This window comes from Oryx dammah, unplaced genomic scaffold, assembly GCF_014754425.2.
Source record: "Oryx dammah isolate SB20612 unplaced genomic scaffold, SCBI_Odam_1.1 HiC_scaffold_23, whole genome shotgun sequence".
Taxonomy (NCBI): domain Eukaryota; kingdom Metazoa; phylum Chordata; class Mammalia; order Artiodactyla; family Bovidae; genus Oryx; species Oryx dammah.
Window position 1 is genome coordinate 73,095,395 of NW_024070207.1, and position 72,089 is coordinate 73,167,483.

The following is a 72,089-nucleotide window of genomic DNA, read 5'->3' on the forward strand; positions in this document are numbered from 1 at the left end:
AAAGATAGTATCAAGTGTCCTACTAGTGCAAGAAAATGTTAATTCCTTAGCCTTGTCCAGAAAGGTTAGTGAAACTGTGTCTCCTTCCCCATATCCCACTCTGGTTTGGGGTCCTTGATTAGACTGACTAATATCAGTCTTCAGAGTTGGGCTTAGGGAATGTCTTTGATGCACTGTGGGATGCACTGGCCTTTCCCAATGTACTCTCTATGGCCATGTACCCCAATGTACCCTCTATACCCCTCCTCCTCTTTCTCATTCTTTTTTCCCTCTGTCTAGCTGAGGTTCTCAAGCTGCTTCTTGGGGATATTAATACTTGGCCACATACAGAGTGAGATGTGTTAGAGCACATCTGCTCAGAATTTGTAGGGGAGGAGGGAGCAAGGTACAACGCGGGGCTGGGCTCTTCTGGGGGAAAGCACAAATGTGGGGAAGGTGAGAGCAACCTGTATAGATGAGTTCCCAATGTTGACAGATAAGGCTGCTTACAAATCGGGTCTCTACCCCGCTTTACTTTCAGATGGGCAAATGAAAGAGACCTAGAAAAGGCTCACATGAGGTGCTAGAGGCAGGGCAAGGACACACAATTTCCATCTCTGTCTCTCTAATGTCTGGCTCAGGGCCTGGTACCATGTAGTCATTCAAGTAAACACTCTTGGAACAAATAATGATGTCTGGTCTCTTGGTTTCCAGGCAAGATGGACTGGCAGGGCTGGGGCATGACCTTGATTGGCTACACTTTCCCCCACAAAACAAAGGGCATAGTGTCTGAGCTGGAACCTTCTGAGCCAAATGGATAAGCGCAACATAAACACCAGTGAATGTAGTAAAAGCAAGAAGAAGAGAAGTAGGTGAGTGACAAATCCTGAACAATAAGCACTCATGATTTCCCAATGACAATCCAACCAACCAATAAGCAAAACCTTAGCTGTCTTGGAGTAAGCAAAGGAGAGGCAGCTGAGAAGCACAAAATGGCCTATAAATTTCATTCATAAACATTTAGGGCTGATATGATTCTAACCATCAAGAAACACACAGTCCAGCATGTGAGGTGGGCGTAATCACAGACACCCATATGGGGTGCTGTGGGGTGTGCGAATGCAGGTGAGGGAAGCATCCACCAGCCTGAGGAGGGCAGGGAAGGCTCTGTGGAAGCGATGGTGGTGGGATTGTTGCGGTGAGGAGAAAGGGCAAAAAAGGCATGGGGAAGGGTAGTCCAGCAAAGACTGCAGTTAGTGTGCCAAACCAGAAGCTAAGAAGCTTTGTAGGAACAACAGAAAAACAAAGCAGACTGGAAGGAAAAGAAGACCAAGGGGACCAGGTAGCTCAGAAGGGGAGGAGTGGAAGCCAGGGAATCTCTGAGAAAAAAGCAACAGCTCTAGGATTCTTCTTCCTGATTTCTGAAGGTTCACCCTCAGCCTTCAGAATGACTCATTTCTAGAAAGCTTTGGACAGCTGAGGTTTTGCCATAACAGGCTCTCTTCTGATTGCTGCCCTTCAGTCACGCCCTCATTTGGTGCGGTCCTGCAATTTCAGCAATATCGGAATTGCTGTTTGGTCACTCAGTCAATCTGACTCTTTGCGACCCCATGGACTGCAGTACGCCAAGCTTCCCTGTCCTTCACCATCTCCTGGAGCTTGCTCAAACTCATGTCCATTGAGTCGGTGATACCATCCAACCACCTCATCCTTTGTCGTCCCCTTCTCCTCCTGCCCTCAATCTTTCCCAGTATCAGGGTCTTTTGCAATGATCTGGCTCTTTGTATCAGGTGGCCAAAGTATTAGAGCTTTAGCGTCAGCATCAGTCCTTCCAGTGAATATTCAGGACTGATTTCCTTTAGGATTGACCAGCTTGATCTCTTTGCAGTCCAAAGGACTCTCCAGAGTCTTCTCTAGCACCACAGCTCGAAAGCATCAATTCTTCAGTGCTCAGGCTTTATGGTACAACTCTCACATCTGTACATGACTACTGGAAAAACCATAGCTTTGACTATATGGACCTATGTTGGCCATGTGATGTCTCTGCTTTTATATATGATGTCTAGGTTTGTCATAGCTTTCCTTCTGAAGAGCATCTTTTAATTTCGTGGGGGCAGTCACCCACCATCTGCAGTGATTTTGGAGCCCCCAAAAATAAAGTCTGTCACTGTTTCCATTGTTTCCCCATCTATTTGCCATGAAGTGATGGGACTGGATGCCATGATCTTAGTTTTTTGATGTTGAACTTTAAGCCAGCTTTTTCATTCTCCTCTTTTACCCTCATCAAGAGGCTCTTTATGTCAGCTTCCAAAACGTTTACTGATTTTTATATTTCTATTATTATTTTAAAGTTTTGAACAACTTTTGGTTCTGCATTTTCTATACCTTACGATTTTTATTTTATGGATGTGATAGCTTTGCACATATCTTTGAGTATAGTATTTATAATTTTTTGATTCTTCTATTCTCGGAATCCTTGCAATTATTTCTGCATTGTAATATGTGTTTACTTTGGTTATTGCTTTTCATAATGAAAATTTTACAAAAATATCTGGTGATGAGTATTTTGATTTCATAAAGACTTCATAAAATTCTTATTACAAAAAAAGAGGCTCTTTAGGTCCTCTTTGCTTTCTGCCACTAGAGTGGTATCATCTGCCTATCTGAGGTTGTTGATATTTCTCTTGATTTCAGCTTGTGATTCATCCAGCCCAGCATTTCGCATGATGTACTTTCATATAAGTTAAATAAGCAGGGTGATAATATATAGCATTGACATATTCCTTTCCCAATTTTAAGCCAGTCTGTTGTTCCACGTCCAGTTCTAACTGTTGCTTCATGACCTGCATACAGGTTTCTTAGGAGACAGGTAAGGTGATATGGTATTCCCATCTCTTGAAGAGTTTTCCACATATTTTTGTGATCCACGTGGTCAAACTTCATTTAGTGTAGTCAATGAAGCTGAAATAGATGTTTTTCTGGAATTCTCTTGCTTTTTCTTTGCTGAATAGGAGATCCTATCTAATACCAGGCATTGTGTTAGGTACTACAAGGGACATATCGATACATAGTCCCTTCTTTCACCAACTTTTTATTGGGGTTCTACTACAAGCGTGGAATTGTTCTAGGTTGACAGTTGTGTGTCTGGTGGGTCATGGGGCTGGCAGGGTGTGAGAGAAATGCACACATCATCAATACAAGGATTAGGGCCATCCCCTCTATGAAGAAGACAGAGGGGAACGCTAGTAGCTGTGTGACCCTAGACAAGACATTTCCCCTCTCTGAGTCTCCTCTGGAAAAAGGGACTAATCATATTTATTTGCTGTGAGGACTAGTGGTAATGTTTGAAAAGTTCTCAGGCAGTGTGTGACACCCAGGAGCTGCTTCATGGTACTGGTATTCAGCTATGGAGAGGTGCTCTGACAAGCAGAGATTCATGTTGATGTATGGCAAAACCAATACAATATTGTAAAGTAATTAGCTTCCAATTAAATAAATTTAAATTAAAAAAAAATAAAAATAAACTCTGCCCAATCAAGCAGAGAAGCAGGGAGTGTGATCTGTCTTGAGGTGGCCTGGGAGACCAAGAAGTCTGCAGGTTTGCTTTGGCACAGGGACTACTTTCATTTGGTGGGAGCCTCAGGTTTGTGGAGAGGAACAGAAGGAGAGAAGACTGGACTTTGGTGAATGGGGATGTTGTCCTTATAAATCACTTTATGTCTGGAGATCAGCAGCTCTAGAAGAACCTATATGTGTGTTAGTCGCTCAGTTGTATCCAACTCCTCCTGACCCCATGGACTATAGCCCACCAGGCTCCTCTGTCCATAGGATTCTCCAGGCAAGAATACTGGAGTGGGTTGCCATGCCCTTCTCCAGGGATCTTCCTGACCCAGGAATCAAACCAGGGTCTCCTGCACTGTGGGTAGATCCTTTACCATCTGAGCCACCTGGGAAGCCCAGAAAGAACCTACTGAAAGTAAATGAACCCAAGAGTAGTGGCTGGAGAAGGGGACCGAGGGGGCCAGAAATTGGTATTTCAAAATCTCTTGGAAGTCATGAGATCACTTCTCAGAACAGGCAGGCTGGGGAAAATGCAGTATCTAGTGCCTTGATTCAGGCTAGAATGACCTAATATGTCTATTTGCCAGAGACTGAGGGGTTGCCCAGGACACAGGACCTTCAGTGCTAAAACAAAGGCTCACTGGGACAGCTGGTCTCCTAGATCAGGCCTTGGTCACTGTCTCCTGGACTTCAGCAGGCTGCTCCCTGCTGTTCTCCTTTCCTTCGGTCCTTTGCTGCCAGAGGATTGCTGTCAAACAGAGCTCTTACCCTCTGTCCTGTTTCCAACCCTCCAAACGCTCCCGTGGCCTCTGGAATCAAGTTTGAACCCCAAAGCCTGGCCTCCAGAGCTCTTTCTACACTGGTTTCTGCCCTCCTTGAAAGACTCATTTCCCATAACTTTCACAACACACCGGATACAGTCTCTTTTTCCCAACCAGGAAGTGCCCTTTGCTATTCTGGGCCTTGGCCCATGGTGGTCTATTTATCAGCCTAACTCTTAGCCATGCTTCAAGGTTCAGTGAAAATGTCATTTTCTGAAATTCTCCACCCTGTTCTCTCCTCTGGATTCTCAAGGTACATTATACATATTTTTAGGAGAACACATATTAGGAAGTTGGTGTAGATTCCAGTGCTATATCAAGCTTCTAGTGGGATGATCCATGTACAGTAAGTTTTTGGCATATATATCTTGGATTATCAGCATATTCACATGATTCAAAATTTAAAAGTGCCTATTGGAAAATTCAATGGAAAGTCTCCTTCCCACTCCTGGCCTCTAACAACCCCACATCCCTCGTCCTCCAGGGATATTTTCTGTGAATCCAAGCAAATAAGGTAATTTGCTTTGTTAAATGAATAAAGGAAATAGCAGGAGAAACCTGGAAACAATCCAAATGTTCAAAATCTGGGCCTGGCTAAGTAAGCTATTATATAGCAATCTTATAGACGAATCAGCAGTCATTAAAATTATTATAAGGCAGACTCTATAGTATATGATACACTAAGATTTCAAAGTCAAGTATAAAGCAGACCTCTTCACTGATTATACTTTGTGAAAATGTGGTCCCTTCAGTGATAGGATGAAAGGAGGTCTGAGAGAGAAATGATTGCTGCTTTAAGGTGAAGGGATACTAGGTTTTCTTTTATGGAAAGTTGTTTGAATATGAAAAGAAAGAGGCTGCATTATGGTGAATCTGCCTGACAAAGAAGCATGATTCATGATGGGATTCATTCATTCAGCAATTCATTCTGCAGACACTGAATGCTGGCTTTGTGAAGGGGAGAAGGCCAGACACAGTGCCGAGCTTCTCAGGAAGAGAACTAAATAGGCGAAAGGGCCCTAAGAAGCTCTAATGGAGCCAGAAGGGTGGGGAATGAGGAGTGGAATGAGTTCATTGCCAGGCTGTTGAATTTGCATTTTTGTTCATCAAGAGGCACTGTGTGGTAGATGATAGGATATAGGTCAGGGAGCTCAGCAGAAAGATCAGGGCCATCAGCACACATGTGGTCAGTCACGGAGGGTGGAGGCGGGGTGAGCTCACCTAGGCAGAAGGTAGACAAGGAAAGGAAAAGACAGGTTCCATAAAGCTGGTGACGAGCCTTTCTGCCAATCTCTCAATGTCTGAGCCCAGGACAAGGGGAGCAGGAAAGCAGACGTGCTATCTGTTGCTGAGTGTGGAAGGGCCTCAGAATTCAGGCAGAAATCTGCCCTCCCGGCCCCTGGCTGAAAAGTCATGTGCTCATGGCCTGGAACTGGTCTCAGTTGTCCAGGAGGGCCTGGTAGATCAAGAAGGGTGGGGGGGCTTTGACTGGCTTAGAAAATATGTAGGAACCCCTAGGTGAGAGGGTGGAACAGAGGGTTTGAAAGATTTACTGGTACCCACATCAGTTAGGGCTGGGAGGGGAGAGCGGGTGGGCCTGGCCTTGGGAGCAGGAATATTCTACAGGCTGAGGGATGTGGGGCCCCAGGAAGGGGAGATTTATGAGTCAGGGATGTTCCCTTGGTGTGCAGGTCTCAGATGTGCCCTTGAAGGGCCTGGCAGGCAAAACGGATGGAATTGTTGCTCAGAATTGAGAGAGAGGAGGGGAGTGGTTATCCCTAGAGCAGGGTGCCTCACCCTCCTTCATATGTCCTCCTTGCTTTGTACTTCCTAGGGAGCATGGTGGCCTGGAAGGATGTGGCCTGTGGAGTCAGGCCCACCTGGAATCCAGGCCCAGCTCAACTCTGAGCACTAAGTGATCTTTGAGAAATCCCTTCTCTGAGCTTCAAGTTCCTCATTTACAAATTGAGGCAATAGTATGATCTACCATGGGCTTTTGTTGTATTAACTCCTTGTATACAGTAGGTACTCAATACATGGCAGCTATTCTTTTTATTCGTGCTCCCACACAGGAATAGGCTAGCCTAAATCATTGCCGTGTTGTACTCTCTTGGAGGGACTTACTGCCAGGTGGAACAAAAAACTGAAATTAAGACTTTGTTTACCATCCTTTCACATACATTTGTCAAGGGTGACCTGGTGGGCAGATAAGTAAAATCCGGTTCTCTGCATGTAACTTCCACTGCATGTAACAATTCTTTCCTATGCTGTTCATCTCCAGCACACAAAGCAAAGCATGTCACAAACTTTTTCGCTGGTGGTGATATATGTGTGCTCTATCGCTCAGTCATGTCCAACTCTTTGTGGCCCCATGGACCATAGCCCACAAGGCTCCTCTGTCCATGGGATTTCCCAGGCAAGAATACTGGAGTGGGTTGCCATTTCCTCCTCCAGGGGATCTGCCCAACTCAGGGATCGAAACTGCATCTCCTCTGGCTCCTGAATTGGCAGGCTTCCCTTGTGGCTCAGCTGGTAAAGAATCTGCCTGCAATGTGGGAGACGTATTGGGTTGCAAAGAGTTGGACACGACTGAGTGACTTTCACTTCACTTCACTTCACTTTACTTCTTTACCACTGAGCCACCTGGAGAACCCCAAAGCAATGGGGGCATAGGGGTTATAGTTGTGAAACATTGAATTAAAAAAATACGTCCCCTCCTCTGGCTTCCAAACTTACAAATAATTGTGCCGTGTTTTATAATTGTTCAAAATGCTTTTCCATATTTGATTTCATTAACTCCTCATTCTGGCCTGTGAGGTAAGTAGGCCAGATACTGTTAGCATCTGACAAAACCCACATCTCCTTTCTATGGAGTGTGAGGGAACTGAGCCAAGGTTAAACTGTTCCTTGGATGAATGGGTGAAAAGTAATGTGAGGAAACGACATGCAGGTGTAGGAAGGAGCTGTTTTGCAAGGAGGCAGTGGTCATAGTGCTATCTTGGGTGTCCGACAGAACCAGGTGGCAGTGTGTCTATTGTGCTGATGAGCAAACTGGAGGCCCACAGCAAGCAGAGGAGGATTTTGGCTTTCAGATGACACAGAGAGATGGATTAAGTTTCAAAAGCTTTATCCTTTACATGTTGTTTTAAATGACAGCAGTGACCCTGGTGACCTGGGTGGCCTGGGTCACCTGGCTAGGGAGCAGCAGAGCCCAGAGGATAGACTCTAACTCAGAACACTTAACTCCAATTTCTTGAGCTTGGAATCTGCTCACTCAGTCCCCTGCCCTGTCTTTCCTACAGGGATGTTGAAAAGAATGAGTGGAAAGGACAAATCACCACATAATGGCTTTAAAAGAAATAGTGCTCAGTATTCACCTTTTCTAAATAATTGTCCTCCATGTGAGAGCTACAGAGGGCAAATACTTTGGCTGCACTGATATTTGCACAGTCCATGTATTTATTTAGCTGTGTTACTGAACTAAGTCACTCACTGCATTTCTCCAAGCCGGTTTCCTTCCCTGTAAAATGAAGGCATCATCTCCTGCCCAACAGACTGTGGAGAATGAAATAAGCAGCATATATGAAATAAACATAGTGCAAACTACTATTATTAATATCTGTGGAATGCTTTGAGTCCTGGCTTCCTGGAGTGTACCAAACCCAACTCAGTCACTCTAGGACCCTGAAATGCCTTGTTATGGTGAGAAGGTGTTTTTTGTTTGTTTGTTTTTGGCAGCCTGGTTGGCAGGAGCAGAGGACTGAGGAGGAAAATGGAGGAAGATGGGTTTGCTCACCGCCTCTGTCTTCTTATCCTCCATCTGAGGGGGAAATGGCAGGGGGGAGGCAGGCTGGCATAACCTTTTGTTTGGTGAGCCAGCTAAAAAGGAATTTCTAGAGCTCCAATAACGTCTAAGTGGTGGTTTGGGCTTGGATTTTTTTTTTTTTTAATTTATTTATTTATTTATTTTTTTGGGGGGGGGCTTGGATTTTTAAAGCTGCTCCCTTTTTAAGCCCTTTTAAGATGCATAACAAAAGCACAAGCAATTGGGAAGCACATGGAAAATGATAGAAGCAGAGCTTCTTACTCACGTGAACTTGAAGAGATCATTCAGCTTCTCTGGGCTTGTTTTCTCACCTGTAAAATGGGGACAATGCCACCTATTTTGCGGGTCACTGTGAGTGTTAATAGCATGTGAAAGTGCTGGCTCCAGTACCTGGCACAGAACAGAGTTTCCCATATTTATCTGTCCATTTCCTTTCCTGTCCTAGTGGACAGACTGTAGTCACTGGGCTCAGATGAAAACACTTCAGTCTGTTATACATTGAACTCTTACAACAATCCCATGAAACAGCTCACCTGCAAATGTAAGAAAACAGAGGAGCAGTTCAGAGATTATATTGCCCAAGGTCACACAGCTTTCAACTTTAAAGCCAGGATTCAAAACCACCTTGTCTAGTTTGCCTCTTAGATATCAGAATGTGAGGGGGCTTAATCAAGCTGATCTTCTGAAAAGACCACCTTTAAATAGACTCAGACCAAGGGGAAAACCCTAACCTGGCCCATTTGGGGAATGAGCTCAGGGTGGAGTTTGGAGGGCAGGAAATAGGCCATTGCTAGAGGCAGCCTGGCAATAATTGGAAGAGAACTAAAAAAACGACTGTTTGCTTCCCAAATCCTTGGAGAAGTTAATCTGTGCTCCCCCAGTTTCAGGAGCTTATGTTGTGAGAGTGACATGAACCCTTTATTAAGCAATTTACAAATGTATTATTGGTAGTTTTCTGTCATCTGCCACTAAACACAACCTCCTACTCATCGCCTCACAGCACTCCACATAACACCCTGCAAAGGAAAGGGAACTAAGTCTCCTTTTCAAACCCCTCTCCTAAGCTAGACTGCAGGAGCTCGAATAGGAAGGCTGAGTCATCTTCTTAACACAAAATCTAAGTGTACCAAAGCCACATAGAACAAAAGTATGTTTTCTATACAGATCATTTGTCTCAACACATGGTTGCTGTTCTAGGGTATCAACTCGGGAGCTGAGGATGTCTTCTCTTTACTGCAGAAAGCAGGTACTTTTCCTTGTCATCTGTGCCGTCCCCCCTTGTCCACTCCATTATTGGCATGACTGCAGGCACCTTATTACCAGCAAAATGACCACGACAGCACATTGACTGCTTGGGGCCATGCCAGGTATGCATAGAACAGGCAAAGAGGGCCAAAATGATCTTCCAGCAGCCCACTTAAGAGTTAGGCTATAGCCTCAACTATTCTTTACCCTAAGGGTTTCAGATAATTCTAGAGTAAAGGCCCCAGTCTCAGATGCACACACAAGGATGGCTCTCATAGTGCTTTATCTGTTTCCTCATTTCTCATGGCTGAGGCAAGGAAGACTGGGTAGATAGGATTATTATGGTCAGTTTGTTTATAGCTGTAATTCCTGCAAACAAGGTCATATGACAGGAAAAGTCCTGGCTTTTGTGCTCATTCCTATAAAGCAAGTGTTGGGTTAGTTCACAGTACCAGGGTAGGGAGGAGAAAGCAAGCTCCAGCTAGCCTGGGCAGCTCTGATGCTGGGTAACTCATGGCCTATGTCAAAGAGAGATGACCAGGATCTTGCCATAAGCCCAGGGACCCATAGCTGACCCCCTTCCCCCAAGTCTCCCAAAAAAGCAGCTGATACCATTATTTCTGCACAGGCGCATGTGATAGAAGGGAACCTTTATTTTATTATTTTTTTCAAGATAATTCATACAGCCATTGATTGATTATACAGAGTCATTTCTCAGTCTTTTCTTTCCACTTAAGAAAATTAAAATATACCATGATGAGAATGATTAATGCCAAAACAAGATTTCTGGCTTATCATTTAGGGTACAAATACACACTTCATTGCTTGACATTTTATTGAACACTAAGCAAGACTAAGCATCTCTGCCTTCGTACACAGCTGAAGCAGAAGACCAGGGAGGGGGAGACGGCGTAGTTGTCCTTGGCGGGGAAGATGTAAGCCCCTGTTGTCCTGTCTTGTTGTGGGGAGGCTAACCCATGTTCTGCCGGTTGCCATAACCTCTAGGATGGGTGTCCTTCCAGTCATCCCACTCCCGAGCTCTGCGGACTGCCTGCTCATCCTCTTCCTCCTCATGTTCCTGATCTTCTTGTTGCTGAGCTGCTCTTTTAAACTCTGCCCAATCATAAAAATGAGAAAGCAGGGGTGAAGAAAGGAGGGACTGTCATGGGCCCCAGCTCCACTCTGAACATGACCACATAACAGGAAGACAAGGAAAATATAGCTAGCTGTCTACCCTGGGACAAGCAGAATTGGGGACAGTACTTAATATTACACAACAGGTGACATGTAAGACAAAATTCTCTGAGCTGTTTTTATAAGAAGGCAAACACATAAAAGTTGCCCCTCAAAATGAATTCTATTTTGGGAAAGAATTGTTGCTAAAACGGCCAAGCCCTCACAACAGAAAACAGAAATGCCAACTGACCAACAAACCCCCAGCAAACCAAAAACACTGAAGTATTTCCGTAGTATAGTGGTTATCCCACTTGCATGACAAAACATTAAAGTAAAAAATATTTGATTTTATGATTTGTGATTTGACTGTAGGTGACTGCTCCTCCTCCTTCCATTTCCTTTATTACGGTTCTACAATTTTATGTGTAAAACTGGATATCACAGGGCAGTTGAATCCACCAGAAAAGAATGTATTTTATTTTGCACATGTTTGGAACAGGGTGTGAGGTCCGAATGGCACTTGTCATGCAGTGTACACTCAAAAGAAATGAAACTAAATGCTCCATTTCTCTTTTGCACTGACTTTTTCTTTCTGCTGTGAGGTAAGGGGAACATTTCCTAGCTACCTTGAATTTGCCCACGAGAAATACTCTCATCACTATGATAAAGAATGAAATATGTAGGGAACCCGATCTCTTTTAATAGTTTAAGAGTCTTGTGTTCTATTTAACCCTTTTATTGTAAAATAAAAGATACTGGAAATCACACAAAAATACATATAACTTAAACTTTCATAAGGAGGCTATACCTTTATAGCGTCCTCTTGGGTCAAGAAAATAGATTTTCTGTACCCATCCACAAGGCTTCTCTATGAGCATCCAAATCATATCCTCGCCATCCAAAGGTAACCACTATATTACCTTTTATAGTAATAACTTCTTCGAGTTTATTATCCAAGCATGCATCCCTAGACACCAGAGTTGTCCATTTCTACACTGATTTTTTGCTCAAAGATCTTTAGTACAGAGTTGTGCAACCATCACTACAATCCAATTTTTAAAATTTTTATCACCCTGGGACTTTCCTGGTGGTCCAGTAGCTAAGACTCCATGCTCCCAATGCAGGGAGCCCAGGTTCAGTCCCTGGTCAGAGAACTAGATCTCACATGCTTCAATTAAGACCCAACACAGCCAAATAAACATTAAAAATTGCTGTCTCAAAAAAATTTTCTATCACCCCTAAAAGATTCCTTGTACTCATCTGAAGTTAATTCCCATTACTTCCTTCCCTGGAAATCATTAATCTACCTTCTGTCTCTACAGATTTGCTTATTCTGAAGATTTCACATAAATGGAATCAAGTAACATGTGGTCTTTTGTGTCTGACTTCTCTCACTTAGCATTATGTTTCTGAGATTAGTTTTACCCATTTAAAAATATTTTGATATATTTTTAATTTACAGGTTTCTTCTTCAATCCCTTTCTTTCTTTACAAGTTATCTATTGAAGAGGCTGGAGCATTTGACCTGTAGTTTCTGAAAAAATCTGGATTTTGCTGACCTCATAGTAGTGATGGAGTCCATGTTCTTCTGTATTTTTGCAGAATGGCAAGTGGTTACAGAGCTTGATGTGACTCAGGGTTGATCCCTTCCACATGAAAGTAGGTGGTGTTGGCACACAGTATTTGTGTCTCACATGCTGTGATGTTAGCAGCTGTTGATGCTCAATGTCTATATTCATTAATTTTCCTGGGGTTTCAAAAAGGTGATACTCTTAACTTTAACATTTCTTTTTTACTAAGTAGAATGCTTTTATAAAGACAGGCTTCCTCTCATCTACTACTATTTAGTCACCCAGAAAAAAGGACAAGATAAATGCCTGATTCTTTTGCTTTAATTTACCATTTCTCAAGGCAATAAATTAGCTCCTTACCATCCTTTGAAATTGAACAATTTTTCTTTTTAAATACAGTTATGGACTCATGGATTTGGTGGGACTCATATTTGGTGGGTTTCAATGAATTGCAATGACTTCTAAAAGATGTTCCAACTTTTAAATTTTAGAATAGTTTTAATTTACAGAAAAATTGTGATAGTAGAGTTCTTATACATCTGTACCCCACTTCCCTTTATTGTTAACATCTTACAGTACTATGGTTTGTGTGTCATAACTAATGAACCAATACTGATACATACATAATTAACAACTAAAGCTCATACTTTATTCAAATTTCCTTAGGTTTCACCTAATGTCCTATTTTTTTTCTCTTGGTTCCAGGATTGCATCAAATATTCCATATTACATTTAGTCCCCTGTCTCCTTAGTCTGCTCTTGGCTGTGACAATTTCTCCCTTTCCAAGTTTTTGATGACTTGGACAGTTTTGAGGTATACTCAGGTATTTTGCAGAATGTTCCTCAACCTGGCATTGCCTGATGTTTTTCTCATAATTAGACTAGGGTTATGACTCGGAGGAGAATAACACAGAGAGGCTCCCTCATCACAGCAAATCAAGGCTATACACCTTATTACATGACTTATTACTGCTGATGTTAACTAGGATCACTTAAGGTAGTGTTTGTAGGGTTCCCAACAGTGAAGTTACTGCTCCTCCCTTCTTCTACATTATAGTCTTTGGAAGCAAGTAACTAAACACAGCCTACACTTATGAAGTGAGGAGTTATGCTTCACCTCCTTAAGACAGGTGTAGACAGGTATATACACACAAATTTTGAATTTTTCTGTACAGTTTAGTCATTTATTTCTATCACTATACACTCACGGATACTTGTTTTATAATTTTTGTTATAATCCGATACTGTTATTTTCCTGCTCACATTCTTCCAGCAGGCTCTGTGTCACATTAACACCTCAATAGTTTATTTGCTCTTGTTTTTTCAGTGTTTCTTCATTTTCTAGTGTACAAGATATTTCAGGTTCATCTTTTACATTCCCTGCTCCAACACTAGAATTACCCATTTCTCTAAAGAGCCCTTGGTTCCTTTAATTGGAAAATGGTATTAGAAACCAAGTTTTGGGTACTAGATGTACTTGTTGCTACTGGCAATTATCCTTTTGGAAGCCAAACTGTCTGGCCTGTGGAAACATCTTCAAATTGGCTTCTGAAACTTTTTGATATGTCTGTAGTAGTCTTTTAAAGCTTCTTTCCTATCTTCTATGACAAGATGTTCCAAGTTAATCTTATTTCCAGACCTGGAATTAGCTATCTCTCTAATACATCCTGGTTTCTTTGAATGGGAATGGTATTTCAAGAACACAAACTGAGTTACTAGGTGTGCTCACTGCTTCTGGGCTGTTCATTATTTCTAAGTCTTTTCAGTGGATAAAGCAAAAGTGTGTCTGTGTATGTTTACTTTTAAATAAAATTCCTCATGAGTTCATATTCAAGACTACAGGGCTGTTTTGTTTCTAACTTAAATTCTTTTGAAGTACATCTGTATTCTTCCACACTAAAAGTCTTAGCCCTCAAAAGACAGATGATGATGGAATTTGAATAATTACTCATAATTACTCAGTTATATTATCTCACAGTACACCGTCTTGGAATAACAATAATACTGCTACCAATATAACTGCTGAGAATAGTTCATTTTTTTTTTGCATGTGCTTTCCCCATTTCTTCATTAAAAAAAGTTATGCTGTATCTATGTTATCAGAGCCCAGGGTATATAGGTATTAATACTCTACTCCCTTTTAAATCTCATTTAGTCTTAGTTCTATATGTAACTATTTACTTAATGTTAACCACCAGTCCTGATATCAGTGTCTTTTATTTTTGTTGTCTTATGTTCATTCTTCAGCAAATTTCTCAGTAAGGGATTATGGAACCAATATTTCCTGAGTTCTAGCATGTTGATAAATACCTGTGCCATTTATACCTAAAAGTCATTTTTACCAGATATAATGTCCTTGACTTACATTTTTTCCCCTTGAATATCTTAAATGTTACTCCATTTTCTTCTAGTACAAAGTATTGGTGTCAAAAAGTTTAAAGATGATCTAATTTTCCTTCCTTTACAAACTACCTACTGTTTTTGCTGAAGTATCTAAGACATTTCTTCTTCTTTTTTTTTTTTTGATGGTTTAGTATGGTTTATTAAGCTGTGCCTTAGTACAGATGCTGGGGCTTGCCCGTGGTGCTCTTAATGTACAAGGCCCTGACGTTCTGCCAATTTTTCTTGAGCAATGATACCAGGAAGTTGACAGCTAAGTGGATGTTGTACACAAGCTCATCATCTGTCATCTTCACGTGGCCAACAGCCACTGCCAGACACAGCACCTTCTTCATCTGGAACTTGATCGTGGACTTCACTTCATCAACTTTGGCCACCATGTTCTCATTGTGGGTCAGCAAGGAAGGGAACTTGCCAGCCTTGTTCAGGCCTGGGCCCAGGATTCAGGGGATCTGCTTGATCAGAGACTCTGAAGCCAGAAAGGCATCATATTTCTTGGCCAGCTTCTTGACCAGTTTCTTATTCTTGTTGAGTTTCTTCAGCGCCTCGATGTCCATGTGGGGGATATCCACAGCCTTGGCCTCATCACAGTGCTGCTGGTCCCCCAAGACACACACAGAGAACTTGGGGCGGGGAGTGGACTTAAGCCTGACGGTGCCCGAGAAACGTTTGTCCTTCTGAGGGTCATAGTTCTTCAGGCTGATTTGAAGCTCCACCGGCTCCAAAAACTTTCTGCGCTTGCACTGGTTCCCGTGCAGGACTTCCCGCACCGCCTCATAGAGGGTGTCGCGGGAGACTTTGCTGCTCATAGTTCCCTACGCCGCGATAACCGGAAAAGAAAGAATTTCTTCTCTTTAAAAAGAAAAATCTAGCAATTTTATTAGAATGTGAATTTTGTTGTTGGTCATTCTGGGTCAAAATTCTCAGGTATTGTGCTTTTAAAAATCAAATCTTTTTTTTTTTTTTTTTAGTTCCAGGAAAGTTTCCTCAATATTACTTTTAAGCATTTATTTCCTTTCCTTGCTTTAGTTTTCTTTTTCATATAATCTTATGTCTCTGCTAACTTTTCATGTTTCACTTTTTCTAGAATTCTGTTTATCTTTGTTTCTCTTTGATTTAAAAGTTTCTTACTTTAGAAAGGTATTTTCTGTTGTGTTCACTCACTCGTTTTGTTTCTTTTTTCTTATTCAAATTGAAGTATAGGTGATTTACAATATTATATTAGTTTCAGGAGTTTAGTTCAATCACTCAGTTGTGTCTGACTCTTTGCGACCCCATGGACTACAGCACGCCAGGCCTCCCTGTCCATCACCAACTCCTGGAGTTTACTCAAACTCATGTCCATTGAGTTGGTGATGCCATCCAACCATCTCATTCTCTGTCATCCCCTTCTCCTCTTGCTTTCAATCTTTCCCAGTATCAGGGTCTTTTCAAATGAGTCAGTTTCAGGAGTACAAAATAGTAATTCAGTATTTTATAGATTATACCCTATTTATAGTTTAAAAATATTGGCTGTATTTCCTGTGCTATGCAATATATTCCTATAGCTTATTTGTTTTATCCATAGTAGCTTGTACCTCTTAATCCCCTACCCTTCCCTCCCTTTCCTCTCCTCACTTGTTACTACCTGTTTGTTCTCTGTATCTCTGACTCTAGTTCTCATAGATATATTTATTATTAGATTATTTATGTTATTAATTATATTTATTAATATATATTTAGATTCCACATATAAGTGATATCACACAGTATTTGTCTTTCTCAACTTTTTTCACCAAGCATATTACCCTCTAGGGGCTATCCATGTTGTTGCAAATGGCAATATTTCATTCTTTTTAATGGCATTGCATATATATCACATCTTATTGCATATAAGATATAATACATTGCATATATATACCACATCTTATCTATTCACTTATTGAGACTTTAGGTTGCTTCCATATATTGGGCAATGTAAACAATGCTGCTATGAACATTGGGGTGCAAGTATTTTTTTGAATTAGTGTTTCCATTTTCTATGGATTAAAAATCCAGGAGTGGTAGCCATAAAAAGGAATGAATCTGAGTCAGTTCTCATGAGCTGGATGAACTGAGAGCCTGTTACACAGAGTAAAGTCAGAAAGAGAGAAACAAATATCATATATTAATGTAGATATATGGAATCTAGAAAAATGGTACTGATTAACCTATTTGCAAGGCAGGAATAGATACGCAGACATAGAGAACTGACTTGTGGATACAGTGGGGGAAGGAGAGGGTGGGATGAATTGAGAATAGCACTGAAACATATATATTACTGTATATAAAAACATATGTAAAACAGCTAGCTAGTCTGAAAGAGATGGGCATACCAGAGCACTTGACCTGCCTCTTGAGAAACCTGTATGCAGGTCAGGAAGCAAGTTAGATCTGGACGTGGAACAACAGACTCGTTCCAGATAGGAAAAGGAGTATGTCAAGGCTGTATATTGTCACCCTGCTGCTTATTTAACTTATATGCAGAGTACATCATGAGAAACGCTGGGCTGGAGAAAGCACAAGCTGGAATCAAGATTGCTGGGAGAAATATCAATAATCTCAGACATGCAGATGACACCACCCTTGTGGCAAAGTGAAGAGGAACTAAAAAGCCTCTTGATGAGAGTGAAAGAGTGAAAAAGTTGGCTTAAAGCTCAACATTCAGAAAACGAAGATTATGGCATCTGGTCCCATCACTTCATGGCAAACAGATGCAGAAACAGTGGAAACAGTGGCTGACTTTATTTTTCTGGGCTCCAAAATCACTGCAGGCAGTGATGGCAGCCATAAAATTAAAAGACACTTACTCCTTGGAAGGAAAGTTATGACCAACCTAGACAGCATATTCAAAAGCAGAGACATTACTTTGCCAACAAAGGTCCTTCTAGTCAAAGCTATGGTTTTTCCAGTGGTCATGTATGGATGTGAGAGTTGCACCATAAAGAAAGGTGAGCACTGAAGAATTGATGCTTTTGAACTGTGGTGTTGGAGAAGACTCTTGGGAGTCCCTTGGACTGCAAGGAGATCCAACCAGTCCACCCTAAAGGAAATCAGTCCTGGGTGTTCATTGGAAGGACTGATGTTGAAGGTGAAACTCCAATACTGTGGCCACCTCATGTGAAGAGCTGACTGATTGGAAAAGACCCTGATGCTAGGAGGGGTTGAGGGCAGGAGGAGAAGGGGACAACAGAGGATGAGATGGTTGGATGGCATCACTGACTCGATGGACATGGGTTTGGGTGGACTCTGGGAGTTGGTGATGGACAGGGAGGCCTGGTGTGCTGTGGTTCATGGGGTTGCAAAGAGTCGGACATGACTGAGTGACTGAACTGAGTGGGAAGTCGCTGTACAACCCAGGGAGCTCAACCTGGTGCTCTGTAACAACCTAGAGGGATGGGATGGGGTGGAAGTAGAGTAGGAGGGAGGTTCAAGAGGGAGGGGACATAGATATATACTTATGGCTGATTCATACTGCTGTATGGCAGAAACCAAAACAATGTAAAGCAATTATCCTCCAGTTTAAAAAAAATGAAATAAAAAAATCCAGGAGTGGAACTGCTGTATCATATGGTAGTTCTACTTTAATTTTTGAGGAACCACTACACTGCCTTCCATAATAGCTGCACCGATTTATATTCTTACCAACAGTGTACTGGGCTTCCCTGATGGCTCAGCAGTAAAGAACCTGCCTGTAGTGCAGGAGACCTGGGTTTGATCCCTGGGTTGGGAAGATCCCCTGGAGGAGGGCAGGGCAACCCACCCCAGTATTCTTGCCTGGAGAATCCCATGGACAGAGAAGCCTGGCAGGCTGTAGTCCATAGGGTCTCACAGAGTCGGATACGACTGAAGCAACTAAGCAGCAGTAGCACCAGTATACTAGAGTTCCCACTTCTACACATCCTTACCAACACTTGTTATTTGTAGACTTCTTGATGATAGGCATTCTGACAAGTGTGAGAGGGTATTTCATTATGGTTTTGACTTGCCTTTCTCAGATGATTAGCAATGCTGAGCATCTTCTCATGTACCTGTTTGTTAACTGTATATCTTCTTTAGAAAAATGTCTCAGGTCTTCTGTCCATTTTTTTTTAACAGGCAGATAATTGCTTTAGTGTTGTGTTGATTTCTGCCATACAGCTATGTGAATCAGCCGTAAGTATATATATATATCCCCTCCCTCTTGAACTTCCCTCCCACTTCCCACGCCAGCACACCCCTCTAGGCCATCACAGTGCCGGGCTGAGCTCGCTGTCTATTTTACACACGGGGGTGTATATATGTCAGTGCCACTCTCTCAACTTGCCCCATCCTCTCCCTCCCCTGCTGTATCCCCAAGTCCGTTCTCTACATCTGCGTCTCTATTCCTGTCCTGCAAATAGGTTCATCAGTACCATTTTTCTATATTCCGGAAGTATGGCTTAATATAAATATTTGTTTTCCCCTTTCTGACTTCCTTCTGTATACCTCCTTACTTCTTTTTTTAAAATTTATTTAGTTGGAGGATAATTGACTTATAATATTGTGTTGGTTTCCACCATCCATCAACATGAATCAGCCATAGGTATACATGTCTCCTCCCTCTTGAACCTCCCTCCCACCTCCCACCCCTCTAAGTTGTCACAGAGCACTGGGTTTGAGCTCCTTGCATCTTCTGTCAATTCTTAAATTATTTTTTCCATATTGATTATATGAGCTGTCTATGTAGTCTGGATATTAACCCCTTATTGGGCATATCATTTACAAATATTTTCTCCCATTCTGTGGGCTATTTTTTCATTTTGTTGTTGGTTTCCTTTGTGGTGCAGAAGTCTTTAAATTTAAATCAGTTTCATTTGTTTATTTCTGCTTTTGTTTCCTCTGCCTGAGGAGACAGAGCTTTAAAAATATTGCTATGATTTATGTCAGAGAGTGTGCTGCCTTAGCCTTCATTTCTGAAATGATTCTTTCCTCTTATTGCCCCAAGTTGTCACTACATTTCTGAATTTTTCTAATCCTGCTACATATTGTTCTTCTATGTCTTCTTTAATTTTATTAATGTCTTCAAACTAATTTTTAAACAGTATATTTTAGATTTGTTGTTCTTTGAGTGTGTCTTTCTGGAATGCTTTTTTTCCCTTTTTAAAAAATTGAAATATAGTTGATTTACAAAATTGTTAGTTTCAGGTGTACAGCAAAGTGATTCATTTACATACATCTATATTTTTTCAGATTATATTCCTTTATATAACTTACATGTGGAATCTAAAAAATAATACAAATGAATCTACATACAGAACAGAAACTGACTTACAGACATAGAAAACTTATGGTTACCAAAGGAGAGAGGGAGGGAAGGACAAATGAGGAGTATGGGATTAACATATACATACTACTTACATAAAACAGATAAGCAACATGGAATGCTTTTGATTCTTTTTTCTCCTTATAATAATTTTGTGTGGCATTTGATCTTGGTAATCTCCCATTCATTTTTCCTACAGCTTTCTTGAGATATTATTCACATACCATAAAATTCACCCATTTAAAGTATACAATTCAGTGGTTTTTAGTATATTCAGAGTTGTGCAACCATCATCACAATCTGTTGCTCATTCTTCAGTGTACTAAGCTTTCCTGAACTTTCAGAAAGAAGTATGGTTCAGGGTGGCTTTTCTAACTTCACAGAGGCACGCTTTCTGTTTTGAATGTATGTTAAAGGAATATAATGACTTACTTGATTAGAGTCTTGGTTGTGGTCCTCTCTCCCATTCTCGGACCTTCTCTTTCCTCCTCCTTTATCATCCCTGTTCTGCTCATATGAATTCTATTCTCAACAGTTTCTCCTCAGTGTGGGACTGTGTGAGTAGGGAGATCTGGTGCCTCATTTTCAAGAGTTCATTAAGGGTTAGACAGCTCCATCACTTTCAGACCTTCTGACAAGAGATTCCTTGTATTCATTCAGTTTTTATTGGAAGGTAAAACCCCTCCCATTTCAACTACTGTTCTTAAAATGAACTGCCACACTTATTATTTTTTTTTTCATTAAAATTTTTTAATTCAAGTATAGGTGACTTACAATATTTGTTTCAGATGTACAACACAGTCATTCTATATTTGTACAGGTTATGCATCATACAAAGGTATTATAATATTACTGACTATATTCTTGGTACCATAAGTTACATCCTTCTGCCTTATTTATTTTATAACTGGTAAATTGTATCTTTTAATCCCCTTCACCTATTGCACTCTTCCTCCATTCTTCTCCCTTCTGGCAACCACTAGTTTGTTCTCTGTATCTATGAGTCTGTTTCTGGGTTTTGGGGCGCTCATTTTTTTTTATATTTTAGATTCCACATATAAGTGAAAACATACAGTATTCATCTTTCTCTGACTTATTTCACTTAGCATAATACCCTCCAGATCCATCCATACTGTTACAAATTGCAAGATTTCATTCTTTTTTATGGCTAAGTGGTATTGGGAAAACAAGATAGCTATATGTAAAATAAAACTAGACCATTTTTTTACATAATTTACAAAAATAAAGCCAAAATGAATTAAAGACTTAAATACAAGACCTAAAACCATAAAACATCTAGAAGAAAACATAGGCAGTATGTTCTTTGAAGTCAGTCTTAGCAATATTTTCTTTTTTGATAAGTCTCCTCAGGCAAGGACAACAAAAGCAAAAGTAAACAAATGGGACCATATGAAACTAAAAAGCTTTTGCACAGCAAAGGGAACCATCAGCAAAACAAAAAACTATTGAATGGGAGAAGATATTGGCAAATGATATGTCTGATAAGGGGTTAATATCCAAAATATATTAAGAACTCAGACAACTCAATACAATTTGATTATAAAATGGGCAGAAGATCTAAACAGACATTTTCCAAAGAAGACAAACAGATGACCAAAAGGCACATGAAAAGATGCTCAACATCACTAATCATGAGGGAAATGCTAATCAAAACCACCTCAAATGCAATGAAACAGCACCTGTCAGAATGCCACGCTTATTAGCGAATACTGTTTGCTGTTTTGGAATTCTCCCATTTTCGGGTCTTTCAGATGGTCAACTCTTTCTGTTTACACAGATGCCCATTACTAGTTGATCTTGTGGTTATGATGATCTTCCCTTACCTGTTTTTGAATTTCATGGGGACACACTGTCACTTAGTTTTGTTATAAATATTACCTATGAATTTTTCTTTTGTGTTTTTATTGAAGTATAACAACATACATGCAGAAAAATACCCAAACACAGGATAGCTAAATCAGTTTTCACATCTGAACATATCCATATAATCAATGCCCAAATTAAGATACAAAACATTACTAACTCCTCAGAAGTTGCCCTCAGGTCCAATTTCACTCATAATCTCCCACTAAGGGTGAACATCATACTGGCTTTTAACCAGCATACACAAGTTTCACCTGGGTCTGAACTCTATGCTCTTCTGTGTTTTTTTCCCCCTCAAATTATGTTTGTAAAATTTAACAAATTAATATTTGTTATTACTTATAACTGAAGAACTATAGTCTGTTTAACCTTATTGTTAACAGTATTTCACTGTGCAGATACGCCAAAATTTATTTATCCATTCTATTATGTATGGGCATTTGTAGTGTTCACTCTGGGGTATTACAAATAATGGTGCTATGAGCATTCTTGTACAAATCTTTTGAAGATAGAAGGCTCTCATCCCTCTTAGGTATATACTTGGGAGTGAATCTGTCATGGGAGTATATATATGTTCAACTTTTGTGCAACACTACTACCACCAACCCTGACCCCCAGGCTGTCTTTATTGTTTCCTTTCTTTTATATACTTTAGGCTTATTTTGTTCTTGTTTTCTCCAACTTCTTAAGGTAGTCTCTTAGTAACTGATTTTACCTTTCTTTTTTCTAATATAACTACTGACAGTTATACACTTCTCTCAGCACTGCTTCAGTTGTATCTCACAAGTTTTCATGTATTTCACTATTATTCAGTTACGAATACTTCCTAATTTTCTTTGTGATTTCTTCTTTGATGGGTTATTTAGAAGTATGTTGTTTAACTTTAAAAAATTTAGGGACTTCCTAGGTACATTGTTGTTGTTTAGTCACTAAGTTGTGTCCGACTCTTGTGACCCCATGGACTGTAGCCCACCAGGCTCCTCTGCTCATGGGATTTCCCAGGCAAGAATCCTGGAGTGGGTTGCCATTTCCTTCTCCAGGGGATCTTCCTGACCCTTGGATTGAACCCATGCCTCCTGCTTGGCAGGTGAATTCTTTATCACTGAGCTAGCTACCTGGGAAGCCTGGTATAGTCACTAAGTTGTGTCTGACTCTCCCACAACACCACAGACCATAGCCTGCCAGGCTCCTCTGTCTATGGGATTTCCCAGGCAAGAATACTGGAGTGGGCTGCCATTTTTTTCTCCAGGGGATCTTCCCGACTCAGGGATTGAACCTGCATCTCCTGCATTGGCAAGTAGATTCTTTACCACTCCAGGAAGTCCCAGGTATGCTGTTATTGACTGCTAATTAAATTAGATTGTAGTCAGAGAACACAGTGTGATTTCTATCTTTGAAAATTTATGGACACTTATTCGGTGGCCTAGAACATGGTCTAAGTTGGTGAACATACCATGTGCACTTGAAAAAAAGTGTATCTTGCAGTTATTGGATATATTTTTCTGTAAATGTCAAAGAGGTTAAGGTGGCTGCCAGTGCTGTCCAGATCTTCTATGTCCTTACTGATTTTCTGTCCAGAAATTTTTTCAGTTACTGAAAGAAAAATATGAAAATCTCCAACTATGGTTGTAGATTTGTCTATTTCTCCATTTAATTCTGTCAATTTTTCCTTCATGTAATTTGAAGGTTGTTATTAGACACAAACACATTTAGGATTCCTATGTCTTCCAGATAAATTGACCCTTTTATTAGCACTAAATGTCCTTTTGAAAGTCCAGTAACACCTTTTGTCTTGAACTCTACCTTATCTGACATTACTATAGCTATTGCAACTTTCTTATGTCTATTGTTAGCATGGTATTATTTTTTTAATCATTTTATGTTTGACCAATCTGTACCTTTATATTTAAAATGTATCTCTTGATAGGAGATCAAGAGGGTGGAGAAAGATGTGGAGCTCACCTTTCCCCATGAACACATCAAAAATAAATCTACACGTGGAACAATTCTCACTAAAAACTGGAAATTGGCAGAAAGATTCCTGTACAATCAAGGTTGTAAGACAAGATACATGGAAGTCCATAGAGAAGCCTGGGCTCCACTCATGAGTAGAGCACAGGTGGACTTCCCCCAGGCAGGACAGAGAAAAGTTTGGCTTAGGCTACTGCTTTCCTGCAACACACTGTGCACAGCCATGCTATGCTCTCCAGCCAGAGCTGAAAGAATGCTCCAGCCCTGTTCACTTCATGCCACAAGTGTGGTACTGGAACTAGGGTGGCCAGGATCTGGGAAAAACTTGACCTTGAGATGGAGAGGTGATCTGGTCCTAAGGCAGAGCCCAGGCTGGGTAGCAGTGGCAGGATTTACTCAAGAGGCATCCCAGAAGCACCCTAGACTTCTGATGGCAACATAGCTGCTGGGTTGCCCACAACCACTTTGCTGCATGGGTGCCCCACTCCAAGCTGAGAGAATGCTCTGGCCATGCCCACTCCATGTCACAGTGTGGCACTAGCCCTAGGGTAGCCACAACTGGGGAAAAGACACAACCATTGGCTGCATCTTAGGGAAGCTGCAGACCTCTACAAAGGCAGAGCATTGGATCTCTGTAGGCACACAAGCCCTACTTGGCTCGGCATTCTCCTCCTTTATGGCAACGGTCCCAAGTATGGGGAGCAGGGAAAACACAAACTTAATGGGAATGGAGCCAGCTCAAGCTCATCCCTCAGGACTTCTGCTCCCGCAACTTGGGATCAGACTCAGTCCCTGACAGGGTGGTGACAGACACTGAGCAGAGAGGAAGTCCCACTTCCCACCCTGTGCTAGCACCTCCATCTCCAGCCACACCCTCTATCAAGGTGATAGCTGTGAGCATACCCTGAGGAAAGACATCACTGGTGTTCACATCAAATCCATCTCCCATGAAAGGCACTGGGCATACACAGTCTGCAAAGGGGTGCTCCCACATAGGAACACCCCTTCCAGACCATAACAAGTACCTGTTTCATCTAAATTCAGAGGCACAGAAAGTTAGGTAAAATGAAAAGGCAGAATAATTGCTCTCAATTGAAACAGCAAGAGAAAATCCCCAAATAAATAATGAAATAGAAACAATTTACCAGAAAAAGAATTTGAAACATTGTCAATAAAAAATATTAACTGAAATAGGGCAAATAACTGATCTGAACACTGATCATTTTAACAAGGAATGATCATATATTAATGATCACAGATTATATTTAAAAGATTCAATCAAAAACAGATAATTTCATATCTGAAATAAAAACACTACAAGGAATGAATATCAGACTAAGTGATACACAAGAAAGCACAAAGGATCTGGAAGACAGAATAATGGAAATCACCCAATCAGAAGAGCAGAAACAAATGGAAAAAAAAGAAATGTAAGGCATCTACAAGATCTTTGGGATAACACTAAGCTCACCAATATTCACATTATAGCAGTTCAAGAAAGAGAGGAGAAAGAAGGGGATCAAAAATGTACTTGAAGAAAAGTATGGCTGAAAATGTCCCCAACCTGAAAAAGGAAACATATTCAGGTACAGGAAGCAGAGAAGGTCCCCCCAACAATGAAACCATACAGACCCACACCAAGACATATCATAATTAAAATAGCAAAAGTTAAAGATAAAGCAAGAATTTTAAAGGCAGCAGCAAGAGAATAACATAGTCACATACAAGGGAATCCCCAAAAGGCTATCAACTGATTTCTCCACAGAAACTTCGCAAACCAGCAGGGAATGGCATTATTATTCAAAGCCTTGAAAGGGAAAAAACTGCAACCTAGGACACCCTACCCAGCAAGATTATTCCACTTATAATTATTCCATTTACAAGGAGAAAGAACTTCTTAGACAAGTAAAAACTTAAAAGCATTCATCAATATTAAACCTACCCTAAAAGAAACAGTGAAAGGTCTCTCTAAATGGAAAAGAAGAATCTATAGGAAAGAGAAAACCCCACTAGGAAAGACAATATATAGTAAAGATCAAAGATTAGTTAAATGAGCCAGTGTGTAGATTAAAAGACAAAAAAATTGTAAAAGCAACTATAACTACAGTAAACAGATAAGCATGAAGATGAAAAATATGACATCAAAAACACAAAAGGTGACGGAGGAGAGTAGAAATGTAGATCTTTAAGAATGCATTTAAACTTAAATGACTACCAGTTTAAAACATGTAGATATAATTACATGTTAACTAACATATATGGTAATCACAAATAAAAAATCTACATTAGATACACAGAAACCAAAAAGAAGAAGGAACCCAAGCATACTACAAAAGAAATTGAAACCACAACAGTAGAAACAAAAAGAAGAAATGAATAGAGAAGAACTACCAAAAAAAAAAAAAAAAAAAAACCAACCCTGGAAAATACATAATAAAATGGCAATGCAGTACATACCATAATCACAGGACTAAATGCTCCTACCAAAAGACATAGGCTGACTGGTTAAAAAAACAAGACATTTCAATATGCTCCATGTGAGAGACTCACTTCAGGGCTAAATACATACATAGACAGAAAGTGAGGGGATGGAAATAGATACTTCATGTGAATGGAAATGATAAGAGAGGGAAGCAAGACTCATTTCAGACAAAATAGACTTTAAAATAAAGCTATACAAAAAGAGAAATAGCAGCATTATAAAATGCTAAAGGGATTAATAAAAGAAGCTATTACACTCGTTAACATATATGCACCCAATACAGAAGCACCTATATATATGAAGCAAATACTAACAGACATAAAGGAAGAAAATAACAATAATACAGTAATAGTAAGAGACTTTCACAACCCACTCACAGCAAATGGACAGAGCATCCAGACAGAAAATCAATAGGGAAACGGTAGTTTTAAATGACACAATATACTAGTTAAACTTAATAGATATCTATAGGATATTATATCTAAAATCAGTAGAATACACATTCAAATACACATCTCTCCTCCAGGAGAGATCACATACAAGGAGAGGTCACAAAACAAGTTTCAACAAATTGAAGAGGACAGGGGACTTCTCTGGTGGTCCAGCAGTTAAGAATCCACCTTCCAATGCAGGGGGTGCAGGTTCGATTCCTGGTCAGGGAACTAAGATCCCACATGCTGCAGGGCAACTAAGCCTACATGCTGCAATTACTGAGTCTGCTGCGTGCCACAACTACTGAGCCCACACACTATAGGGCCTGTGTGCCACAACTAGAAAGAAGTCCATGCCCCACAACAAAGGGTCCATGAGCCACAAAGAAGAGCCTTTGTGCCGCAATGAAAGATCCTGTGTGCTGCAATGAAAGATCCCACATGTTGCAACTAAAATCCGATGCAGCCAAATAAATAAATACGTTTTAAAATTTAAGAGGACAGAAATTAAATCAACCATTTCTTTCATCACTACAGTATGAAACTAGAATCAATCACAGAAAGAAAAGTGGGAAGAGAACAAATACGTGGAGGCTAAACAACCTACTACTAAAAAAACAAATGGGTCAACGATGAAATCAAAGTGGAAATCATAAAATACCTTGAGGCAAATGAAAATGGAAACACAACTTTTCAAAATCTATGGGATATAGCAAAAGCAGTTCCAAGAGGGATGTTTAAAGCTATACAGGTCTTCCTCAAGAACAAGAAAAATCTCAAACAACCTAACCTATGACCTGAAAGAATTAGAAAAAGAAGAACAAAGCCCAAAGTCAGCAAAAGGAAGGAAATGATAAAGATCAGAAAGGAAATATATAAAACAGAGACCAAAAGGGCAGAAAAGATCAATGAAACCAAGAGCTAGTTTTCTAAAAAGATAAAATTGATAAAACTTTAGCCAGGCTCATTAAGAAGAAAAGAGAAAGGACCCAAATAAACAAAATAAGAAAAGAGAAGAAATGAAAACTAAAACCACATATATACCAAAAGTCTTAAGAGGATACTGTGAACAGTTAAATGACAACAAACTGGACAACTGACAAGAAATGAACAAATTTCTAGAAACTGTACACCTGCCAAAACTGAAACAAGAAGAAACAGGCAATCTGAACAGACCTATCATGAGACGTGAAGTTGAATCTGTAATTTAAAAACTCCCAGCAAGCAAAAGTCCAGGACCAGATGACTTCATGGGGGAATTCTACTGAACATAAGGAAGAACTAATACCTGTCCTCAAACTTTTCAAGAAATTGAAAAGGAAGGAACACTCTCAAATTCATTCTACGAGGCTACCAATACCCTGATACCAAAACCAAAGACACTACAGAAAAAGGTCACAGGCCAGTATATTTGATGACAATAAATGTAAAAGTCTTCAACAAAATATTAGCAAATCAAATCTAAAAATATATAAAAAGGATCATATGCCATGGTCAAGCTGAATTTATTCCACGGTCACAAGGATAATTCAATAGATGCAGATTAATATGATATACCACATTAACAGAAGGAAGGCTAAAAATCACATGATCATCTCAATAGATGCAGAAAAGCCATTTGACAAAATTTAACATTAATAATAACAACTCTGAAAGTGGGTATCAAGGAAACATATCTCAACATAATAAAGGCCATTTAAGACAAACTCACAACCAATGTCATACTCAGTGGTGAAAAGGTGGAAGCTTTCCCACTAAATTCTAGATCAGGACAAGTATGCCCATTCCTGCCACTTCTGTTCAACATAGTATTGGAAGTCCTAGTCACACCAATCAGACAAGCAAAATTTTAAAAAAGTATCCAAGTTGGAAGGGAAAAAGTAAAATTGTCACTATTTGCAGATGACATATCATATCTAGAAAACCCTAAAGTCTTCACCCATTAGAACTAATAAAACTATTAGAACTAATAAAGGAATTCAACAAGGTTGTCAGATACAAGATCAATACACAGAAATCTTTTGTGTTTCTATACACTAATAATAAAATATCATAAAGAGAAAGCAAAAAAAATCCTGTTTAAAATTGCATCAAAATGAATAAAATATCAAGGAGTAAACTTAACTTCAAAGGGATAAGCTACCCCACTCCAATATTCTTGGGCTTCTCTGGTGGCTCAGATGGTAAAGAATCTGCCTGCAAAGCAGGAGACCTGGGTTCGATCCCTGGGTTGGAAAGGTCCCCCAGAGGAGGGCATGGCAACCCACTCCAGTATTCTTGCCTGGAGAATCCCATGGAAACAGAAGCCTGGCGGGCTACAGTCCATGAGTTGCAAAGAGTCGGATATGACTAAGCACAGCACACAAACTTAACCAAGAAGGGGAAAACATACTATACTCTGGAAACTACAAAACATTTATGAGGGAAACTGCCGGGAGCCAGTGCCTCAGTGCCTCCTCTCCTTTGGGAGAACGGAAAGACGCCTGTGGCCTACGTAGGTGGTGATTGGTATTCCATGTAAACCAAGTTATTCAGCCTCTTTTTCTCCGCTAATTTTCTAATCTCTCTCTATCTGTAATTAAATGTTTTTTCCTAGGATGCTGATTCCGTTCCCACCTTCGAATTACCCTGGATCCACCAGGGAAGGACCCTGGCAAGTGGCGCCTGAACAGGGCTGTTTTAAGAATTAAAAAAGGGGGAGATGCCGGGAGCCAGTGTGAGGAACTCCACCCATGGCAAAGGTCATGAGGAAGAAGGCTTCGGCATACACAAAGGCGTGACCAAGCCTCAGGAAACCCCCTGCTCCCGGCAGGAAACTAAAGATGATACAAAGAAATGGAAAGATAGCCCATGCTTGTGGATTGGATGAATTGTCAAAATGGCCATACTATTCAAAACAATCTACAGATTTAATGAAATCCCTATCAAAGTACTCAGGGCTTCCCCAGAATGGCTCAGTGGTAAAGAATCTGTCTGCAATGCAGGAGATGTGGGTTCGACCCCTGCTCCAGGAAGATCCTCTGGAGGAGGAAATGGCAACCCACACCAGTATTCTTGCTGGGAAAATCCCATGGACAGAGGAGCCTGGCAGGCTATAGTCCATAGGGTCACAAAGTGTCAGACATGACTGCCTGAGTGAGCACACACATCAAAATACCCATGTTTTCACAGGATTAGAATAAACAACCCTTAAATTCATATGGAACCACAAAAGACCCTGAATTACCAAAGAAATCTTGAGAATGAAGAACAGAGCCAGAAGTATAACCCTCCCAGATTTCAGACTATACTACAAAGCTATAGTAATCAAAACAGGGTGGTACTGACACAAAAACTGACAAATAGATAGATGAAATAGAATAGAGAGCAGAGAAACAGACCCATTTACCTATGTTCAAATAATCTACGACAAAAACGGCAAGAATGCACAATGAAGAAAAGACAGTCTCTTCAATAAGTGGTGCTTGGAAAATTGGACAGCTACATGTAAAACAATGAGATTAGAACATACCCTCACACCATATGGAAAAATGAACTCAAAATAGATTAGAGATGTAAATTTAAGACCTGAAACAATAAACCTCCTAGAAGAGAATATAGGCAGAACACTCTGGCATAAAAATTGTGGCAATATTTATTTTGATCTGTCTCCTAAGTAAAAAGAAATAAAAGCAAAACTAAACAAATGGGATATAATTAAACTTAAAAGCTTTTGCAAGGCAAAAGAAAATATTGACAAAACAAGAAGACAACCTACAGAATGAGAGAAAATATTTACAAATGAGGTGACCTATAAGGGGTTATTATCCAAAATATATAAACAGCTCATATAATTCTTCATCAAAAAACAAACAACCCAATGGAAAAATGGGCAGAGACCTGAATAGACAATTGTCCAAAGACATACAGACAGCTAAGAGGCACATAAGATGCTCAACATCATTAATTATTAGAAAAATGCAAATCAAAACCACAATGAGATATCATCTCCCACCAGTGAGAATGGCTATCATAAAAAAGTCTACAAATAACAAATGCTGGAGACAATGTTGAGAAAAGGGAACCGTCATATACTGCTGATAGGCATGTAAATGATACAGCCACTGTGTAAAACAGCATGGAGGTTCCTAAAAAACTAAAAATAGAACTACCATATGATCTAGCAATACCACTCCTAGGTATATATCTAGAAAAAATGAAAACACTAAATCAAAAAGATACATGCAACCCAATGTTCACAGCAGCACAATTTTCAATAGCCAATTATACAGAAGCAACTCAAGTACCCATCAACAGACGAATGGATAAAGAAGATGTGGTATATATATACACATACACAATGGACCCAGCTATAAAAAAAAGAATGAAATTCTGCAATTCACAGCAACATGGATGTACCTAGGGGGTATTATGCTTAGTAAAATAAGACAGAGAATGACAAATAATGTATATCGCTCATATGTGGAATCTAAACAGTAATACAAATGCATGGATATGTAAAACAGAAACAGACTCATGGATATATAAAACAGAGGGACGGGGGGGGGCAGAGGGAAGTGGGGAGGGACAAATTAGGGTTATGGGATTAATAGATACCAACTACTATGTATAATATAAATAACCAATAAGGATATACTATATAGCATAGGGAACAAAACTCATTATCTTGTAATAACTTGTAATGGAGCATAATTTACAAAAATAATGAATACTGTACACCTGAAAATAATATAATATCAACTATACTTTAATTTAAAAAAGAAAATGTACCTCTTGTAGACAGTATACAGGTGAGTCTGATAATCTGATTTCTAATTTGAAGGTTTATTCCATTGATATTTAATATAATTACTGATCAGCTGGATTAGAATCTACCATTCTATTGGTTTTCTGTTCATTTCCTATATTTTTTGTTGTTTTGTTCATTCTTTCTTGCCTTCTTCCCTTTTAATTTCTCCACTGACTTTATATCTTTGTCTCTTTGCATTATTTTTCTTTTAAATAGACCTTATTTTTAGAGCAATTTTATTTTTTTTCTTGGTCATGCTGTGCAGCCTGTGGGATCTTAGTTTACCAACCAGGGATCAAAACTGTGCCCCTTGCAGTGGAAGCACAGAGCCCTAACCACTGGACTGCCAGGGAATTTAAAGCAGTTTAAGGGGCTTCTGTTTCAAGATGGCAAGTAGAAGGACATGTACTCATCTCCTGTGAGAGCACTGAAATTGCAACTACCTGCTAAACAACCACTGACAGGCAGACACTGGAACCCACCAAAACAAGATACCCCATATCCAAAGACAAAGAAGAAGCCACAGTGAAACAGTAGGAGGGGCACGATCATGATAAAATCAAATCCCATACCTGCTGAGTAGGTGACCTACAAACTGCAGAAGAATAATAACAAAGTTCTTCCACTGTTGTGATGGTTCTAAACCCCACGTCAGGCTTCCCAGCCTGGGGATCCAACAAAGGGACTGGGAATCCCCAGGGAATCTGGCCTTGAAGACCAGTGGGATTTGATTACAGGACTTCCACAGGACTGGGGAAAGAGACTCCAGTCTTTGAGGGTACAAACGAAATCTTGTGTGCTCCAAGATCTAAGGGAAAGGACCAGTGACCCCACAAGAGACTGAACCAAAACTACCTGCTAATGTTGAAGGGCCTCCTGTGGAGGCATGGTTTGGCAGGAGATCACCACAGGGACAGGGGCAATGGCAGCAGCAGGCTGGGAAAGTCCTGCTTGGTGTACACCCTCTTGGAGGTCACCATCAACTCTACCATAGAGCCCACAGACCCCAGGGCTGGGTCACCTCAGGCCAAACAACTAACAGGGAGAGAGTGCAACCTCACCCATCAGCAGATAATTGGATTAAAGCTTTACTAAGCAAGGCCCTGCCCACCAGAGCAAGACCCCATTGCCAGTCCTTCCCATCAGGAAGCTTACATAAGCCTCTTAGCCTCATCCACCAGAGAGTGGACAGAAGAAGCAGTCTTAGAGCAGCTACAACAAAAACCATATTACAGGTTAATCATGATGAAAGAGCAGAAAATTATGGCCCAGATGAAGGGACAAGATAAAACCCCAGAAAAACAACTAAATGAAGTGAAGATAGGCAACCTTCCAGAAAAAGAATTCAGAACGGTAGTGAAGATGATCCAGGATCTCAGGAAAACAATGAAGATGCAAGAAATGTTTACCAAAGACCTACAAGAACTAAAGAACAAAGAAATGGAGATGAACAATATACTAGAAGTAATCAATAGCAGAATAACTGAGCAGAAGAATGGATAAATGACCTGGAGGACAGAATGGTGGAAATCACGGCTGTAGAACAGAATATAGAAAAAAGAATGAAAAAAAATGAAGACAGCCTAACAGATCTCTGGGACATTAAACACATCAACATTCATGTTATAGGGGTCCCAGAAAGAGAAGAGAGAAAGGACCTGAGAAAATACTTGAAGAAATAATAGCTAAAAACTTCCATAACATGAGAAAGGAAATAGTCAACCAGGAAGTACAGGAAGCACAGTGTGTCCCAGACAGGATAAACCCGAGGAGGAACACACCAAGACACAGAGTAATCAAACCAACAAAAATTAGAGACAAAGATAAAATATTAAAGGCAACAAGGGAAAAATGACAAGTAACATAGAAGGGAACTCCCATCAGGCTATCAGCTGATTTCTCAATAGAAACTCTACAAGTCATAAGGGAATGGCACAATATATTTAAAGTGATGAAAAGGAAGAACCTACAACCAAGAATACTCTACCCAGCAAGACTCTCCTTCAGATTTGACGGAGAAATCAAAAGATTTCCAGATAAGCAAAAGTTAAAGATAATTCAGCACCACCAAACCAGCTTGACAACAAATGCTAAAGGAACTTCTCTAGGCAGGACACACAAGAGAAGGAAAAGACCTACAGAAAATAAACCCAAAACACTTAAGAAAATGGTAATAGGATCATACATATCAATAATTACCTTTAAATGTAAATGGATTAAATGCACCAACCAAAAGACATAGACTGGGTGGGTGGATGAAAACATGTGCATGTACACACTTCCACTTGCCACATCCCTTGGCTTGACTCCCCTCAAATTCTATGTAATTATTTTATATAGTTAAGTTAATCATGTTCCCATTATGGTGTGCAATTGTAACTACCTTTTATTTTTTGGTCTGGCTACTGATGTGAAAACTGATAAATATCTTTTACTATTGTGATTATGTAACTATTACTCACTTAATACCATTGTATCATGATTGGTCAACAGAAAAATAGAACTCTGTATCACCAGAACTACAATTTAATGGAAAAACCTGTCACCACTTTTTAAAAGCCATCCAGATGCATATCAGAATTATCTTGAATTTTTTTGAAAAATACAAATGCCCAGATATTGCTTTTTTTCTCCAGAGCTCCAGATATGTTTCTAATGAGTAGTCATGCTTAAAAACAACTGAACTATATGATAATCTTTTACTTTTATCCAATTTTACTTTTTCTATTTCATTGAATATGAAATATTGCTCCCATTTCATTTAGTTTATGTTTTCCAATTTCTCCATCTCTTTTTTTTTGATGTTCTTTCTCAAGCGTTTATCAAGTATAGTAGAAAAGCTTTTGTATACATAAATATGTAAAATATATACATTTTACAAAACTTATGAATTTTTGCCTAATTAAAAAAATTATGACATTTTTATTCCACTTGTTTGACTTAGCATGAATAGATTGCTAGATTTCTATTTTAAAAAATAGATATGAAACACGCAACAAAGGTTTACTGCATAGCACAGGGAACTATAGTCAATATGGTTCCTGGTGGCTCAAATGGTAAAGAATCTGCCTGCAATGCAGAAGACCCAGGTTCAATCCCTGTGTCAGGAAGATCCCCTGGAGAAGGAAATGGCAACCCTCTCTAATACTCTTGCCATGGACAGAGGAGTCTGGTGGGTTACAGTCCATGGGGTCACAAAGAGTTGGACACAACTAAGTTACTTTCACTTTTCACATGATGGAAAATAATTTCAAAAATAATGTATGTGTGTATGTATAACTAAATCACCTTGCTATGTACCTGAAAAACATTATAAGTTAACTATATTTCAATAAAATATATATATTAAGAAAAAGAATAAAGCAGTTTAAGTACACAGTAAAACTGAATGCAAAGTACACAATGGCTGTGTACCCTGTCCCACACAGGCACAGCCTCCCCAGACTATCAAGCATCACAGTGGTACATTTGTTATAATCAATGAACCCACAATGATGCATCATTATCATGCAAAGTCCACAGTATACATTAGGGTTCACTCTTCGTGTTGTACAATCTATGGTTTTGGGCAAATATATAATGGCATGTATTACGGTATCATTCTGAATAGTTTCTCTGCCTTAAAAATCCTGTGTTCTGCCTATTCATCCCTCCTTTCTTTTAATCCCTGTCAACCACTAATCCTTTTACTGTCTCCATAAGTTTTGCCTTTTCTAGAATGTCATACAGCTGGAATCATACAGCATGTAGACTTTTCAGATTAGCTTCTTTCACTTAGTAATATGCATTTAAGATTCCTCCGTGTCTTTTTAGGTCTTGATAGTTCATTTCTTTTTAGCAATGAGTATTATTCCATTGTTTGTATATACCACAGCCTATCCATTTGCCTATTGAAGGCATCCTGGTTACTCCAATTTTTGGCAATTATAAATAAAGCTGCTATAAACACTTGTGTGAACCAATTAATAACTTTTCAACCCATCTGGGTAAAAAGGAGCATGATTGCTGGATTGCAGGATAGGAGAATGTTTCTGACAAACTGTCTTCCAAAGTGTCTGTACCACTTTACATTCCCACCAGCAATGAAGTTCCTATCAGTCCATTATCCATGCCAGCATTTGGTGTTGTCAGTGTTCTGGATTTTGGCCATTCTTTTAGGGGTGTAGTGGGGTTATTGTTGCTTTAATGTGCAATACCCTAATGACATATGATTTTAACATGATTGTGCCCCTCCTACTATCTCCTTGTGGCTTCTCCTTTGTCCTTGGATATGGGGAGATTCTCTACACAGTGAGCAAAAACAAGACCTAGAACCAACTGTGGCTCAGATCATTCCAAAATTCAGACTTAAATTGAAGAAAGTAGGGAAAACCACTAGGCCATTCAGGTATGACCTAAATCAAATTCCTTATGATTATACAGTGGGAGTGACAAATAGATTGAAGGGATTAGATCTGATAGAGTGTCTGAAGAACCATGGACAGAGGTTTGTAACATTGCACAGGAGACAGTGACCAAAATCATCCCAAAGAAAAAGAAATGTAAGAAGGCAAACTGGTTGCCTGAGAAGGTCTTACAAATAGCTGAGAAAAGAAGCAAAAGGCAAAGGAGAAAGGGAAAGACCGACCCAACTGAATGCAGAGTTCCAAAGAATAGCAAGGAGACAGAGGAAAGCCTTCTTAAGTAAACAGTACAAAGAAATAGAAGAAAACACTAGAATGGGAAAGACTAGAGATCTCTTCAAGAAAATCAGAGATACCAGGGGAACATTTCATACAAAAATGAGCATGATAAAGGACAGAAATGGCAAGTAGCTAACAGAGCAGAAGAGATTCAGAAGAGGTAGCAAGAATACAAAGAAGTATACAAAAAAGGTCTTAATGATCCAGACACCACAATGGTGTGGTCATTCACCTAGAGCCAGACACTCTGGAGTGTGAAGTCAAGTGAGCCTTTGAAAGCATTACTATAAAGTTAGTGGAGGTGATGGAATTCTAGCTGAGTTATTTCAAATCCTAAAAGATTATGCTGTTAAAGTGCTGTACTCAATATGTCAGTAAATTTGGAAAACTCAACAATGGCCACAGGACTGGAAAAGGTCAGTTTTCATTTCAATCCCAAAGAAGGACAATGCCAAAGAATGTTCAAACTACCACACAATTGTGCTCATTTCACATGCTTGTAAGGTAATGCTCAAAATTCTTCAAGCTTGGCTTCAACAGTATGTGAACCAAGAGCTTCTAGATGTACAAGCTGGATTTAGAAAAGGCAGAGGAACCAGAGGTCAAATTGCCAACATCTGTTAGATCACAGAAAAAGGAAGAGAATTCCAGAAAAACACCTACTTCTGCTTCATTGACTATGCAGAAGCCTTTGACTGTGTGGATCACAACAAACTGGAAAATTCTAGAGATGGGAATATCAAACCACTTTACCTGCCTTCTGAGAAACCTGTATGCAGGTCAAGAAGCAACAGTTAGAACTGGATATGGAACAATGGACTGGTTCAAACTGGGAAAGGAGTATGTCAAGGCTTTATACTGTCACTCTCCTTATTTAACTTATATGCAGAGTACATCATGCAAAATGCAGAGCTGGATGAATCACAAGCTGGAATCAAGACTGCCAGGAGAAATATCAACAACCTCAGATATGCAGATGATACCACTCGAATGGCAGAAAGCAAAGAGGAACTGTTGATGAGGGTTAAAGAGGAGAGTGAAAAAGCTGGCTTAAAACTCAACATTCAAAAAACTAAGATCATGGCATCTGATCCCATTACTTCATGGCAAATAGACGGGAAAAAAATGGGAACAGTGGCAGACTTTATTTTGGGGGGCTCCAAAATCACTGTGGATGATGACTGCAGCCATGAAATTAAAAGATGCTTGCTTCTGGAAGAAAAGCTATGTCAAACCTAGACAGCATATTAAAAAGGAGAGACATCACTTGGCTGACAAAGGTCCATATAGTCAAAGCTATGGTTTTTCCAGTAGTCTTGTATGGATGTTAGAGTTGGACTATAAAAAAAGGCTGAGTGCCAAGTGATGCTTTTGAATTGTGGTACTGGAGAAGACTCTTGAGAGTCCTTTGGACAGCAAGGAGAGCATACCAGTCAATCCTAAAAGAAATCAACCCTGAATATTCACTGGAAGGACTATGCTGAAGCTGAAGCTCCAAAACTCTTGCCATCTGATGTGAAGAGCTGACTCATTGGAAAAGACTCTGATGCTGGGAAAGATTAAGGGCAGAAAAAGTGGGTGAAAGAGGATGAGATGGTTGGATGGCATCACCGTCTCAATGGATATGAGTTTGAACAAACTCTGGGAGATAGTGAAGGACAGGGAAGCCTGGTGTGCTGCAGTTCATGGGTCACAGTCAGACATGACTTAGCGACTGAACAACAAATGACATACGATGTTGAGCATCTTTTCATATGCTTATTTGCCATCTGTATAATCTTCTTTGGTGAGGTGCCTGTTAAGGTCTTTTGTTCATTTTTAAATTGAGGTGTTTAATTGAGGCAGTAGTTCTGGGACCCACTGTTCCAAATGGGAAGGTGACAACAATTCATATCATTGCTCTTCTATGTGTAATATGTACTTTATCTCTGACAGCTTTCAAAATTTTCTTTTACTTTTGTTTCAGCAGTCTGACTACAACATGCCTATGTGTGGTTTGCATTGTATTCAACATGCTTGCTTGGGGCTTACTGAAATTTCTGAATCTCTAAATTTGTCTTTCACAGATTTGGGGAAAATTTCAGCCATTATTTCTTCAAAATTTTTTTTATTTCCCCTTATCTCTCTTTCTCCTCTCTTACTGGTATTCCAAATGTACACATGGTAAACCTTTTTACATTTTTCCACAAGTCATTGAGACTCTTCATTTTTTTCTAATCTTTTGATTTTCAGATTGGCTAATTTTTATTGATCTATCTTCAATTTAACCATTTCTTCTGTCATTGCCAATATGTTATTTAGTTGCTTAGTCCTATCTGAATCTTTTTCAGCCCAATGGACAGTAGCCCATCAGGCTCTACTGTCCATGGGATTTCCCAGGCAAGAATACTGGAGTGGGTTGCCATTTCCCTATCCAGAATTTGCTATTAAGCTTATTCAAATTAAAAAAAAACTGAAATATAGTTGACATACAATATGTTAGTTTCAGGTGCATTACGGTGGTTTGACATTTGCATATATTATAAAATGATCACCATAAGTCTGGTAACCATCTGTCCACACAAAGTTATGATATTATTGACCACATTCCTTATTCTGTATATTACATCCCTGTGGCTTATTTATTTTATAATTAGAGGTTTGTAGCTCTTCTTTAAGATTAATTATCTGATTGTAGATTATTTGTGAATTTTTTTTTTTTTACTATCTCTAGTTTCCAAATTTTATACAAGGAAGAATGCCCTTTTTTGCAATGAGAAAAAAAGAATATGAATTAAACATCTCTCTTATCCTGTAGGGTAAGTTTGACCTTTTAGACTATAAGATTATGGAGTTGGTAAGTCCATCTGTATGACAAAATTATGGAGAAGGAAATGGCAATCCACTCCAGTGTTCTTGCCTGGAGAATCCCAGGGATGGGGGGGCCTGGTGGGCTGCCGTCTATGGGGTCGCACAGAGTCAGACACGACTGAAGTGACTTAGCAGCAGCAGCAGCAGCAGCAGCTAAGACATAGACCTTACACCTATCACAAGATTTAACTTAAAATGGATCATAGACATAAATGTAAAATATAAAACTATTGAAGATAACATAGGATAAAATCTATATGACCTTGGTTTCCCTCCAGTAGGTAATGAAGACCATAGAAATTTGCTGCCAAGTCAGAGTCATGCTCAGACTGGTGTTGTGTAGAAGTTGCCTGATAAGCAAAATGGCAGTCTCTGCAATCTTTTCTCTATGTGTGTGCACATGTGAGGTTTGTAGCTCTTAATCCCCTTCACCTGTTTCACCTCTTGAACCTCCCTCTCCCATGGCAACCACCCATTTCCCCCTCTGTATCTATGAGTCTGTTTTAATTTTTAAACTTCAGATATTATATTTTTCAGTTCTGGAATTTTTTGTGTATAGTTTCTACTTCTTTGAGATTTATTACCTTTTCATTCATTACAAGCATATTTTCCCCTATGCCCTTGAGCACAGAAATAAGCTGCTTTAAAGTCCTTGTCTGCTGATTTCGACATCAGAATCATCTTGGGGATGGTCTCCACTGACTGCTTTTCCTCTTGAGCATAAGTCACATTTTCTTTTTCCATATAGTAGTTTAGAATTGAATCCCAAACTTTCTGAATGATATGTTAGAGATTCCAAATTCTGTAAAAAGTACTGATTTTTTGTTTAGCTATTTCTCACTTAATTTCTATAGAATGAAAATTCCAAGTTCTCTTTCTCTGCATTGGGTAAAGCTGGATTAACCATTCAGTTATTTTAGACTTACTGAGGGTGCTTGGAATCAATCCTATGCATGCATAGCTTAGCAGTCTGCCAGAGATTTGGGAAGGGTTTATATAGAGAATTAGGGCTCCTCCTCAGTGGTTTCTCTCCTGGGATATCTCCTCAGTTTTCAGAGGCTATAATCATCCTGAATCTGTTCTCTCATTCCTCAAACTATAAGACTGCAGGTTTCTATCCAAGTTTTATTTATCTCCATATTACAGCAACTGCAGCCTGCTCATGGATGAAAAGCTATAAAAACACAGAAAACCCTTTCAAATGAGCACTTTTCTCCATGCTATAGTGGAAACAGCATTAGAACTGGGAATTTTAGGGCCTGTATTAAAATTCTAGCTTGGCCACTTTCTAGCTATGTTTACTTTGGGTCAGTTCTCAGATACCATTTCCTCATTCTAAAATGGGAATAAGAATGTTTGCTTCATGGGGTTGTTAAGAATATAAAGTTAGATAATACATGAGATATGGAAAATAGGCTCAGAGGGGCTATGATTGTCCTATTAAGTGGTAGGAGTCATTGGTTATTCCAGATCTGACCATGCTTTTTCTGCTATATCATACTGCTTCCATCTAATGACTACCAACTCTACCTTTCCCTCCCAAAGACACCTGCAAGTACCTAGTATGATCTAATTACCAAGGTGAGCTCAAAGAACACAGTAAGCTAAAGTTCTTACCCACAAGAAGTTTCAAGTACCATTACCTTCTCATTGGTGACTGCCGTGCCGTCTGTGTCTCCTTTTGGTCACTCTCAGGGCCTCCAGATAACTGTTTTGTTATATTCTGCTCAGTCTGTAACTGTTATCTATAGGAGGGGTTGGCCTGATAACAACCTACTCTGCTGTTATCAGAAGCAGAACTGCTAACTGTGGATTTTTGGCTTTGCTATCTATCTTTTCAGTCTGTTTTTACGCCATGATATATGGAAAATTTAAAAAAACTATGCTGCTTCACTGCCTCCATCTTCCCAGAATCACATGCTATTTACTTTAATAATAAATGAAATAAAATACTGGCTAGAATCTGTTACTCAGATTCTTTGTCCAGATTTCTTTTGCTCTAAAGGGCAATGATACATGGTCTGAATTTAACTGCTAGAGAGTTAGGGACCAGTAGTGTAGTAGTATAATTACTCGCCTCCCACCCCTTCATACCTGACGTTGTCTTGGCTATTCCCTGATCTGGTAATGCTCCAAATTTCTGATGCTGTTCATACCAGTCATTCACTGTCATAGATGCCAGACTTGGATAACCAGCTCCAAATACTCTGCAAGAATCACACTATGTTTAGAAAAGTAAACATAAATAGCACTATTAATAAGCCTCTTCTGTTTAGTGGTAAAGCTTGTATCTGTTTCCTCCTTGCTCCCTTATCCAGCTATCCTCTGAGGAGTTGTGTAAATTCCTGTGAGGACAGTGAAGAGACACATCCAGGGAGGAGAATTAAAGGCAGGAGCTTTCACAAGAAGATAAAGGCCCAGAGTTATCTCCCAATAAGCAATCTCAGAAGCTAATGCCCCACAGAATGATGATATAATGGAAGGAGTATTTATTCTTGGTGGGTCTAAAAGATACACAGAGGAAGGAGATTCTTCTGCAACCTTATGGAAAAGGTTCATCTTTAATCTCAGAATTAAAACCTAGATAGGCAAACATGACCATTTGAGAATTGCAGCTGAAGGAAACAATGGGAAACAATTTTAAGGGCTACAATTCTTTAGATTCTTTTTTCCTTCTTTCTGTATTTAATTCATTAATTATTTATTTTTGTTGGCTTCCTTTTGAGCCTAGTTTTAAGCTCAAGTTTGTAAGGGAAATGTCTGATGATGAGAGCTACAGAGAAAGTATTGGAAGAGATAATATTCCTTTGATGGAAGAACAGTTTCCCCAGGTGAAGCCATGACCTTTATTTAACAATGCCCATTCTGTTACTCATGCACTGTAAATGAACCATAAAAATAGGGGGCTTGCAAAGGCAACCCACTTTTTAATACCACCTACTTGGCTTGGGCAATGTTCCGAGTGAGAACAAACGGTTTCATTGGAGGCCTGTCCTGACGAGATGACTGAGAAGTTGATGCCTAAAAAGGAAATTAATTATCAGAAGTGTATTTGTCATTTTGCCCACCCCACTGCAGGTTCTTAAGTCTTTAGGTGCTTGAAAAACCCTATTTATCAGACTCTAAGATATATTAGCAGAATACCAATGGTGGAGGTTGGTTAGCTCTCCTGAGATGGCCCAAGTATCATGCTGGAAAGGGAGGAAGAGAAAGCTCTTCCAGGAATCATTTCACAAGTGAAAAATTACTTGACTTTAAAACTCTCCCCTCCAAAGAGGTAGATTCCAAAGCTTTCTTCCATGTTCCACCTAAACCTCTTGAGTTGAATTTGAAGCCCCTTTCCTCAGCCTGGCTTTCAGGGCTAAAGCTGAATTATTAAGACCTTTCTGCTAAAACCCTGTCCAATGTAATTATGCTATTAAATGTCAAGAGCTCCCTAGGGTGTTTTAGAAGTGGATGTTCCTAAATGCAAGCGGGGTAGGAAGAATGGGTTAGTATATTTCATATACAGGTGTACAGAAATGTTTCAAGGAATCTTGGCTGTTCAGGGGCATACCAAAACAAACTATGGTCTAAGAAAAAATGTTCACTTTGTAACATCACTTACATAGCCAATCCCAATACCAAAGGAGAGAAAAACAAAAAAACAAAGGAGACAGGAGGATCCAGAATAGTCCAGCCTCATAGTAATGGGTTTGAAACCCATTCATCTAGATATACTCAAGGTGCCTTGAAGCTTTAGAATATTAATTGTTCGTTCTTTGATCCCTTAACATAAGGAACTAGGTTAATGTTACCCTGAGGCAAAAGCTCCTGGGCTAATTAGTACAAATCAAATTAGCAAGAGTTCTCTGAGGACTTAAATGGCTGCAGCTAGTTGATTAATACAACTCAATTCATGTTATATCCTGAACCAAAAAGTAACCGGTAGCAGAGCCAGATATATTTTTTTTCTTTTCTATAATTCTTCCCTCTTCCTTTTTTTTTTTTTTTTTTAAACAAACCCTTGTGTTGAGGGCTGACTTTCAATAGATCACAGTGAAGCAGCTGCTCTGCTATGTACGAAACCCCAACACAGAGCCCAACATTTTGAAAAATCAGCTCCAAAACATAGTTATGGTCTTCAGGTACAGCCAAAGTGGTATTATACCAAGTTTTCTCTACCATTATGCCTAACATTTTGTGCATAGAGGTCCTTGCTGTGTTTCATACTTGGGTGACCTATGGTGTGAGTATATCACTGTGTAAGGTTAGCTTTTGATTTCTCCCCCAAACAAAACATATTTCATGTCTTTTATCTTCTTTTTAAGTTTTTCCTCTCTCTTCTCCAGTTCCACTTTTCTTCATTCCCATCCTATCCCTCTTCCTGTTTATTACAGTCAAGCACAGATTTTCAAGGCACACCTCCCTATGCCTTCCTTCAGCAGTCATGACTGTGTGTGCGCTAAGTTGCTTCTGTCATTTCTGACTCTTTCTGACTTTATGGACTCTGGCCTGCCAGGCTCCTCTGTCCATGGGATTCTCCAGGCAAGAATACGGGAGTGAGTTGCCATGCCCTCCTCCAGAGGATCTTCCTGACCCACAGGTCAAACCTGCATCTCTTACGGCTCCTGCACTGGCAGGTAGGTTCTTTACCATTAGCGCCACCTGGGAAGCGTCCCCAGTCATGACTGCTCACAGCCAAAAGCAGTTTTCACTTCAAAGAAGACTCCCCCTCCTCTCCTGGCATGTCACAAAATTACAGAAGACCAGAACTGTGTTACAGTTAGAAAGCACTAGGGAACACTACTATAAACTAGAAAGAAAGCTATCCTAGAGAACCTTCAGCCTTCCTCCACTAAGGTTAATAAGAACAGTGATTTTATGGAAACATGAAAGGTTTTTAATTTGATTACTCTCCTGTAGAAGATTCAAATCTCTGACAGTAGCTTTTTGAGCTATTTAGGCAGTGACCAGGCTTACCTCTTTTGCGGAGTCTTTTTCTCTCAAGATCTTTATCTCCTGGTCAATGCTCTCAATCTCTTCTAAGCTGATACCAATCCACCTTCGAAGGTGAAGGAGGTAATATTCACGAACATGCTCATCATCTGCTTGACCACTTTCCACAGCAGATTTCAGTGCAGACAACCTATGCTCCACCTCCTTCTTCTGCTTGTATCTGTTCCACAGAAAAGTATTACCCGTGAACTTAAAAATAAAGAAGTGCTCCTTGAAAAGAAGGCCAAAATATGATTTTACCTTTGCAAATGATCAGGTAGTAAGGATGACGATTTTCACTTTGGCAAAAGTAATGATTTTATACCTCAGAATTTGCCATCAAGGCCATTCTCACAAGACTACAAGGCGAGGAAGGGATCAGTAGAGGCAGAAAAATACATTCTAAAGCCAGAGAAATATAGAGGAAACCTGATCTGAGCAACTCTTTCTATCATCTTTCGAGATGGGAGTACTTTAGTAATTTTATGATATCAACCTTTATTAGGTCAGGTGCTTAGTATCATACAATGTCCATTTGGGAATTATAGCTTCAAATAATCATAGAATTTTTATTTACCTGCCACTGATGCAGGAATTCCTAAAAAATGGTCATCTCTTCTTCTGGGCAAAATGTTTCCAGCTCTTCTGACTCATCCTGTATAATTTAAAGACTCATATCCACCCTACCTGCCTTTTCCAAGATGCATTCTAGTATGTCATCTATCACTCACTGGACAACTATTTACTGAGTACTTATTGTGTGACATGCACTGTTCTCAGTGCTTGAGCCACAACAGTACTTACAAAAGAGTCCTTGCTCTCCTGAGGCTTTCATTCTAGTGTGAGCAGTCAAAAAGAAATAGATGTCAGGTGGTGATAAGTCCTCTGAACAAGCCAAAAAAAAAAAAAAAAAAGGCAAGGTAAACTGGATAGGATGGTGTGAAAGTAGGGGTGTTCAGGAGAGACTTCTCTAAAGAGGTGACACTTGAGCAAAGACTTCAAGGAAATAAGTACAGAAGCCATGACAGGATCTGGAAGAGTGTTCTAAGGGGGAAAAGCAAATATGAAGGTCCTTGGGTGGGAGAGTGCTGCCCTGACATGTTTGAGGAATAGCAAGGAGGCCAGTGTCGTTGGCATGGAAGATGATAGGAAATGAGGTCAGAGAGATAGCCAGGGCCATATAGAACCCAAAAGGCTAATAAGACATGAAATATCAGATGTCAAATGTTTTGAATGAGAAGAGAAAGTCACTGGAAGCTTTTAAATAGAATACATGATGTGAAAACTTTTTTAACGGACTACTCTGACTGGACTGTGAGAGGCTAGGAGGCAAGGGTGGAAGCAGGAAAATCAATTTAAGAGGGTACTGCCATAATCCAGGTTGAGAGTGACTTGAAATAGGGAGGTGGTAAGATCCAGATGTAATTAAAATATAAAGCAGTATTTGTTGATTTATTGGATGTAAGGGCTTGAGGGAAAGAGGAATAAAGAAAAAACTCCACAGTTTCTGAGAGAAGTATCTTGAAATACCTATGTCTAGAACTCTAGAACTCCACTCCAGACCTCCGGGATCAGATGCTTCTCTGCAGGTGTTCACTCAAATCTGGAATTCTTAACTGGAGTTCAATGGACAGAATTTGGGGAGGAAGGGTGTCTTTGAACTCCCCCAATTTTGTATAGAACTCTATTTGTATGCTTTTTTTTTTTTTTGCTGAGAAGATGTTAAAGGAGGTCCATGACCCACAAAAAGTCAAGAACCACTGCTCTGGAAACATTCTTTATTATAAAAACTTTTAGGCTCTTCTGTTCCTTTTAATTAACAAGTGGGCACTTTATGCAATGTTACAAATAAATGTCACAGCACCATCATAGGTGGCCTTCTAAGTAAAACACTACACAGGTCAATCCTAGTTCATGAATGCTATCACAGACATCTCCTGAGAACATTAAACTCTGATGCCACTCCTACCCCACCCTCTTTCCTGATGTACCTAAGTCAGGAAAAAAAAGAATACCAGGACCTTAAATGTATATAACCTGGGGTAAATTCTGCGTTAGTCTCCTGGGCCTCTGAATAAGGTTCTTATGCTTCCTTTCCTACTCTCCACATATATGGAGTCTAATCGCACTCTCTGGTCTTTCTTCTCTACTCCCTTTGCTCCTACGACTTTGTTACTAGTCATCTTTGGGACTTCTAAGCTCCTGAATACCTGATCTTTGAGGCCAGTGTTTTTTAAACCTTTCTTAGCAGAAGAATCCTTGCTTCTTATGAGAGCTTATTTTGAACTCCAATAAGCAATAAAAGATAAAACTACCTTGGTTAAATCAGAGAAAGGCTCCCAACATCTCCCCTACCCAAGCACTGTGACGAAATCTTAGGGCTCCAGGAACAGACTGTAAAACACTGTCCTAGACCTTCATCACTGTTCTAGATTTCCCATGGTGAGCCACTACATGCAAACAATCCTTATCACCCAGTGCCTGTCACCCTTCTGACTCTGGGCAACTTTCATCATTCCCCTTTTCTGTTCCCAAGCTGCTGAAGAGAGCTAACCAATTACAAATTTGTTGTCAAATGAGTCAACGACAAATTTGTATGATTAAACTTCAGTGCAACAGTCACTCTTGTTCAGTTATCATCTTCTTCATCTTTTGTGAAATCCATGCCACCATCATGCTAATCAGATGACCAGTCAATGGAGAAATTCAATTTCCCTTTTTACCTTCAAATCTTTATAGTGTCAGCTTTCCTCCTCTTCTCTTGCCTTTAAGGAGGCACTGTTGTCTTTACCAAGGAAATGTCTTTACCATTCTGCTATCAATCCAGTCCCCATCCACATTCTTCCAGGCCTCACTCATTCAACTATCCTCCCTGTCATTTGCAGTTACAATTTTTCACTCTACCAGTGCCTTTCCCCTAACCTGTTCTGTCTTTTCAAATGACCACTCTTCTCTCTGTTCTAAACAACACTAGAATTTGTCATTTGAAGACCTGAGTTTAAATCCTAGCCTGGCCACTTACAAGCCATGTAACTTTGGACAAGTCAATACTGAGAGCCCATTTCCTTATTTCTAAAATGGGATAATATCTGCTTCATGGCACTGTTAAGAGGATCAGATGACCAATACTCATGAAAGTGCTTTGTAAGCAGCAATACAAATAATGTTAGCAGATGAGAAAAATTAAAAGTTGAGAGGGGCTAGATGATGCCCCATCTATTAGGTGGCAGAAATTGGATGGGTCACCCCAGGTCTGACTCAAAAGCCCAGGATTTTTCTGCTACACCATATTGCTTCCATCTTTCTGATGACCACTCTGTCCTTCCCAAAGATACCTCAAGTACCTACCATGATCCAAGTACTGGGTTGGGTACCAAGGATATACAATGACATATTACAATACTAAGGATACAATTAGTCATGGTCTCTGACCTTTAGAAGTTCCAAGTCTAGAGAATAACAGATAGTTATGCCCAGATAAGTAACAAAAACTAAATGCCATAGTATCTGGGAGGGGAGACAGGTAGGGAGAAACTTCAAAGAAGACATGACATTTGTTCTCTATCTTCTCCGGGCTTCTTTCTATAAGTACTTCCATCTGTACCTTGTTGAGTCTCCTATCTCTGACTGCCCTTTTCTTTCTCATCCTCCTTCCTTAATTTGCCCCAAGGTTTTATCCTTGGCTTTTTTCTCTCTGCATGTGTTTTTTTCCGTCTAATCAAGGCTATGGTTTTTCCAGTGGTCATGTATGGATGTGAGAGTTGGACTGTGAAGAAGGCTGAGCACCAAAGAATTGATGCTTTTGAACTGTGGTGTTGGAGAAGACTCTGGAGAGTCCCTTGGACTGCAAGGAGATCCAACCAGTCCATTCTGAAGGAGATCAGCCCTGGGATTTCTATGGAAGGAATGATGCTAAAGCTGAAACTCCAGTACTTTGGCCACCTCATGCAAAGAGTTGACTCATTGGAAGAGACTCTGATGCTGGGAGGGATTGGGGGCAGAAGAAGGAGCGACAGAGGATGAGATGGCTGGTTGGCATCACTGACTCAATGGATGTGAGTCTGAGTGAACTCCGGGAGTTGGTGATGGACAGGGAGGCCTGGCGTGCTGCAATTCATGGGGTCACAAAGAGTCAGACACGACTGAGCGACTGAACTGAACTGATCCATACCCATCGATGCTCCTGAATTTTTATCACTAGCTGCAAAACAGTGTCATAAGTTTTAGTTACACATTTCCATCTGTTTATGGACACAGCTGTCCAGTTGTCACATCAGGACCTAAATTCAGTAAGTCCTAAACTAGACTCATTATTTACCCAGCTTCTACCTCTCCACTTCTGTCAAAAGAATGTAGGTTCAATTAATCAACAAGACTTACACTTACTCCTCAAAGATGAGAATTAAGAGTAGAGAAGATATGTGAAGAAACATGCTTTGAGAGAGAAAGAGAGAGAGGACATACTACTTAGGTGTTTTATGTAGGATGACCTCAGTGTGTAAATGAGGCAGAGGATGGAGGACTTACAGAAATTGAATAAGGATTTAAACAATTTGTTTTCTAATCATATAAATGCTTCTTGAAAAAGTAGTATCTGACAGTTGTAACTTTATTATCATCTCTTCCCAGTTGGAGTACTATTATAACATGTTAACTTGTCTTTCTGCATCCCTCTTCCTTTTCAGTGTTCTATACACATCACTTCCCTAGAGTCCTCTGACCATACTACTTTTAGCTTCTGCCAAACCAGACTCTTCTCCATTTCCTGTACATACCTCAAACTACCTTGCCTTAGACTTTTTTTGCTCATGTTGTCTCCACATGCCGCTTGTCAACAAGACATGTTTTTTGAGCACCTTCTATATGCCAGGCCCTGTGCTGGACATACCACAGAGAACAAGAGAGAAATGGCTACTGCTCTCATGGAATATACATTTTAGTAGTGAAAAAAGACAAAGCCCAGAAAGACATAAATGAAGAGCATTTCCCCCAAAGAGAACAACACGTACAAAGATTCTGTAGAAGGAAAGAGCTGGATCTGTTCAGAACTGAAAGAAGGCTATTATGGCAGGAGTCCAGTGAACAGGGGGAGTACAATATATGATGAGACCAGAGAGAGGCAGATGCAGATCATCCACGTCTTTATAGTTAACAGCTTGGATATTTTAGATAAGACATGCTGCTGGCCTAAGTGAAGGTATGACAGTGGAGAAAGAGATAAACAGAAGGACATTAGGTATATTTTGTAGCTGGAACTGGTAGGCCTTGTTGATGGACTGGATGCAGCAATCCAGAAGGGAGGAACTGAAGCCAACTCCTAGGTTTCTAGCTTAAAACAACTGGGTGAATGGCAGTCTCTTTATTGAGATCCTTAGGACTTGGGTGTGAGGGTACATTTGGGGATTAAAAAGCCAACAATTCAATTTACGGCAAGTTAAGTTTGAGAGGTCTGTGAAACATCCACAAACAGTGCTGGAAGCACAAGTCTGAAGGTCAGGGAAGGCCTGAGCTAGTATATAAATATAGGAGCCATTAACAAAAACATAATGTTGATATCTTGTCTGTTGGGCATTAAAAAAAAAGTTCAAAGATCAAGCTTTCAACCAAAGAAATACAAATCAAAACAATGAGGTATCTTTCTTGTTTGCCCATCTGGTGGGGGGAGGGGGAGGGGATACACTTTGAAACTTTGTTACTATGGAAAGCAATATTGTTACCATCAAGAGTCTTAAAATATTCAAACCCTTTAATCTAGGCACTTACTGGTCCTTCTAGAAATCTATTCCAAGGAAACAGTGAGAGATACATTTATGTTTCTTTGTAGCATTACTTAGAATAACAAAATCAAATAAAAACCTCTACCCATTAACAGTCTAGGCATTTGACAATAAAAGATTAGCTTAAATAATTATAAGACTGATACTATTTAACCATTAAATATCTTGGCTTCAAAAGACAAAGGAAATCACAATAGGATGTCAGGTTTTAAAAAAGAAAAAATGATATTCCTCCAAATGTATTGACTAAAATAACTATGTATCTGAAAGGAAAGACATCAGGAAGTTAACAAAGATTGTCTCAGTGCTAAGATGAAAGCTTATTTTTAATTAAAAAAAAATTTTCTGTTTTCCAACTTTCACGAGTATTAATTACTTTTACATTCAGGCAAATCTGTAATTTACATTTTTAACCAAGCTTCTCCTCTTATCTCAAATGCTACTACATTGTGAAATCTTTCCCTTATCCCTCCAACCAGATATGATCACTCCCTGGTCATTCTCTACAACACCATTTGTATCTCTCTATTGCATTTAGTTGTTGGTTTTGGTTTTTTTTTTTGATACATTGCAATTATTTCGATACCAAATTCACTGTTTAAACTGGTATAAGCCAACAGACTACCTCTACCTTCTTACAGAGGACATGACACTGAATTCCACTTCATATCAGTCTATCCCATTTCCTCAAAAATCATTCTGTTGCTCACTAGCTCTTAATCGTACTTTATAATTTAAAGCCCTTACCACCTAAAGTCACATTTTTATTTACTAGTTAGTCTGTCTCCTCCACCAAAACAAGAGCTCCATGAGGGCATGGACTCTTGTCTGGTTCTCCATTACCTAGAACAGTTCCTGGCACATAGTAAAGGCTCAATAAATATGTTAAATGAATCAATCAATTTTCAGCTCTCTAGACCAGGCCTCTCCAGAGTTTCATGCTACAGATACCTCTACTTGGATGTCTTCTAGGCACCTTAAATGCAACATGTCTCAATATAGAATTCATACTCTCCCCTATCTACTCTTCCTCTTCTATTCCCCATCTCAATGAGTTCCAGTCTTCCAACTACGTCAGAAACATAGACATCTCCCATGCTGCTTCCTTCTACCCTACCTGCCAAAACAAACTGATCACCAGGTTTTCTGCAGATTCAACCCTATAAATAAATATATCCCCCCATCCCTTCTGCCATTTGGATAGTAAGGCCTCCATTACCTCTGTGACCTAATTGGATCTAATCTTCTCCCTCAGAATGCTTCCTAACTGCTGCCAGATTATGCAAGTTAAAGGGCAAATATAACCTTGCTACTCTTTGCGGTGGGATGGGGGTGGGGGGGACCTCCAGTGGATCCCAAGTCACCAACCAAAGTTCAAGCTCTTTAGCATGGCCTAATAGTAGGTAACATAGAATATTTACTATGTGTCAGATACTGTGCCAGCTGTTTTACATGGTTTATTTTATTAATGCCTCTTAACCCTATGAGATAGGTACCATTGTTACTTATACTTCACATATGAGGAAACCTGAGGCTCAGGCAGGTTACACAAGTTACCCAAAGTTCAATGGCTTATAAGTAGAACTGAGTCTCAAACCCAGGTCTCTGACTCCACCACCTGTACTTTGCTACAAAGATCTAACAATAGCTGACTGAGTGCTTACTGTATCAGACACTGCTGAGTTTTTAAAATTCATTTCTCTTCTAACTACTTTATAGGACCTATTATCATCCAGTGTTACACCCGGGGAAATTAAGGCAGTGAGAGGCTAAGCAATTTACCCAAAATCAGAATGATTAAATGCTGGAGCTGGGATTCAAACCTCCTTCCCAAGTTTCCAGAACAAAGTTGTTCCTTCACCTTCCTCACACCCCAAGCTCTCCCTGGTTTGAACCCTACAACATTTTTCAGTATTCTTTCCCCCTCTTCACCACCCACTTTGTGTTCCAGCATCACCTAACTGTTTACAGTTGTTCTTCACCCCAACAATGTGGTCTTTAATGCCCCTGTAGCTGTTCTACTGCTATTATCTCTGCTGGCTAAAGCCATCCTTTCCTCTTCCTCTAGATAATACTCCTATGCATCCTTAAGCAACTCACCACAGGAGTCACCTCTGCCAGGAAGCCTCTTCTCTCCTGCTCCCTCTTTGGTTAGGTGCCCTTTTTCTCTGCTCTCCCAATACTTTACACATTTTCTTATCACATCATTCTATAATTTATATCATTTCTATGCTTCTTTTCCTCACCAGATTGTATGCTCTTCCAAGGAAGAGACCACCCACATTCATACAAATGCCCATACCCAGTTTGAATCCCCACTGCCTAGCATAGCTCCTAAACACTGTGAGCACTTTCACATGATGAAGCTATGCCAGTATTAAGGTTAGTCCAGGATGTTACACACCTGATCCAGTATTGTTAGAACAGAGCTTCTCAATCAATGGACCAAAAATGGACTATAGTTATAAGATATCTGTGCCTTTCAGAGATACTTACCCCACTGTGAAGTGAAGTGAAGTGAAAGTTGCTCAGTCGTGTCCGACTCTGTGACCCCATGGACTGTACAGTCCATGGAGTGCCCCACTGTACCGTGTGAATATTGCTATGCTGTGATGTGGGAGAGATTAGGAAACACTGCTAAAACTATATTGTTGCTGTTGGCAACCATAAGGTGCTAGAAGTCTGACAGGGATGATCATTTCAACCAAGGCAGAGGCTTCTTGAAAAACTGAGAGTTTGCTCTTACCAGGGCCTATGCTCAATAAGAGCCCAAATAGTACAAACACCATTGTTTCCCACCCCCCAGAAAAAAACATGCACCCTTCCCCAATAGCACTGCCATTAGGCAGTCCTCAAATGACCCACCTCTCTATTTTAGCCTGTCTCTGAGATGCCATAGCAACGATGCTAGGATAGGCCATGGAGGAATTAGCAGTGTTATTTTCAGCTGAGTTGGTCTTGGTTTTGGGCAGCTCAAACTCTGCCACATGATAGTACTGGCACTGCGTTAAGTAGTTTAAAAAGTGTTCTCGAGCCCACTGCAAATGATCTAGACGCTTGCTGGGATTGACTTGTTTCAGGGCGAACGCTCCTTGAAATGCTGGCACCATCAGGTACTTCAGGTCGGTGGACGCGATTTCCTCCAAATCTTCATTTTGGCTGCAAAGAGCAGAGTAGGCTGTGAAGTCTGGCTAGGCATTCCAACTGTGGCCCTTGCTTCCTGGGGGAGGGGAGGGCTGGGATCGGGGTGGGACAAAGGGAGGCGGCACCTGGAACAGCTGCCGGCTTTCTTCAATGAAAGTGGCTGAGCACTCACATCCAATGCCTCTGCAAATAACCGAAACTAAGCAGGAGAGTCGTCGGAAATTAACTATCTTGGAAGAGAGGTAGAGAATGCAAGCAATGCACACAAGATCGCAGGGGGAGGTAGGATAGAAAGGCTCCCAGTTTCAAAGGTCTCCTCCACCCAGGCTCAATGGCTCCACCTTTGGTGATCATCATTACTTACGTTCTCTGCTTTTGGTTACTACCCTCTCGCCCATACCTGAACAACTCGAGCTGCGACAACATTTCTGCAGCCTTCTTCAGGAGATCCAGTCCCTTGAACACCTTATCTTGGATTATTCGGGAGCCGGTGGGTTCAGTTGAGATTTCCACTTCGTCCAAAAGCTGCTTGCTGGTTTCGAACAGCTCGGGGAGCCGCGGTAACAGTAACTCGTCTTCGACTGCTGCCATTTTAGGGAGGGAGGAACCCGGAAAACCTCACTTCCGGGGTCAAAGGCAACCCTGGGAAAGCTGAGCTAGGCGAGAGATGAAGAAACCGGAAGGGGCGCCGCATTGGTCCAGTAGCTCCATTGTTACCTAGGCGTCTGAAAATTTCCGTAGGCTGCTGTTAACTCAGCCTAGCAACCGTTTCCATGAACTCACTTTGTTATGCTGCCTATTACAAGTAGTAGACATCTGTTACTGAAACACACACGCAAATAAAAAAGCAAACCCCAGGCGCTGCTTTTCGCGTGACTCCTCGTCGCCGACCCGGGCCTGGACTGTGCCATCGGCTCTGAGGATCGGGTGTGACGAGGCTGAATTCGGAGCCAGGGCGGGCGCGAGAAGGCAGGAGCAGGAGCACTCCAGGAGCCGGCCAGGCGAGCGCCTTACCTCGTGAGGCGCTCCCTGGCCACAAGGGCCAGGGCGGTCAGGGGCTCCGAACTCCGCGCAGCTTGCCGGGTTCGCAGGTCTGCGCGCGTGAGAGCGAAGGGCAAGTAGCGCCCCCCTCCGGCTTCCGGCCACCCAGCAGCTCGAGCTTTGGGTTCCTACCGGCCAATCCTCGCCCTTCCTCTTCCCCGCGATGTCACCCCTCTTATACACACATATATACACACACACACACTTAAAAGTTACTGTCACCCTTTTACACACATACACAATCACAAGTCACCCCTCCTATACACACACACACACGTTTTCAAAAGTCACTTCCTCTGAAAACTTCCTTGAGCCCCTTTCCCCTGCCAAATGAAAATTTTTGGTGCATCTCTATCAGAACACCTACCACATATTACAGCTAGTGATTTACAAATCTATCTCCCTTACCTGTATGAGTCTGATTAATCTTTGCGCTCCTCTGGCTAGACCAGTGCCTGGTACTTATTACGTGCCCAATGTCATCATAGGAATAGAAAAATAAGTATTCGGTTTGGAAAGCAGATCTATTAAGCAGAACGGCGCTGTTCAATACGGTAGCCACTTGCCACATGGGGCTATTGAGCACTTGAATGTGGCTATTTGAATTGAGATGTGCTGTCAATGTAAAATATGCACCGGATTTTGAAAAAAAATTATGAAAAAATAATACAAAATATCTCAATCATTTTTACACTGACTACATGTTGAAATGCTAATATTTTGTGTATATATTGGGTTAAATATATTATTAAAGTTAATTTCACTTGTCTTCGCTTTTTAAATATGCCTACTAGAAAACTTAGAATTACATATCAAGTTCACGTTTGTGACTCACATTATTTTTTTAATTTTAAAATTTATTTATTTTTAATGGAAGGATAATTGCTTTACAATATTGTGTTGATTTCTGCCATACATCAACATGAATCAGCCATAGGTATACATATGTCCCCTCTCTCTTGAACCTCCCTCCCACCTCCCTCCCCTTCCCATTCTACTGCACTGATGTAAAAATATAATTCCAGGACTTTGAGAGAAGAGATCTCATTGCTTTGAACAAATCAATAAAATATATTCTGATTACCTTAGGATTTCCTTGGTAGCTCAGCTGGTAAAGAATCTGCCTGCAATGCAGGAGACCCTGCTTCGATTCCTGGGTCAGGAAGATCCCCTGGAGAAGGGAACAGCTACCCACTCCAGTATTCTAGCCTGGAGAATTCCATGGACTATACAGTCCATGGGGTCACAAAGAGTTGGACACGACTGGAGACTTTCACTTCACTTCACTTCACCTTAGGACACACCCTGAGTTGTCCTAGGAGATTTAAGTTAATTAAAATGCATATTGCCTGCCATGGAAAGTAAGATTTTTAACTAAATATAGTTTAAACTGTCATTGAGAAGAAAAAAAGTTTTCATGTAAAAACAACTAGAGGGCAATATAGGACAGTATATAACTAGGGGATATGTTGTATTATCCAGATTGTTGGAAACCCAAGAAATGACAAATCATTCTATGCTAGGAGTAGTCTGAAAGCTTCTTTGACATGACATGCAGTCATAGAATTTCAAAGTTGGAAGGGGATCTCAAAAATTAGAGGAAAAAAACTTGAGATCAGATAAATTAAGTGACTTGCCCAACCAGTTGTGACAAAGCCAGTGTCTTCTAAGTTCAGGTGTCTTTACTCCATCTACCTTAAATTGAGTAGGATTTTAAAAGATGGAGAGATCTTTTATGTGGGACAGAATGAAGCCCCAAGTTAAACCAGTGCTGCTGCTGCTGCTGCTAAGTCGCTTCAGTGTCCGACTCTGTGCGACCCCATAGACGGCAGCCCACCAGGCTCCCCCGTCCCTGGGATTCTCCAGGCAAAAACACTGGAGTGGGTTGCCATTTCCTTCTCCACTGCATGAAAGTGAAGTCGCTCAGTCGTGTCTGACTCTTCGCGACCCCATGGACTGCAGCCTACTAGGCTCCTCCGTCCATGGGATTTTCCAGGCAAGAGTACTGGTTCAGTTCAGTTCAGTCACTCAGTCGTGTCCAACTCTTTGCGACCCCATGAATCGCAGCACGCCAGGCCTCCCTGTCCATCACCAATTCCCGGAGTTCAGTCAAGCTCATGTCCATCGAGTCAGTGATGCCATCCAGCCATCTCTTCCTCTGTCGTCCCCTTCTCCTCCTGCCCCCAATCTCTTCCAGCATCAGAGTCTTTTCCAATGAGTCAATTCTTTGCATGAGGTGGCCAAAGTACTGGAGTTTCAGCTTTAGCATCATTCCTTCCATAGAAATCCCAGGGCTGATCTCCTTCAGAATGGACTGGTTGGATCTCCTTGCAGTCCAAGGGACTCTCAAGAGTCTTCTCCAACACCACAGTTCAAAAGCATCAATTCTTCGGCACTCAGCCCTCTTCACAGTCCAACTCTCACATCCATACATGACCACAGGGAAAACCATAGCCTTGACTAGACGGACCTTAGTCGGCAAAGTAATGTCTCTGCTTTTGAATATGCTATCTAGGTTGGTCATAACTTTTCTTCCAAGGAGTACTGGAGTGGGGTGCTATTTCCTTCTCCGGTGAGTACTTGGCAAGAAGGAGAAGGGCATAAGTGTGGGTTGAAAAATCTCTCCAGGTGATTCTAATAAGTCTCCCCTTGCAACACTTTAGAAGCTGAGGAGGAAAGGAAGCTCTCGTGAATTACCAGTCTGATTTGTCTGGCACTTCTAATGAGTCTGGTAAACTGAACTTTCAGGGTCTGCCTTGACCAAGAATACAAAGAAGAAATATACTGTACTTGTGAAGGAGACTTAGGCACAGTAATTGTGAGGCTAAAAGTAATTCATTCCTGCACATTTGTTTGAATTAAGACATAGATTTACTGTTGCCTAAGTGGGTGGGAGGGGGGTTCATGTTTGGGAACGCATGTACACCTGTGGTGGATTCATGTCAATCTATGCCAAAACCAATACAGAATTGTAAAGTAAAAATTAAAAATAAATAAATAAATTTAAAAAAAATAAAAAAATAAATAAAATAAATAAAATTAAAAAAAAAGAGAAAACAAATATACAGAATTCGAATTTGGTCTTGAGCTTTGTAAGCCACTTTTCTATGGCTTTCAACATACAGTCTTCATGAGAATTGCCAATCACTTTCAAAGTGCATATGATATACTCACATCATCATTTTAAGTATTGCATTGCATCTTATTTTGAGATACTACCAAGATTAAAAAGTGGTTAGAAAAAAAGTAATACTAAAAATGAGCTGTTTATTGTGTTTCTGTGTGTAAACATTTTATCACATTAAATCCCTGTTGTGTATGGGAAATTTTTTTTTAAATCCCAGTTTAGGGGATCTATAAGGGCCCTTAGAAATCTTATAAATGTAATATTAAACTTTGTGTAGTAGCAGAACTCTTTTTCCAAACTGAATTTTAGACAGGACCATAATTTCTAAAAGGGCTGCTGTATTTGAAGTGGACACCCAGAAGCCTGCCAACTTAACCCATCTTTCCCCCAACTTGTGCAGTGGCACCCAAGGCACCAAATCACCTCTGAGGGACTCAAGTGCATGTGTGTGTGCTAAGTTGCTTCAGTTGTGTCCAACTCCGTGTGACTCTATGGATGGTAGCTCCCCAGGCTCCTCTGTCCATGTGACTCTCCAGGCAAGAATACTGGAGTGGGTTGCCATGCCCTCCTCCAGAGGATCTTCCTGACCCAGGGATTGAACCCACGTCTCTTACGTCTACCTGCACTGGCAGGCAGGTTCTTTACCACTAGAGCCATCTGGGAAGCCTGAGGGACTAATCTACTAATAGCATAGCCCCCTCATTTAGCAGATGAAGAAACCAAGACTCTGAGAAGTTAGGTAACTTGCCCAGAGTCACAGAGCTAAGATGACTAACTGGGCAACAGTATATAGAGTAAGTTGAAATTGGGAGAAACTGGAGTCCAGGAAAATAGTAGGAAGCATTTTAAGTAATCTATGCATGAATATAGAAAAGAGATGAACTTTTTAAGTATTCCCAGTTGTGACTCCCTGTTTGAAATGATGGATATTCATTTGTCATGTTTGAATCAACACAGATTTGTTATCTTAGATAAAATTTGTGAGTCATGAGAGAAATGTTATAGTCGGCTTTTTCCTGCCTGTCTGAATTGGGGCACTTGGCAATTTATATCTTTGACCTACTGCTGTTTTGTCTTGAGTGAATAATAGTCCACTGATATTCGTACCTGTAATGCCAGCAGTAACACTAGATGAGATCAAATTGTGAGCAGCATAAAGCCAAGAGTAGGTTGTAATTTGCCAAAAATTATTTATGGAATAATGACTTAATCCTTAGTTTTCAAACTATCTTCACTAAGTATTTCTGAGGTCTGACTTTGCCTGACTAGTAGCAAGATGTTCATTGAGCCATGAAAGAAGAACTCCAGTATGATGAAGACATCATTAAATGAAAGGGTGAAATTCGTACTTTTATATCCAACTCTGAGGAATGTGGTACAGCAGTTAAAAACACCCTGGAGACCGATATTTGAGACCTACCTCTGTGACTGAGTAGCTGTGTGACCTTGTAAAAGTCCCTTCCTTCCTTCTTTCCACATGTGTTATGTGCTACCTGAATGCTGTGTATATGTGTGTGTGTGTTAGTCGCTCAGTCATGTCCAACTGTTTGTGACCCCGTGGACTGTAGCCCACCAGGCTCCTCTGTCCATGGGATTCTCCAGGCAAGAATGCTGGAGTGGGTTGCCATTCCCTTCTCCAGGGCATCTTCCTGACCCAGGGATCAAACCCCAGTCTCCTGCATTGCAGGCAGATTTTTTTTTTTTTTTAGATTTATCACAATTTTATTACCAGTAGTCAGTGAGGGGGAAAAAAAAAGCTTCAGGTTGTTACCTCTGCTTTTTCTGTGTCTTAGTTCGTCTACTTTACTTCTGTCCTTTCTTTTCTTCTTCATGAGAACAGCTTTTTCTCCAATAAACAAACCTTTAGAATTCTGTGCACTTTTTGAAGCAAGGTTAAGTCCATACTTAGGTTTACTGACATTCTTCAAACTAGGAATTGAATTTTGTTTTAACTTTTCTTTATGGACAGAATACATGACTCTGAGTCATGCGGGCAGATTTTTTACCATCGGAACCACCAGGGAAGCCCACCTGAACTCTAGACACTGAGAATTCAAAGAACAAGACACTGGATTTGAGCCCTTAAAGGATCCATAATTCAGTGGAAAAGACCAGTAAACAAACAATCAAATAGGAATTTGGTAAGAATGTAAGGAATAACTTTATCTCGGTTGAGGGGGGAGGAGGGGAGGGCACATCCTGTTAAAGGTCAAACTCCATCCCTGAATTTCTGATATCTCTGCTGCTGCTATCCTTTTCATTCTGTTCACCCATGGATCCTAAGCTCCACCTTCAGCTTAGTTCTCTAAAACTCGTAGTTCTCTAAAACTATCGTGTCCTCTTAGGCCTTCATGTATTTGCATGGTGGTGCCTTCTGCCGGCAGCGTCCTTCTCTCCCTTGTCTGCCTGGCAAATTTTTATTTAGTACTGACGACTTAACTGAAGGAAGCATTTCTTGATCTTTCACCTGCAGGTGAGGTGCCCTTCTCTTATTCATCTCCCTATGATAGTACTGGACTCTGGTTTTCTTTATCCACAGTCGTGTTTCACTAGCCTGAGGTCAGGGAAAGGGTCTCATTCAACTTTGTTTGCCTCAGCACAGCACCAGATACCTGTTAAGTAGGGACTCAATGTTAAATAATTACAAAACAATAAAAACCTTACCTTCTCTGAGTGCTCATTTACTGTCAGATGACTTTACTGAGTGTTTTATATGCATTTTCTCAATGAATCCTTACAACTGCCATAAGAAATAGGTGTTGCTATGTCCTTATTTTACAGATGAAGAAATTGTGGCTCAGAGAGATTAAAATAACTGGCTCAGTAGTGTTCCCTTATCATGGGATTTGAACCCAACTCCACTGAATCCAGATCTTATTTCAGAGCCCATGTTTTTAACCACTATCCTACACTACAAAAGAAGGAGGAAATTACATCCCTAGAGAAGAAGGCAAGGGGGAATGGACATGTAACAGATTGTGCTAAAAAGTAAAAGGAAGTAAGGTTGTATCAGTAGGCTGACCCACATTATGGAGGATGCAGAGTCAGCCAGAAGTGCGTAGAACTTGATGTGCTGTAAGCAATAGGGAGGCATTCGGTATACTTCAATGCTTATTAAGGACCTATTATGTGCCAGCCACTGTGCTAGCAGCTGGGATATCAGTATGTATAGTCTTTGTTCCTGGGGTACTAACTGCTAGGTGAAGGAGAGAGACAATCAGTTCAGTTCAGTTGCTCAGTCGTGTTCGACTCTTTGCGACCCCCATGAATCGCAGCACGCCAGGCCTCCCTATCTATCACCAATTCCCGGAGTTCACTCACTCATGTCCATCGAGTCAGTGATGCCATCCAGCCATCTTGTCCTCTGTCGTCCCCTTCTCCTCCTGCCCCCAATCCCTCCCAGCATCAGGGTCTTTTCCAATGAGTCAACTCTTTGCATGAGGTGGCCAAAGTATTGGAGTTTCAGCTTCAACATCAGTCCTTCCAATGAAGACCCAGGAATGGTCTCCTTTAGGATGGACTGGTTGGATCTCCTTGCAGTCCAAGGGACTCTCAAGAGTGTTTTCCAACACCACAGTTCAAAAGCACCAATTCTTCGGCGCTCAGCTTTCTTCACATTCCAACTCTCACATCCATACATGACCACTGGAAAAACCATAGCCTTGACTAGACGGACCTTTGTTGGCAAAGGTTGCTTTTGAATATGCTATCTAGGTTGGTCATAACTTTCCTTCCAAGGAGTAAGCATCTTTTAATTTCATGGCTGCAATCACCATCTGCAGTGATTTTGGAACCCCTCCAAATAAAGTCTGACACTGTTTCCATTGTCTCAGTGTAAAGTGGTATATGATTTTATAGTAATACATGGTAGGTATGACAGAAACACCCAAAAGGGAAACTTATTCAAAGGGTTCATAGACTCTCAAAAGAGATGATGCCCAACCTGAGTCTTGAATAGGGACAGGATGTATAGGGAACTTGAAGTTTTTCAATATTATTGGAACTTACAGTTGGAGGCAACAAGAGGTAGGTAATTAATTCATTCAACATGCATTCATTGGATGTGTGGATGTGCAAGACACTGTTCTAGGTGCTAGAGCTAATGAAACAGACAAAACCCCTGCTTCCATGGATTGCAAGGCAAGCAGGAGCTATTGCATGCCCATTTGTAAGGCACTTATTTCCAAAAAATTTAGATAATGTCTTAACTGCCCCCCATACAGCAGCTCTGAAAGAGACTACAGTAGGTATACTAGTCAGTCTTTCCAAAGTGTGAGGCGTACTGGTGATATGAGAGATGAATTTACGTGCTATATGGAGAAACATTCAAAACCTTTAAATAGCTCTAAGTGAACTCCTAGCAGCTTTCTAGCATGATAGAAAGCTTTACCACCTGCTGTCCCTTGGGTGACTCCACCCCTTCCCCATCTGTTGCCATGGAGATGAGTGGCTTCATTTCTCTAATTCCCCTACCTCCATCCCTAGATGAGGCTCAGAGTGCCCCCACCCCATCTCCATGGAAAGAACTCTATGTTCCCTAACCTTTCTTCCAGATCACATCCTGCTTTTCAGGCAGTCACCATAGAAACAGAAATCTTGTCCCCATCCTTCCAGGCATCTCCATGGTGACCCTCAACCCTACCCCCAGGACATAACCAGGATCAATCCCTACTAGAGGTCTAGAAATCAGGGTGTACTGGAAGGAAGGTAAGGGTGACTCCCTGCTGTGGCTGTAATCTTTGTCTCTTTCCCTCTGGCTTTGAATGAAGGTATGGTGGACCCCCTCTCAACAAAGGGAGTAAGGAAACTACAGTTTATAAAATACCAATTAGGTGCCAGGCACTGGGCTAGGCACTTTACATACTCAAATCAGCCATTTTAAGTTAGAGTTTGAGGAAGAGAGGCCCACAGAGAGGGAGGCAATTGACCTTGTTTCCCCTGCTGAGCCTCTTATCATCCTCTCTAAAACTGGGAACCAAGAGGATTTAATTCTATCCTTCTTCTCTGCTGTATGACCTTGGCAAATAGCCTCCTGTCTCTGAGCCTCATTTCCCCCATCTGTAAAGTAAGAGTATTAGACTAAGCGTCATCTTGACTATCCCCTTATTAATGTCAGAATATAAGTAGTTCTGATCTTTTCTTGACGAACTGACTTTTTTGGGTATCAATGCTATTAAATCTGTTAAGGTGTTTTTGGTTTTTTAAAAAACTGACATAGTGGAGATCTTCAAACTTTTTTGATCAAATACTCTGAGTTTATTGTTTAGAATCTCGAATGGTTTCTTCTAAGATTTTTGTTTGTTTTGCTATCTCTGTTTTGAAGTAATTCACAGGAAGCTGCAAGGAGGTCTTATACATCCTTTACCCTACCTCTGCCAATGTTGGCATCCTCTCTATCTACAATACAGTATCAAAACCAGTTAATGGACACTGATACAATCCACAGAGCTTATTCAGATTTCACCAGTTTCACATGAACTCATCTATGTGTGTGTGTATGTGTGTGTGTGTAGTTCTAATGCAATTTTATCAAATGTGGAGATTCATGTATCCACAGCCTGGGTCAAGACACAGAGGTGTTCAATCATTGCAAGGAATTCCTTGTGTTGTCCTTTTATAACCTACTTCCTTCCCTTCATTCTTAGTCCCTGGTGATCATAAATCTGTTCTCCATGTCTATAATTTTGTTATTTCAAGAATTTTATAAAATGGAATCACATAGTATATAACCTTTTAGAATTGGCTTTTTTCACTCAGCATAATTCTCTGGAGGTTCATCCAAGTTGTTAGCTATATCAAGAGTTCATTCCTTTTACTGCTGAATAATAAGTATCCCATGGTATGGATGTATCACTTTGTTTAACCATTCACCTGATGAAGGACATCTGGATTGTTTCAGGTTTTGGCTGCTATGAATATTCATGTCTTTTTGTGTGAATCAAACATGTCTTCCACATAGCAAAATGTTTAATTTTGTTTTTTTTTATTTTTTATTTTTTATTTTTTATTTTTTTAATTTATTTATTTATTTTTAATTTTTACTTTACAATTCTGTATTGGTTTTGGCATAGATAAATGTTTAATTTTGATGAGGTCCAATTTATCATTTTTTACTTTTATGGATTGTGCTTTTATTGTCAAGCCTAAAAACTCTTTGCCTAGAGTCAAAAATGTTTGGTTCCAAACATGTTTGAGTCCTAAAGATGTTCTCCTATTTTTTCTAAGAGTTTTATAATTTTATGTTATATATTTAAGTCTGTAATCCATTTTTTTTTGTAATTCATTATTTTTATAAAGTTGGAATTTATTTTTTTTCCCTATGGTTGTTCAATTGCTCTACTACCATTTGTTGGAAAGACTATCCTTCCTCCATTGAGTTGCTTTGTACCTTTGTCAAAACTCAGTTGGAAAGATTTGTGTGGGTCTATTTCTGGGTTCTTTTTTCCCACTGCTCTATGTGTCTATCCCTGTCAGTACTGCAGAGCACCAGCTTTCGAGACAGAATGCCTAGTGCCACTTGCTAGCTTGGGTGATCCTGGGCAACTTACCCTTCCAGTCTCCCATCTCACTCAGTAGGTATGTAAAACAGGTCTTCAGAGCCCCACCGGATCTAACCCCACCTACCTCTCCATCAGTGAGTATGTGAGTAAGTGAAACTTGCTCAGTCATGTCCGACTCTTTGCTACCCCATGGATTCTCCAGACCAGAATACTGGAGTGGGTAGCCTTTCCCTTCTCCAGGGGATCTTCCCAACCCAGGGATCAAACCCAGGTCTCCCACATTGCAGGCAGATTCTTTACCTCTCCATGTTTATCTCCTATTAGTGGTGGTGGTTTACTCACTAAGTCATGTCTGACTTTTGTGACCCCCATGGACTGTAGCCCACCAGGTGCCTCTGCCCATGGGATTTCCCAGGCAAGAATACTGGAGTGAGTAGCCATTCCCTTCTCCAGGGGAATCTTCCTGACCTGACCGAGGGATTGAACCCACGTCTCCTGCATTGCAGGTGGATTCTTTATCACTGAGCCACCAGTGAAACCCCTTATCTCTTATTACTCCTCCCCTTATTCACTCTGCTCCAGCCACACTGGCCTCCTGATTGCCCCTCAGTCACATCACATATGCTCCTACCTTAGAATCTTTCCTCGGAGAAGGCAATGGCACCCCACCCCAGTACTCTTGCCTGGAAAATCCCATGGACGGAGGAGCCTGGTAGGCTGCAGTCCATGGGGTTGTGAAGAGTTGGACACGAGTGAGCGACTTCACTTTCACTTTTCACTTTCATGCATTGGAGAAGGAAATGGCAACCCACTCCAGGGTTCTTGCTTGGAGAATCCCAGGGATGGGGGAGCCTGGTGGGCTGCGTCTATGGGGTTGCACAGAGTCGGACACGACTGAAGCGACTTAGCAGTAGCAGCAGCAGTAGAATCTTTCCTGGGCTGTTTCATTATCTCAAAACCTTCTTTCCACAGACATCTCTATTGCTACCTCCCTTATCTTCTTGAAGTCTTTTCTGAAGTTTCATCTTCTCAGTGAGACTTTATTTAAAATGGCAAAGTCTTTGCCTCTCCCCTTTCCCTGTGTTTTCACCATAGCGTTCATCACCATCCTGGTAGCTCAGCTGGTAAAAAATCCGCCTGCAATGCAGGAGACCCTGCTTCGATTCCTGGGTCAGGAAGATCCCCTGGAGAATTGATAGGCTACCCACTCCAGTTTTCTTGGGCTTCCCTGGTGGCTCAGCTAGTAAAGAATCTGCCCGCAATGAGGGAGACCTGGGTTCGATTCCTGGGTGGGGAAGATTCCCCAGGAGAAGGGAACAGCTACCTACTCCAGTATTCTGGCCTGGAGAATTCCATGGACTGCATAGTCCATGGGGTCGCAAAGAGTCGGACATGACTGAGCGACTTTCACTTTTCTTTTTTCACCACCATCTAATTAATACTCAATGTCATCTACTTATTTATTTTTTGTCTGTCTCCTACCACTAAACTATGAGCTCAATGACAGCAGGCATTTTTGTTTTGTTCACTGCTGTACTCCCAGTGCCTAAACTGTGCCTATTGTTGTTTAGTTCCTAAGTCGTGTCTGACTCTTTTGTGACCTCGTGGACTGTAGCTTGCCAGGCTCCTCTGTCCTTGAGATTTTCCAGGCAAGAATACTGAAGTGGGTTGCATTTCCTTCTCCAGGGGATCTCCCTGACCCAGGAATCAAAATTACATCTCCTGCATTGACAGGCTGATTCTTTACCATTGAAGTCATAACATCACCAACCCAATGGACATGAATTTGAGCAATCTCTGGGAGATAGTGGAGGACAGAGGAGCCTGGTGTGCTGCAGTCCACGGGGTCGCAAAGAGTTGGACATGACTTAGCAACTGAAAAACAACGAAACTGTGCCTAGTACAAGACACCTTTGTAAAATGAATGAAGAAATGAGTGGATAGATAGATGAATGAATGAGTGGGTGAAAGAATGCTGTGAGCCAGGACCAGCAGTCTTTCTGCCTCGTGGCTTGTGCCAAGACAGAACCCCAGCCAGCCCCATCCATTTGCCTCTCTAAGGTGACCACCAGGTGGCACTTGGAGCCTGAACTCTGGCTTATTTGCTCGCCCCCCTGCCTCTGCCCCTTGATTTTTCCCTGCCGGCTGTCAGTCTTGCCCAGGACTGTTTGACCTTCTCTGTCAAGTCTGGGCCAGGGGATTTTGTGTGAGCTGTTGAAGCAGGCAGCGTTAGTGCCTGAAGCCTTGCATCTTTTTCTCCTAAGAAAGGTACTAGTTTCTTTCCAGAAGCCACAGATACTAGGCACTGGGCTGCTCCAAGGTCATTGTCTGCAGCCTCTAGGACATCAGGGCATAGGGATCTAAAGATATTTTCTCTCCACTTCTGCCCAGCTTCAGCAAGCCTCTGCCTTAAGGGATGTTTAGGGGTAAAGGCTAGGTGCTTTTAGTGCCAGGGTGAAGCCTTTTGAATCAGCCTGGGTTTGGATCTCCACTGTATTAACCGTTATTAGCCCTGTATCCTGGGTGATGTTGGGTAACTGACCCAGATTCTTCAAGCCTTAGTTTTCTCAGCTGTAAAATGAGGATAATAATGGTTCCAAACTCACAGGGTGGTAGGGAGACTTAATGGGATAATGCTGTATGTATACAACATTAGCAGAGTGCCTAGTATGGAAGAAGGCTCCACTGAAGAAAAATCAGGGTCAGGGATGGGGGTAAATAAGACTAGACTTGACAAGAACTGACTAGCGAGTGTTAGTAGGGTGCCGCTTAGGTGACTAGAAGACTGAAGCCAAGAGAAGGTGGGAGATCAAGGAAGGCTTCACATAAGAGACCATGTTTCAGCTGTAGCTCATAGGTCAGGTCAAAATATGCCAAGCAATCAAGCTGGAAAGAGAATCCCAGCAAGAAAGAATGGTAGGTGCAAATAGACAGAGGCATGAAACAATATGTGTATATCCCAGAGTACCTGTAAGTAAAGTATGACTGAATGATTGTTTTTTTGTGGGGAAGTGACAAGAAATAAAGACCGGGGCCAGATCCCAAAGGGCCTCATGAGAAGGAGAGGGGGACCTAATCCGGCATGCAGTGGGGGAGCCATCAAAGAGTTTCAAGCAAGGAAATGGATGGTTACAGTTGCTGGCTTGGCGATCCAGCTACCTTGAAGAAGGACAGAGACTGGAGGGAGGTGAGAGATGAGCTGGGCTCAGATGGGAGAAGCTGTAGTGGGGATGGAGACCAACAGATGAAGAGTATGGATTCTTTTCAGAGGAAGAAATCAACAACCAAGTTTTTCTAAAAGCTTGCCTGAAAAAAGAAGGAGTGCTAGGGCCAGGGAAGGAAATTATGGTACAGGTTGTTGTTGTTGTTGTTGTTAATATAGGTGAGACAAGGCTCCTCATTCCCCACAGCACCTGATACTAATTAACGGAATAACTGGAGGAAGGGCCACCCAGCCCTTTACCTGCCAAGTGGTAGAGGCCTATCCCTGATTCAACATGGCTCCCACCCTCTGACTTCCCTCTCATCTTGGAGCCAGAGTCCCATGATACAGGGGCTGAAAGGCTGGTGAATTTACTCAGAGCCTGCATTTCCCTTCCACTTAAGGAGTTTCCCTATAACAGTCCCCAAGGACTGGAGGGAAACTCATAGGCCAGTCCAGGAAGGTATCCCAGTTTGTTTATTTCCTGGCATTCAGAGAGGTTAGGAAAGTCCAGCGCTTCTCCACTATTTCCTTTTCACTTTCAATCGCCTTCATCCTCTCCTCTGCATTACTTTTACCCAGGGTGAATTGTTGGTTCTTGCTTTTCCCATCTTTTATCAGCACTTCCTGCCTTGGCATGGGAGTATTTAAAATTACCCAAGGTCCAGCCCAGGTTCACAGTTTGGAGGAAAACTAAAGGAACCTAACTGCAAGGCCCAATTAGAACTCAGACTGCTTCTGGCCTGGCTGTCTCTGCACCTCATGGGCAGTAGTAGAAATTCTGCCCCTCTGCCCCAAGGCTATCTTCCCTGTACTGGGGACTTTTGCCTTTCTGGCCCACTCAGGGGTGAAAATACACGAGTTTGTCGTGGATAAGAAAGGGACAAATGAATACTTATATGTGGGTACTTTGTGTTGAGTGCTTTATAGGTGTCATTGCGTTGTATCTCCACAACAACTCTATGAGGGAGGTATTACCATCACTATTTTACAGATAAGAAAAGTGAGGCTCAAGGCAATGACAGAATTTGCCTAAGATTGTTAGGCTAGTTAATGGTAAAATCAGGAATTGGACTCATGTGTTTTAACCCCAAGATGAATTTTTATTCAATAAGTTATTTTGGGGAGTGTTGGCATGGTGTGTTGGGGGGTGGGTGGGAGGAGAACTTCCCTGGTTGACCTTTCTCCCAAGAGAAAAGGCTAGAAGTAGGTTTCTCCTGTCCTGGATGGGTGCCCCATCCCCACGAAAAGAGTAACCAGGGGAAGGCAGTGTCTATCCATGTATAAACAATCTATACATGGGTCCATTGTTGCCTCTCCCTCTTCTTTGCCCCTACTTGGTGAGTTCCTGGGGAACAGGGTGAGCGGTCAGATTCAGACTCAGGTTTGCTGTCGCCTTAGACAAACCTGTTCCCCTCTCTGAGCCTTTCATTGTTCCAGCTATAAAATGAGAGTGTTGTCAGAGAGAAATAGTCTCGAAGGTCTCTTCCAGCCCTAACATTCAAGGACTGTATTGATTGTATTGTACTGTAGGATCGCCTGATTCATTCATGGATGGAAACAAATTTCCTGTTGCCATAGAGAACAAGGGCTTTTTGAACTAGAAAAAGATACGCTCAAGGAGGCAAGATAAATAGTGGAAAGGGCATAGGTTTTGAGTCAGCCAGACTTGGGTTAAAATCCTGTACACTGGGCAGGTCACTTTATTTCTCTGAGCTTCTTTCATTATCTATAAAGCAGGAACAACCACTCTTATTTCTTGGAGTGAGGTAATGTTATGTGGCAATGCCAAGGGAAGTGCTCAAGACCTTGTGTGCCTCTGTGTGTGTGTGTGTGTGTGTGTGTGTGTAAATGGGGTTTAGCTCTTTCTTCCCAACTCCACCCGACTCTGTCTAGTTCGCAGGATATTCTTTTCTCTCCTCCACCCTGACGGCCAGGCTGAGTGTTTCTTGCCAGGGTCTCAGCTTCCAAACTTTTCTGGCAGGGCTAACATAGAGTGTGGAACAACTCGACCTCTCTCACAACCTTGTAAAAGTTCTAGAGGGGATGGTGCAACCAAGGCTTGGACCTCAGGGGTAGCCAGCTGGAGCTTCTAGCCTCAGAAGCCCTTGGCCAGCTTTGTCAGCTCAGCTCCCTCACCCTGGCAGCCAGTCTCTTGGACCATAACCATCTGGCTAATGACAGAGCACTCCAGTTCTTGTGTTACCCTCGGGTTCTGGACCTCTCAGTCAACTACCTCAACAGTGACATGACTGCTTACCAGGTGATCAAACTCAGCTCCCTGGAGAGCCTAAATCTCTCAAACAACCACATGACTTGCCTGGCTCGCGGCATCTTCTCAGATCCTCTTTTCTGTTGGACATCAGCCTGAGCAACAGCTACACTCTGGAAATTTGCTGGCTTGCCCATGGTATAATAGCTCACCTCAGCCAAGAATTCTCTTCATTGCATTTCCATCTTCAGCTTCCCAACCTGTGGCAGCTCCACTGGAGCCCAGTGGCCTGCAGTTATCCATAGCTGAGGGCATACAAGTTTCAGGTATTAGACCTGGGTCATAACTGAGTGAGTACTTTCTACTTCTACCCATCCAAAACCATCTCCTCTATTTTAACCTGACAACTCCCTGGTCTTTCTAGAATCAAGTCCTCTATCCCCAGCTTAGGGGGTTGCAGTTGGTACAATGATATAATGTTTAACCTCAAAGTATTATCTTGGCATATCACACTTGATCTAAGTAGGCAGCATCCTCCAAGAGATTTCCCTGGTAGGCTTCCTGCCCTTCAGCACCTCATAATGGCCTGGAACCATTTCCAGAATGTGACAACCCATGGCACCACTAGTTCTGAGGCCAGTCCCTACTTCTCCACTGTCCATTTGCCCTTGACATCTCTGGACAAATATTATTCATTTAGTCTTCACCCACCTGATTCTTTGAGATTATGTGGACTGGGGGAACAAGGGGTTGCACCTGTGTTGGGGGCACAGAAGCCAGAGGGGAAGAGCCCCTCAAAAGCCCCCTCCACAAAGTCTTTTCACGGCAGTCTTCCTAGTGAAGCATCTGGGCCTTCATGGAACAAGCCCAGGGTCTTACATTCAGGAGTCTTCCCTCACCACCATTTGCTCCCTGGCTCTCTCAGGCAACATGGAAAGTGAAAGTGTTAGTTTCTCAGTCGTGTCTGACTCTTTGCGACCCCATGAACTGTAGGTTTCTCTGTCCACAGAATTCCATGAAATTCTCTAGGCAAGACAGGCCAGCATACTAGAGTGGGTAGTCATTGCCTTCTGCAAGGGATCTTCCTGACCTGGGGATTGAACTTGGGTCTCTTGCATTGTAGGCAGATTCTTTACCATCTGAGCCATGTGGGAAGCCCTCGGGTAACATGGTCGGGCAATGTGGGGATGACTTTAACTCCAGGGACCTTCTGAGGCCTGCGCTTCTCTCCATGGAAGCTCTTTCTGAAGGGCATGAAGGACTCCCAGTCACAGCCTCCCTGCCAATAGGAGCTCAGTGCCTTGACTTCTCTGGCTTCAAGCAGAGTAGCCTTCCCAAGCAAGGGCCTTGGCTGCTCTCTCTTGGCCAGTCTGGACCTTCACTACCAGAGCTTGAAGGCTATGGAAGGGGTGACCCTGAGGGCCATGCCTGACCACCTCACAAGCTTGGCTGCTTCTAGCAATCTTCTTCACTGCCAGATGCTCTGCTTTGGGCCAGACTTAGAGGAAGGCCAAGAGTATTTATCTTGGCAGTCAGAAGAGCACCTGGGTTTGATAAATGGGTGATCACGGTTCACCATGTATGAGGCATAACGGTCTTTTGGCTATGTGGACCTGGCTTGTGGTGACTGGTCTGTTGGTCATCTGCTATGGTCTGACCCCTGATTGAGAGTCACTGCTTGACTCTTGGTCTGCAGTTTCCACAGCAAAAATGTCAGCCCAAGGCCTGAGTAGGAAACTATGGGGAAAGACTGTGGGTGGTATTCTTTTGTAAGACATGGATGGCCCACACTCCTTGGAGAGGGATAAGAGAATTGGGAAATGTGTGAAGGAAGATGAACACAAACACACCACAGGGGCTTCCTGTGTACAGAGGGAGACACATTTCTCTTTGGTAACAGAAGTGTGGATCGCCAGAGGACTTTAAAAGTATCATGTTTGGATCTTGAAGCCAGTGTGCAGCCAGGAAATGGAGATGTGCAGCCTGCCACAACTATGAGAGACCTTTAGACGCATTCCCCCCTCTTCCCTTCCTGAACGGTCATGCAGCCTCTGCTTAGACATCCCTCTTCCTCCCTGGGAAGCCTGTTCTAGACATGGACCACTCTGATTCCTAAGACAGATTTCCCCCCCTTGTATTGAGTCCACGTGTGCATCCGTTCCTGGGTTCCAGCTCTGCCCGCTGGAGCCACATACATCTGTTCTCTTGGGCTCGGACAGAAGTCTGAAGACAAGTGACCCACGAATCCTCTCTTCTCCAGGCTAGAGAGCCCTCTTTCAATAAATCTTCATGGTATTAAACTGTCACAAAGTGTAACTTCTCTGGGTTTCAGTTCTCTCACCTGTAAATGGGAACTAAACCAGATAATACATGCAAAAGTCTACAACAGCATTAGCCATATTGGAAGCAGTTGGTGAGTGTGGATTATTATTATTAAACTCATATTTCTAGATTGGATCACTCTTTGAAGGCAAGAAGCTGTGCCTTGTTAATCTATGCGCGGTACTTTGTCCAGCGTCTGCATAGTAGCTACATAACTCGTGTCAGCTGTGAGATGGTGCTATGGCCTCAATTCCCTGTTCCATTCTACTCACTCTTCTCTGGACATAGTCTGGTTTGTTCCCCTTAATGTATGAAGCCCAGAATTTAATACTGTGATTATTTCAGGTTTGAGTTAAGTTACAAGCATAAAATCTTAGAATCTCACATCAGGGATAGATAGACTTTAAAAGTCTGTTATCTACTCCATGAAGTCTAGCTTCACCTCCCAACTCCTCCACCTGATTCTACCAGCCCCAGGAAGTTGTCCAATGCATGAATATCCCAGTTAGCCAGGTTCTGGGAGGACAGCAGTTTCTGTGGCAGCTCAAGCCCTGTGGCCTCAACACATACCAGAAGAAGAATTAAGGGCTTAACATCCTGACTGGGCAGTATCTGTGCTTTGGGCCAGATTCCTTCCCCTTTCTTTCTTTTTTTTTTTTTAAATTTTATTATTTTTTTTTTTTAGTTTTTTTTTTCTTCCCCTTAATTTCTAAGTGAAATGTGTAGGTTTGTCAAAGGGAAAAAGTGGTGTTTCTGTATCTGGGACTGTGAAGTGAGCAGTGAAGAAAGAGAGACAGAGAAGAGAGAGACACACAGA

The 72,089-nt window shown here is 41.1% G+C and overlaps 1 protein-coding gene and 1 pseudogene across 2 annotated transcripts; both read right to left on the reverse strand.

Moving 5' to 3' along the window:
• Positions 1–10,049: 10,049 nt before the first annotated feature.
• On the reverse strand, positions 10,050–54,006 carry IGBP1 (immunoglobulin binding protein 1). Of its 2 annotated transcripts, none has more exons than XM_040265764.1 (6): positions 53,269–54,006; positions 52,590–52,883; positions 43,933–44,128; positions 41,912–41,991; positions 41,065–41,177; positions 10,050–10,545 (listed from the first exon to the last, which is right to left on the reverse strand). In XM_040265764.1, exons 1-6 carry the CDS (start codon positions 53,457–53,459, stop codon positions 10,403–10,405), a joined length of 1,017 nt encoding a protein of 338 aa, XP_040121698.1. In that variant the 5' UTR covers positions 53,460–54,006; the 3' UTR covers positions 10,050–10,402. The 2 variants fall into 2 exon arrangements, with proteins under 2 accessions (XP_040121698.1, XP_040121699.1); XM_040265765.1 differs by lacking the exon at positions 10,050–10,545 and adding an exon at positions 19,974–21,725 and having other exon boundaries at positions 53,269–53,966.
• On the reverse strand, positions 14,691–15,426 carry LOC120882034 (annotated as a pseudogene).
• Positions 54,007–72,089: the final 18,083 nt, after the last annotated feature.

Excerpts from the sequence above, each read along its gene's own strand:
- IGBP1 (XM_040265764.1), bottom strand. The coding sequence starts at position 53,459 with ATGGCAGCAGTCGAAGACGAGTTACTGTTACCGCGGCTCCCCGAGCTG. Across the intron at positions 44,129-52,589 it reads AGACAGGCTAAAATAGAGAG|ATACAAGCAGAAGAAGGAGG; the intron begins GTGGGTCATTTG and ends TCTGTGGAACAG. Across the intron at positions 10,546-41,064 it reads AATAGCCAAGACAACGTCAG|AGTTTAAAAGAGCAGCTCAG; the intron begins GTATGAAGGGGT and ends ATGATTGGGCAG.